Source organism: Ochlerotatus camptorhynchus, unplaced genomic scaffold (assembly GCF_037179485.1).
Source record: "Ochlerotatus camptorhynchus isolate MF236.1 unplaced genomic scaffold, CSIRO-AGI_Acam_v1.1 ptg000599l, whole genome shotgun sequence".
NCBI classification, from domain to species: Eukaryota; Metazoa; Arthropoda; class Insecta; order Diptera; family Culicidae; genus Ochlerotatus; species Ochlerotatus camptorhynchus.
In genome coordinates, this window is record NW_027041079.1 from 321,606 (window position 1) to 393,694 (window position 72,089).

The 72,089-nt window shown below is 37.6% G+C and overlaps 2 protein-coding genes across 3 annotated transcripts; both read left to right on the forward strand.

Moving 5' to 3' along the window:
- The first annotated feature begins 39,225 nt into the window (after positions 1–39,225).
- On the forward strand, positions 39,226–48,685 carry Sqor (Sulfide quinone oxidoreductase). 2 transcript variants are annotated; one of them, XM_065237285.1, is made up of 6 exons: positions 39,226–39,392; positions 39,616–39,721; positions 47,366–47,791; positions 47,850–48,059; positions 48,119–48,305; positions 48,366–48,685. In XM_065237285.1, exons 1-6 carry the CDS (start codon positions 39,289–39,291, stop codon positions 48,668–48,670), a joined length of 1,338 nt encoding a protein of 445 aa, XP_065093357.1. In that variant the 5' UTR covers positions 39,226–39,288; the 3' UTR covers positions 48,671–48,685. The 2 variants fall into 2 exon arrangements, with proteins under 2 accessions (XP_065093357.1, XP_065093356.1); XM_065237284.1 differs by lacking the exon at positions 39,616–39,721 and adding an exon at positions 41,215–41,320 and having other exon boundaries at positions 39,227–39,392.
- Positions 48,686–51,635: 2,950 nt separating this feature from the next.
- On the forward strand, positions 51,636–54,669 carry Seipin. Its single transcript, XM_065237278.1, has 4 exons — positions 51,636–52,131; positions 53,779–53,924; positions 53,991–54,335; positions 54,396–54,669. Exons 1-4 carry the CDS (start codon positions 51,851–51,853, stop codon positions 54,632–54,634), a joined length of 1,011 nt encoding a protein of 336 aa, XP_065093350.1. The 5' UTR covers positions 51,636–51,850; the 3' UTR covers positions 54,635–54,669.
- Positions 54,670–72,089: the final 17,420 nt, after the last annotated feature.

The following is a 72,089-nucleotide window of genomic DNA, read 5'->3' on the forward strand; positions in this document are numbered from 1 at the left end:
ATGTTAATTGTAGCTTTATTTTTTCCATGATATTAATAAAAAATAGTGCTTTCTTGAAAGAAAAAATGCTCCCGTGGACTGAGCGGTGCTTCGATCGGCACAAAAATGTGGATTCATAAAAGTTAGATCAAAATAAACAACTCTTCCAAAGTTGGTCCGAATTGGAAGAGGTCAATTTTACGCGCCTCAGACACTTTGCGCGGAATGACCCATATCCATACCCGCACGCCGCACTTATTTAGTCTCAAGCTTTAGACTTAAGAAGAGCGACCGGATGTTTTCGAGAAACAAATCGTCCGCGCGCCATTGCTTCGGTTAGCGCAGTAAGGACTTCTAAACTGTGGAAGGCGCCAAGATACACCACAGGCTCCGTTAGGAGTGAGGTTTTTATTAGATGCTCCTAATAATTCATTTATTGGTGGGGGGCGACCCCGGCGTAGTGGTTAGCATTCATACCTCTCACGCCAAAGTCACGAGTTCAATTCTCACCCCGAACAAGTCACGAATGACCCAAGAGCGTTAAAGTGACTATAATTAAAAAAAAAAAATCATTTATTGGTAGGGTAAGCCAAAGGCCGCATGACACCGTGAATAAGGGTCACACAAGTGTGATGGGTTCGGCTGTTTCGAACACTTAAATTATCTTCTTACGTAGGAGACTGCCCTGGCGTAGAGGTTAACATCCATACCTTTCACGCCAAAGTCATGAGTTCAAATCTCATCCCCGGGCAAGTTACGAATGTCTCAAGAGTGTTAAAGTGGTCATAATAACAAAATAAAAACTTTTATCGTGACCGAACAGCGCCCAATAACGTTAATTTTATATTGATTGATTGATTCGATGCTAGGGAAAATACAAACTTCTGTTTACGAACAAGTAGAAAACATTGAAAAAAATACGGTGGCTGTTGTTAGGGATACTCTTACCACTCCACACAATCTGCAGTTCAATCTCACCACCTCTGATAGAGAAAAATATAAACAGCGACTTTTGCTGTTCCAGCCTTCTTTCAGACCAAAAATAAACGTTTCCTGTGCCTTAAAAAAAACAAGCCACGCCTGTCAGCTGTTGATGCTGCCAGTCATTACTATTAACATCACGAGATAAGTTCAATCACGAGATTTGCAAATGGGCAAAACAGTTACTAATCATGTATATAAACAATAATACTCACGTGATGAGATAAACAAACCAAACTTATAAAGTATTCAGCGGGATCGTTCGTTGTTGAACTAGGGTAGGTGTCGTACGTCTTCTTCTGTTCCCATGACTACATAGGCGGCATTGGATTTTTCTTTGAAAAATTGCCGCAGTTTAAGACGAAGGTGCAAGCCTCAGACGTATTTATTCACCCCGTAACAGGAATAGGTATAGCAACTAATGACGACGTCACTTCCTCTCTTTCCCAAAACACTTGCATCGTATCACCAGAATCATCTGATGAAAGCCCTTGACTTATTATTGCTACAGAGCTCTTGGTAACACTGTGTATAATTCATGCACATGTTCGAAAAAGTCAAGGAACTCGCAGTGGACAACGTACCATATAATCGAGGTACACATTTAGATTTTTCTACCGAGATCGGCTGTGCAAATCTCGGCAAAAAAAGTTTTACTGAGATCTCAGCAAACATTTAATTTGTTTGCTGAGATTCAGCTAAGCATTATCCGAGACTCAGCAATCAAATGTCACTTTTGCTGAGATCTCAGTGAAACTTATTTTGCCGAGATTTGCACAGCCGAGCTCGGTAGAAAAAACTAACTGTGTATGAACGAACATGTTCCTTCCATATGACTGATAAGACGCGAGTGTAAGGTTTGAAGCATGGATTGAAGGTAGTTACATACAATGTTCTGTATTGTATGCTCAAGCAAGTTGAGTATGATTCTTATCTGGAAGTTTCTCAATTTGAATTATGATTTCAGAACATGCATTAAGCTCGTGTTAACATAATTGCCACCATATTGCTTTTGATTGGTGATTTTCAGTAGAATTTTGAATTATCAATTTTAATTCATTGAAACCTGTTACGTCATATTACCTTTTGTAGCTAACATCTCTACAGCAGTTTGTTGTATCAGATGATTTAGTTAGTTTGCATGGGCGTGTTGTGATCCGTGAGCACTCGAGTTAGAAATTCACATTGGCACAAAGGCCCTTTTCGCATGTTGCATGATATCTGTTAGTAAAAAAGTATAACTTTGCTACACTCAAAAAGCACACACATCTGATCGAAGTGTTTTAACAGTTGAATTTTCAAATGCACAATTATGTGTATTTCGCCATGGGTTAATGTGTGATACACGTTATACACGTTTCAGACTATAAAATGTTAAAAATCATTTACTATCAGTTCAAGTAATATTATACATTGAATCCCACTACTGCTCAAAACAGATGGATTGAAGTGTTTTGCATTTCAATGCGATGTGAATTTCTTGTTCGACAAGGTAAACATCGAAAACAAGACCTTTGATTTCATCCTTATCAATCAGCCTCAACTATGAGAACAACCATGGCCTAGTGCGATTGATCGAAGACAACAACAGCAGCATATCCCAACCGTTCAGAATCAAATCCTAAGTCAGACCAATTATAAAAGTCATGTATAAGCTCTGTCCTCTCGCAGCCTTGTTTTTATATATTTGTTGAATCAATTTAAAGTCGGTAAAGTAGAATAGAACAATGATGTGCAAAGTTATTGATATCACCATGTGCGGCACATAGAACCCAAGTGCGTGACAATTTGAATCAATAGTATTCAGGCATGGTTCATGGTTCACAATGAGTGCAAAATTAGTTTTTTTTTCATATCTCTGTTAATTTACATCCAATTTTTAGTCTCTAGATGTTATATGAAAGGTATTAAATGAAACTTACTTTAAAGGTTGGTTGGTTGGTTGTCTTTATTAAGGAGATTTTCAGCCAGACACTGGTTCATCTCCGGTACTTTAAAGTTGGTTTGCTACATTTTTGTTTCAAACTTTGTATACTAAAACTTCACCTAAAGTTACAACATTTTCCAAAATACACACGGCCGAATTTTGAAAAGGTACAGGTTGTGCCTGTATGATTGATGACTTGAATCAGTATTTTATTGATTTAAAATATTTTTTTATTTTTTCCATCAGGTTTTCAACAAAGTTCCTGGATGGGTAAAGAATAAGTGTTCGACTACTAATTTCATTTCAAAATTTTGGCCCAATTCTGAAAAAATCAGTTATAATTATTTAGTGTGAATTTTGGAAAATGTTGTAACTTTAGGTGAAACTTTAGTATACAAAATTTGATAAAAAAAAATATATTGAGAAACATTACACTTTCAAATGACCTTTAGAGAATGAAAATTGGACGTAGAATGGCAGAGATATGAACAATAAACATTTGCATATTTTTTTAAGAGTGACCCCATACTTTTGATCGGGGGTGTAACTATTAATCGCTTGTGATTTTATAGAGGGTGTTTGAGCTTGGCCTTTGGCTGATCAGAGAGCAGCAAAAATGAAAATGATATGTAAGAAACGTAAATATCTAATTGTTGTGTGGCTTGAATCGATAGGAGAAAAATATCCGAGGAATGATGGTTATTCTTGGATGGATTTTCGTAGCGAATGATTCGGGCCCGTCTGCCTTATGCCAAATGTATGCATGTTGTATAGGCTTCCGGGAGTTCCGGGTCGTTTTCTTCCATTTCTGAAACAAATAAATGCAAAGGTGGTACAATCTGAATTCATAATATATAAATCCACACCATTGAACATCGATCATCGTTAGATTTGGTGAGTTTGTTCCAGTTGAAAAACATTTTTATAGATTTATTACCATTGTTCTTGATTTCCGTTTGTTACCCGTCGGGATATCCTCAATTACACGTGATCTATTATAGATGAACATTTTATGTAGTCCTGCCTGTGACGATCGATTCTCTTCATCAGTTTTTGATGATGGTGGTCTAACTGATTCTTTTAAAAATTTTGGTTGAGTTATGGTTGCATATAATATTTGGCAAGATTCATGAAATTTATCATAAATTTACACGATTTTTAATGTTAATTTGTATGATAAATGACGCTCCATTTATGTGCATCATAGTGACAGAAATGTACATTACTTTTTTTCGAACTGTGTAGTGCTTAGTTTCCAAGGTGGTGGTCTGACTGAATCTGTTAAAAATCTTGATTAGGTTTTCATCTTGGCAATATTGTCGCAACTGGAGCATTGCGCTTGCCTTCAACTCGCTTTGTATGTTGGGCTCGCCGTCACCTGTGAACTGTTATTATTCAAATCGTTTGATTTACTGGCATGCCAACTTCTACTGGTAAATCAAAATTTTCTGCCAAAAAAATCTAAAGTCATACCTTGTTATATTGGTAAATGCATATTCGTAATCTGCATTAAAAATGGAACCGAAATCCAAAACTTCATCAGCTTTGATGCACTGGAACTATTTCAAATAAGTGCGAAAATCACCATCTCCGCGCCTCTGCATGGGAGAGAGCTGTCAATCAATAGATTTAGCGTCAAAAATTAAATTTTTAAATCTTGATTTAAAACTCGAGATGCATAGCTATGGCATCCATAAAACTATTGTTGTGCTCAGAATACGAAGCTCTCTCAGATGATGTATAAAAATTGATATGTTTTCCGAAACTAAACAACCAAATTGTGAGTCCAAGCTATGTAATATATAAATATATAATCATCGATATTTGAAAGACTGTAATTTGAATGTCCACAAACTGAAAGAGTTTTCTGATGTAGATCACTTGTCTGTCAACATTCTGCAAAATCAGAATCTTAGATGAATTGTAAACGCATTTAAGAGCCAGTTTGATTCATATATCACAGAAACTGCTTTGATATTCAACGTGCGTCAGAATATTGTTTTATTCACGGTTGTAAACTTTGCAATTCGAACTACTATAGCATTCTTTAATATTGCCTTGCAGCCTTTCCTTGCTTACGCAGATCTCCTTGAAGCCGTTTAATTTTCTTTTGAAGTGAGATATGTTCAGTTTATTTTGCATTGCTAGCTCGATACACATACATTTCTCACAAATCCAAACTAGCAAACATTCCATTTATAACTATGAAAATTTACGTTGCAATCAGCTCCTCATCATTTGGTAACATTTTCATATTGTCCAATACACTGGATAAAATTAAATATATTAGCTTTTTCGCGTTACATACCTTTAGCAACAAAAGTTGATAGTTAAATCCTTTGGGACTCTTTGAGTTTAACTACTTCAGGCACTTGACTCACTTAAAATATTCCTTATAATCTGATTCTATACTAAAAAGTGGTTCTGTTCATGCACTAACCCGTAGCTGAAAGTTCTTTTTCTCACTTGAAAATTGATCAAAAATTAATGCAACACGTGATTTCTCTTGCCTCTCCACAAAAAGCACAAGACGGCACAATATATGCTATCCACTTCCGGTTACCGAATGTGCACACAAAACTGCTGCTTTCCAGCCTCCAGATCGACACGGTATCGGTTTCGTTTCGCGATTGAACAGCGGTCCGTACCGACTCTTCCTTTTATAATCCTTGTAAAGTATATGCTGGATATATTCCAACAGCGCAACCGAACGAAGAAAAATTAATGCGTATGGCGATGAATTGGCCGATATATCGATGACGACCGGAGCAACGTATAGCTTTGCTCTTCTGCCGATGTCTCCCACGAGTGACATACTGCTTGACGATGTTTCTTGTAGAATTGAATGCTTACCTAAAAGCTTAGGAATCATGAGATGTGAGTATTGCAATTTACTGTTCAGCAGATGACAGTTGTGTATTCACAGTTGTCTCGCTATCTATTTTTGATTCGAAGCAAATCATCGTCAACTTATGTTTATAATCAATAATTTTGCTGAAGGCACTCATAGCCATCAACTATGTGCAGCAAAAGATCAATACGGACATTATATTTATCATACAAATTATATTTGATTAAGTTGGATACTACGATTTCGTTTTTGCAATTTATCTTAACAGTGCTTTGAGCTGTCATTCATCAACAGCATCAACAACTTAATAAACAACATCGCTTAGGGGCTGTCCATAAACTACGTAGACAGTTTAGGGGGGGGGGGGGGTTGACAATTATCCACGGCCCATACAAATTTTAAATTTTTTGTATGGACAATAGTCTACGCAGGGGGAGGGGGGGTCAAGAATCCCAAAAAACTGTCTGATGTGTAGGGAGGGAAAAGAAAAAAAAATTACAACCCACCTTAGAACGTGCCATACATAATGGATGCCCTTTTACAATTCAAAAGCTCCCACGTCATTTTAGCAGATACTCTTCATTGGCGTCCTTTCGTGGTGATTGGTTACTAATAAATATTGGGCGTTAATAGGTTTACTTTGGAGCCTCCCTTAGCTCAGTCGGTAAAAGTATAGCTATAATGCTGGAGGCAGTTGGGTTCGATTCCCGGTTCAGTCCAGCATTTTTTCATGTTGGACGAGATAGACACACTAGGCAGCACTAGTGTATGGGAAAATGTCCCACTTATCGATTTTATCAGAATCTTAAACTTGTGGTCCCGACCAAATCGAGAATTACTATTTCAGTCAAGTTGTTCACTTGCGCGTGAACTTTTTGATGGACTCAATTACATTTCATAATCGTGTCACATCGTGGTCTCTCGTGATCCTAGAAAGTTAATGTCTTCAGCAAAGTTGCTCAGTCGGTAAAATCTTTTCGGTTGATATACAGCAGTTCAGTGTTTTTATACTTGTTCAGTTTTATTTTTCAGTACACGGCGCAAGTGTGCATGTGAACTTCCTATATGGGGCGGTCCATTTATTATGTCACGCCAAATTGAGGAAAAATAAAACACCCCCCCCCCTTTCGTCACGTTTTTCCTATACCTAATGCATTGCTTGTAACAACATAAACCCCTCCTACCCCTTAGAGCGTAACATAATATATGCATCACCCCTATAAAGTGTATCTCGTCTACAACTAGGAAGTTGGCGTCTTTGACAAAGATTATCAAGTGGGCAAGACCTTTTGGACAGGGGGCAGACCAGTTCAGAATTCTTTAACTACGTGGCAATAGCGTACATGTGAGCTTTTGGTATTAGCTACATGCTGATATTTTCATCATCTATGATGTTGTTGTCTTGAAGAAAGTTATTCAAATGCCAATGGCCTTTCGGATGGTAGACATAAAGGTTCATGATTTTATCACTACGCAGGGCTAATGTGCATGTGATCTTGCTGTATATGCTGTATCTCGAAATACTAACCAGTTGATGTCTTCGGAAAATTTGTTTAAGTGGCCATGGCCTGAAAAGTTGGCAGATTAGTTTGGGATTATCTCAATTCACTCCGCTGGTGTGCATGTTATTTTTAGGAATAAGATATATAGTTGAAGATGCTAATTTCAAATAACAGACTGTAGTGGTAATTTTTATACGATAGATGGAGTAGATGAAAGCATAGAGTTGATAGTTCCGTTAGAGTACGGCAGTGTGAAGATTGTATATAGATATTAGACAAGCGAGCTAGGATAACTTTTAAGGAAGGTACAAATCGGTTTTTTCATCTCTCTTTACCAAACTCCCGGGTGTCCCCTCGAGATCGTCAAGTCGACGATAACAGGAGCACATATCGTGGTAGGGGTAAACAATAGTTGCAATTTCCAAACCTACGACTGGATGCCTTCCTTCAAACAACAACTGAAGTGCGGTAAAAAATCGGTAGAACTGTTTCAAACACACAGTTGGTACATGAGCGGGTCGGTTTTCATCTCTTTTTGCCAGTGGTGGCGGGGGGGACACCCCTCACCATCCCTCTCCAAAGGGGGAGTTTGGTAAAGAGAGATGAAAAAACCGATTTGTACCTTCCTTAAAAGTTGTCCTAGCTCGCTTGTCTAATATCTATATACAATCTTCACACTGCCGTACTCTAACGGAACTATCAACTCTATGCTTTCATCTACTCCATCTATCGTATAAAAATTACCACTACAGTCTGTTATTTGAAATTAGCATCTTCAACTATGTAAATCGTTGACTTCACGTAGAAGTAATACTAAAAACATATATAGTCAAAGTATAAGATATATGTTAAGATACTCATCATCTAAGAAGCTACTATATTTTATAAAGTTTTTAGGTAACTGAAGCCTTCCAGATAGTAGACAATTTATTTCACTATTCTTTTACTATGAGGCGCCCCCGAGCAAAACCGGTTAACAAATGGGAAGTAAATCGATAATAAATGGAAAAATTCTTATTTTTGGCCTACTAAACACAATTTGCACTTTATCACTCTTTTCGAACCGATGTTTACTCAAAATGGAATGTTTCTACTGCAGATGAATTCTACATTTATTTAGCTTCCCGTATGTACGTACGAGTTGATCATAAATTGCATATATTTTGAAAAAAAATACAACACTGCTTCTAGATTCTAAATTTTTCCTACGTGTTCAAATTTGTACAAACGCATTGAAAACGTCATTGGATTTTGTCATACGGCAAAAATGAAATGGAAAAATGGTTTGACTATATGAAAAACCAATAAGATAGAGCCGTTAAAATGCATGTTTTGATTAAAAAACTGAAATTTTCCCCTGCTACAGGTATCCCTGGGGGCATTCCAGTGGTCCCAGAGTGGCCAATATGGTCAATGGTCCATTTCAAGACTATAAATCGCCTATTCATGAATAGCCAAGATCGGTATGCTTAGGGGTCATCACGCTGACTTATTGAAGAACTGAGGAGATATATGACGATTTCAGTTAAATTACACACTTAAAAATAACTAATTTTACAAGTGACGGAATCCATCTTTGACATAAAAGATGAGACGTAAACAAACATGTCATGTAATATTAAATGCTCCGAGACTGAAAAGTTTGTTGCTTGACGAAAAATACGTTTGATTAAGCTATATTTCGCATCTGTTATGACTCAAATTTATGTCAAAATTGACGCTCGTATATGTCACTCTCAGAGCACCTAAATTTACATGAATTTTTCTAAGTGTGTAGGCGTACCTATTATTTAATATGTAGTTTTAATTGCGTTTCACGTGCACACCGTTTAGGAAATTTGAACTCTCCTAGAATAACAAACGCTCGGTTGGTTTCAACTAGATGAGAAGGGTAAGACATTGGTGAAATAATTTAGAAAATCGGTTGCAACAACACTGAGATCCAGCGGGTTGAACATTTAGTTCTTAGTGATTCTTGATCCTGGAATTTTGAAAGTAAACTAAAATAAGACAATTACCGATGGTAATTGGCAAGATCAATGAAACATTAAATTGAACCCTTATGTGCGGGAGGATTTTTTTGCTTTTTTCTACACCGTGTTATTCAAATGTGGGCTAAGAACTCGGTGTGCACAGGTAACGACACCCGTGAAAAATCCTTATTCTGATGTAAACAAATGTGTTGCGGAATTTGGCAAAACTGCGTGAGTGCTTGACATTGCCTCTCGAACTCGTCTGGCGCACTCTACATTGTGCTATGCAGGGATGCCAGGTGTTTTTAGAAAATGTCGAAATGTCTTCAAGTGTCTTCACTTCTACTTTAGCAATCAACGTCCAGAGGATGATAGGGCTGTCCAGATTATAATATAGAATCATTACAGAAGTTCCGGATAATTACATTGTTCACTCGGCTGTCGACAGAAGTAGGCCACTTTCGATGTGTGTCACGCGATCGTCTGTTTACTCGGCAGCAACCATTCTGTGGTCCTCCTCATTGTTCTTCATCAGCAGTTCTTTCGGTCTATGCATCGTCGACTTTGGAAAGCAAGCGTTTAGTGATGAGTGTGTGTGTGCCCTAGTAGCACACTTGTCACAAATCAATTGTAGAAACTTATGTACGTCTTATTTCAGTCATAAACAAGTTGCTGTAACTTATTGTGAAGAAAGTGTGCTACTCGGGTGCTGACCACGTTTTGCGTCCATTGCTGCTATGGAAGCGCTCTGCTCCCCGTTGACGATACTGCCACTGGATGTGGCTCCCGTTCTGATGGAGGAGGCTTATTGAATAGCGGAAGATAAAGTGTTTACTGTGTTGTAACTTTTGACTATAGTTTTAAGATGGATTGTATAGTGAACAAGAATCGTCGGCACTGTAAACTTAATTCGATTGAGCCTTATCAAATAAATTAATAAACAACAAAGAATTTTAGGAAAATTAAGGAAACCTCATTTTATTTCAGGGATTCTCTTAGTAGTTCGGGAATCTTCGTAGTTCGAGTAAATTCGTAGCTCGAGTAAATTCGTAGCTCGAGTAAATTTATACAATATCAGGGAACTTCTTAGAACGTCAGAAAGCTGATAGAACTGCGTTCAGGAAACTCTCTAGAAGTGCAGCAAATTTAATAAAAGTTCAGCTAACTATGTAGGAGCTCAGCGAAGTTCGTAGAAGTTCAGCAACATTTTAAGAAGTTTAGTGAAGTTTTAGGGGACTTTGAATAGGTCAAGGAACTCCGTACAAGTTCGGGAAACTTCGTGGAGTTTCATAAAAAAAAAACAACGAGGAACGACGTAAAACACAGACCATGTTGCATGTTGTTCATCCAATACGCATATTAAAAATTTGCTTAGATGGAATTACTTCCGCCTGAAGCGTGCATAGTAAATATACATGCGTTTTACGTTTACACATTTCCGCCATTTGTTGAGCCATGGAAGTGTACTCAACCGATAGCGGTAGTGTTTAATGATTTATAGTGAAAAATATTTAATGCGTTACATCTGTTTGTCTGTGGTAAAAATGAAGCAAACTTCGTAAAAGTGCAGAAAACTATGAAGGAATTGAGAAAATTACGCAGCTATTTGAGGAACTACGTTAAATTTCATCGTTCAGGGAATTTTTTATAATATTCTGGGGAGAGAAAAAAAACGGTCTAAGTTCAGAAAAAAACAAAAATGTTCAGCAAACTTATAAGATCATCAGGGATCTTCGTTTCAGCTGAGAGAACTTTGTAACAATTTGATAGGGATCATACTTCAAAAAAGCTTAATGAGCTTCGTTTAATATCAGAGAACTTCCCAGATGGTCAGGAACGTTCGTAGAAAGTTTGAGGGTTTTTGTGGAAGTTCAGTTAAGTTCGTAGATGTTTTGAGATCTTGGTAGAAATAAGAGATTTTTAAAATAAAATTGAAACTCGGAAGAAGTTCAGGGAAGTCCATATAAGTTGAGGAAATCTTTTAAGAATTTATGAGAATTTTGTTGATTTTCAGGAACGTTGTAGAAGTTTTATGATAATCTATGATAATCTCGCTAAACGATCTAAGATTTTCCAGGAAATATTCAAAAGATTTCCAAATGAACGAAAATTTCAGTAAAATCCACTTTATATTTTTAAGGCTTCATGTTGATCAGGTTATTATACTGTTGATCTCCAACTATTCAACACTATAAATGACGTCTCTCGGATATTCTCCTTAGACAGCAGGTTCTTTAGGAAATATTCAAAAAATATTCAACTAATCGAAGATCTCAGTAAAGTACTGAATATATTTTTTGAAAACATTGTTTGCATTGTTCATAATCAACATTAAGAAGATGCTAACTTATTAAGTCAAAACTTTCATTTAATTGCTCCGAATAAATGTCATAGCCAAGATCTCAACCTCAGAAAAGGGATTTGCGTAAGGGTGGTGTTATTTATTTATTTATTTATCGTCAATCAGTGTAGACCGTTTTTACAATTGTTGCCTTAAGTGCTATTTTGAAATAGCTTAGTGGTAAGCGTGATTACCTCTCACCCCAGCAGGCCTGGGTTCAATCCTAGTCGGCGCCATGAGGCATAACGTCTCCTTCGGAAGGGAAGTAAAGCCGTTGGTCCCCGGTTCATGAGTTGATGGGTCGATAGGTAGGGTCCAGGTGTGGGAGCTGCCTACCTGCGTATTTAATATATTTTCTATTCCAACGGAGCAGCACCTTTGTTCAAGTGCAGCTATTATATATGTCGCTTGGAATCTGGCAAAGTCTTCTTGAGATGATGTATTTGCTATGAGTCTATCTACCATTTTCCGCCCTGTCATATTTCTACTACCATGTGTTCAACGACTCAGCTCTCACCATTTTACGCATTCCTCGCACATGTTTATATGGATAAATTTTATAAAAAAGAAATAAGCATCACTAAATCTTTCACCATGTGAAAATTTAGCATTTTACCTTTAATTTGACAGCAGTTTGAAAAGAGTGCATCGAGGAATCTCAAGGAACTTTTTAATTTTTTTTTTTCATAACCATTAAGTAAGAAATTTACTTGAATAAGCACAAATGTTGTTGCTACTCCAAGACCGCGCAAAAAGAGATTTGCTTTGATCATTGAATCTTATTAGTACACAGTTCTGAACTTGATCTTCTTAAAGTAATAGAAAAACTCTTAAAAATATTTAAAATATAATTCACATAACTCGAAAGGAATTCATTGAAGTGTATTAAGCGACATAATTATAAGCATTATTAGAGATGAAGTAGCCTACGGCTTAAAATCTCCTAAAAACAGACAAACTTGTGACGATGATGATGATGATGGTCCCACCTCTTACCCTTAAAAAGATTTGAACTGGACGATTTATCTCTACGATAGTTAAATATAAAATTATAACCAGATTAGCGAACAAAAGTGAACTTGTTACAGTTACAGACATAAATTTGCTCTAGAATTAACAGTTGCTTTACATTGATACAAATGTGAAAAAGCTTAGGCTTCGCCCTCTTTGTTCACCCTTTTATCCACTTCAAATATTCACAAGCATTTTCAGCGATCAAGAGTTCACAAATAATCAACAAACCACCCTATTACACTAGCATTGCGGGGTTGCTTGCTGCTATCGTAATTTTCAGCAACGTCAATAATGCTCAAGAACCCCCGACATTCAGCCAGAAAACTTACTACTAACTCCAGGCATCTTCGAAGTAAGCTTTAATGTTATTGTTTAATCAAATGTTAAATTCAGTTCTTTATATCCGTAATACGCGCACGAGGCTCAAACCTTTTTAGACAACTCAAAATTATTATGTTTCCACGAGACGAACTTGCTTACGGCTAAAAATCTCAAAAATAAAGTCCAAAAAAAAATACAAAATTATTAATGTTAACAACTACTATTTAATCAAATATCAAAAATCCATCATCACCATCGTGGCTAACGAAATAATTTTTGCAGTGCTGCAATAATAATTAAAAAGTCGTTATGACAGCTATCCATACAAAATAATCCGTTAGAGATAACTTCGTCAAGATACATAATTTGTAAATTTATAGAAAAAATCACTGGATAACTATTCAAAATACAGTTTTAACGTGTGGAATGAAATGTCTCTTAAATTTTTCTAAAGTTCTTGCACATTTAATGTGCCAAAGCATTGATTTGAGAAAAGGGCAAATGTTTCCTTAAGTAGCTAATTCGTGCCTGTATAAGCTGGTCTGCAGCTAAAATTGTTCGATGGGTTGTCTACCTACAACCTGTGAGTTATAAACAAATACTTGCTTCCAAATCAACCAGTTTGATGCTAAATATCCATGTTGAGGCATTAAAGTCTGTATCCGACAAAAATGGGGCACGTGTTAAGTGCCACAGCTTTTGGAAACTAGTTCCTGGATGATTTTTTTTTTCTTTAGCTGAAATGCCTGTGTCATCGGCAAACAAAGATATGGGGCAAATCAGGGAGGTCCGAAGTGGAAATGTTATACAATATAGGCCCAAGAATGCTACCCTGTGGAACTCCAGCTCTAACAGGTAGTCGTTCAGATTTGGAATTTTGATAATTTACCTGCAGAGTTCTGTTAGTTAAATAATTTTGAACTAATTTCATAATATAGAGTGGAAAGTTAAACTTTTTCGATTTAGCAATCAAACTTTCCTGCCAAACACTGTCGAATGCTTTTCTACGTCTAGAAGAGCAACTCCAGTTGAGCAGCTTTCAGATTTGTTTGAACGAATTAAATTGGTAACTCTTAAGATTTGATGAGTAGTTGAATGCCCATGGTGAAATCCAAACTGCTCGTCTGCAAAAATTTAGTTCGTATTGATGTGAAGCATCATTCTATTTTAAATTATCTTTTCAAAAACTTTACTTATTGAAGAAAGCAAACTTATTGGACGGTAGTTAGAAGCTTCAGCTAGAGGGGGAGAGGTAGCTCATCGATTCTTCCGGTTCGCCTCCTAGCATCGTGCTATAAGGTACCAGGCGATAACCAGGGTAGTTGATCGATAGCTCGATGACGTCATTTCGTTGGCGTCTGCAATGGGAAATTCTCATAGCAGGCGTTGACGATGGGACGTTGTCGAGTTGTTGAATAGCAACTATCGTGGTAACTCACCGATTACCTGTCGATCTGCCAAATTTGGAAAGACGTCTGCATTGAATTGTCTCATATAATAATATTCCGCCCACTATATCACAAGAAATTGCGAGTAGCTGAGTGGAATGGAGATAAGTTAAGCATTGGGTACAGGACCAAGTCTCCCCTGGGTGGTGCCAAAAGATGAGCGCAATAGAATCATCAAGTTGCCATAAGGCACGGAATGAGACTATTGCATGGCTGGGTAGTCAAAGTCTTCCATTCGTTAGTCATTTCAGGTGGATTAGAACAGGTTTAGGTTTAGGGTGGGCGTTGGCCAGATTTGGATTTTTCAGATGTAATCCTGGGTAGGACGCTGTCATTGAACGTCGCGTGAAAGTGGAACTTAATGAAGGCCTAAGTACTTTTTCGTAGTTTTTAGTTTTCGGATTAGAAAGATCGTCGGTTACAGTGGCCTGCTTACTGAGCAGAAAAACGCGGTCCCAGGTCCTTACATATCAAAGAGATTTATGGTAAAATCGCTTGTGTATCGTGTATTTTGCGAAACTCGTTGTTGTCGTTGGTTCCGGGTTTGAATGGATACACAAATTTGAGCAACGGTATTATGTGATATGAGGGGCTCGGTGGCCTTAGAGCAACCGTTTTTGCTTACTGAGCAGAACATCATGAGTCTAATCTCAGGCCCATCCACATTCAAGATTCGTCAATCGTTTTATTTGTTAATATGACTACATGGTAATAACAGCAACTCGGTGATTAAAAAGGTGCTCGTCTGCCTAGTGGCAAACGTTTTTGCTTACTGAGCAGAAGACCGTGGGTTTAGTCCCAAGCTCCTTCGCGTTATATGATCGTTAGGACATCAATTCAGCTTATCGTTTACCAAAACGAACCCTGCTGCAAACCCAACCCTCTTATCCAACATCCCAGTGATTCCTCGTGGAAGTGCAGAGGTGTTCTCGGCTTCCATCAAAGCGAGTGTCATGTCAACACAATCCTTACCATTCCTTTCTTGACCTGTGTTCGGGCGCGGCCGGCGCTGGTATTGCCTAATTTAAGATCACCAGTTTTTACACATTGAGGATGATTGCTAGTCCCAAGCATCGTCTATTGGTTCTCTGTGTAATTACAGCTGATCAGGCAGTAACAGAGTAGCAACCGTGGGCGGTCAATCAAGCTAAAGCTCAAGCTCAAGGTAGTTAGAAGCTTCAGCTAGATTTCTATCCGGCTTCAAAATTGGAACAATTTTTGCATTTTTCCATTTATCAGGAAAGTATGCCAAATGGAAATATCTGTTAAATAATTTTACCAAGAAAGACTAGGTACTCTCTGGGAGTTCTTTGGTGAGGATATAGAAAATTCCATCATCACCTGGAGCTTTCATATTATGAAACTTTTTAGTTATATATCTTATTTTGTCCAAATCAGTCCCCCAGGAATCATCAACAATATTTTACCGGGAGAAAATATTTAGATCTTTCCGAGTAACCTGATTCTCAGTAGGGCTAGTAAGACCCAAACTGAAATTATAGGAACTCTCGAATTGCTTAGCAAGTTTCTGAGCTTTTTCTAGAATAGGCTTTTGAGTTTTTTTTTAATTTTTTTGGGTTTCCAAAAGGATTTGGAGCTCGAGTCTAATTAAGAATCTTTATTTTCAAAAGTTTTGTTCCTCGCGGCAGAGAATCGCATTTTAATTTATTTTTACAAATCCCGCCAGATATTTTTCATGACAGGATAGAGTGTTCTTTGGTATTGCCTCCTACGGACATTTTTAGGACGGATCAAGAACTGAAGATTGTCGTCTATTAACGGCTGTTCCAGAAAGTATAAGCACACCTTATTTTAACGGTCACTTTGAATATAATGAAATATTTCAACATATTTTGGCTGCGTGCTTTTGTTTGCTCATTTCTGAATGACATAGCATCAAAAAAAGTGCTCAGTTTTGTGTTTCCTGTCAAAATGCGTGGTCTTACTCCGGAACAACGAAAAAGTATCGTGCACAAATGGTGCACTGTGAGCGGACTCTCCTTGAGAAAATTGGCCAAGGAAGAGGGTGTAAGCGTCGGAGCGGTACGAACTGCGATTAAAAAATATAGAGAACAGTGTACGTTTGAAGATGCGCCGAAGAGTGGCCGGAAATCCAGTCCTGTAAGTCCGGATATCGATAAAAAGATCAGGGATGCCTACAAACGAAAACCAGCGACTTCCATTCGGGATGTTGCGAAAAAACTAGGGACCTCGTCGAGTAACGTCATGCGTGCCAAAGAAAGACTTGGGCTAAAAACATACCGGAAGCAGAAAAAACCAAAAGGAACTCAAAATAGGCCGCGTCCGTGAAACCACGGGCCCGCAAACTCTACGATTCGTCATTGTGTCGAAATTCTGGGTGTATAATAATGGACGACGAAACGTACGTGAAACTAGATTACAAAACGCTTCCCGGACCACAATTCTATACTGTAAGCTAACGCAAGGACATCCCCGAAACGAAGAAGGCAATTTTTACCGAAAAATTCGGTAAGAAGGTTATGGTTTGGCAGGCAATATGCGAGTGTGGTAAAACATCTAGTCCGTACATCACAACGGAGACGATGAACACTCAGAAATACGTTAAGGAATGTCTCCAGAAGCGATTGTTGCCAATGATCAGGCAGCACGAAGGTCAAGTAGTATTTTGGCCTGATTTGGCGTCATGTCATTACACAAAGGACACTTTAGAATGGTACAAAAGTCAAAATGTATGTTTCGTGCCAAAAGACATGAATCCGCCGAACTGCCCGGAGGCACGGTCCAAACGAGACTTTTTGGGCTTTAACCAAAGCAAAGCTTCGAAAATTAATAAAACCAGCGGACGACATCCAAAAATTCAAAAAAAATTGGCCAAAAGTGGTCAAAATAGTGGGAAGTACCACTGTGCAGAAGCTAATGGGTCATGTTCGAAGAAAAGTTAGGAGTCTTGGCTATGATTAAATATGTTGATTAAATGAGAGTAAAATATCATTTGAAATACAAATACAAATATGATTTGCCAAATAAAATTATTAAAACTTAAGAAACATGACTTTTTTGTTATTTTGAAAGTGTGCTTATACTTTCTGGAACAGTTATAAAATTGAATCGAATTTTGGTACTGAGGCGAGCTGCAATTATAGAAGTAGTCAGAGATTCAAGAGCATCATTTAGGGGGTTAAAAGCAAATGGGTGTAAGTGACTTTGATCATCATCACTTCATCAGCGCTATGGTAATTCAAAGAGCTGTTGGGATTAGAAATTATTTCTTGGGATATTTTAAAAGTTACTGGAAGGTGATCAGAATCGAAATCCGCATGAGTAACCAATTGGCTACAAAGTTGACATGAATCAGTTAAGACCAAATTAATAGTTGAGGGATTTCTTGCTAAAGAAAATCATGTTGGGCTGTTTGGATATTGAATAGTGTAATAACATGCAGAACAATCATCAAACAGAATATTACCATTGGAATTGCTATAACCATTATTCCATGAGCGGTTTTTCCCTTGATTTGTTTCCCGTCGGTCTTGTTTTCCGTGTTGAGCTCCAATGCTACCGACGCCAGGGAGGCAGCTTCAAACTCCTGGATCCTACCTATCGACCCATTAACTCATGAACCGGGACCAACGGCTTTACTTCCCTTCCGAAAGAAGACGTGATCAGAGATGTTATGCGTCAGAAAATGCAGGCCGCGCCGACTGGGATTGAACCTAGGTCTGCTGTGATGAGAAGTAATCACGCTTACCACTACATCACCGGCGCCGCTGTTTTGCATTAAAGTCACCAATAATGAAGAATTTAGACCTATAACGGGTAAGTTTCTGAAAGTCACCCTCAAGAAAATTCTTTTGCTGGCCTACGCATTGGAATTGCAAATAGGCAGCTATAAACGTAAGTTGTCCAAATTTTGTTTCAACAGAAACTTGTTTCAAAAACTTTGGTTTCAAATGAAGAAAGAATTTTATGTTTGATTCGTCTATGAATAATGATGGCAATGCCACCACCGGCTCCATCAAGACGATCATCTCGATAAATGAAATAATTTGCGTTCCTTTTAACCTTATGGTACAGTCAGGTTTAAGGAACGTTTCAGTTATATCGGCAATAAGTACGTTATTAACACTCAAAAAGCTAAATAGTTCGTCTTCATTATCTTTGAGAGATCGAGCATTCCAATTCAAAATATTTAAAGATTTAAAATTCATTACTGAATTTCAAAGTCATTACGATACTGTTCGCAAATTTTCTCCAGTTTGAATAGCTAAAACGTGGAGTTTGTTTTTAGCATATTAATGGTCATGTCAATTTCTGTAAAAAAAATCCATTTTAGGAGCAGTATTATCAAAATTTCCGTTAGAGTTATGTTGGCTAGTATTTTGATTTCTACCCGGTGCAATAGCAGCATAGTTCAATTTAATTGCTGAACATTGTTAGCAGCGAGGGTAGCAGGCAGCTATAAAGATATAAAGATAAAGAATTTGAAGCAGGGGTGATATTTGTACCTACGGGTACGAATTTAGAATTTGTTCCTCGCTGACCGTTGTTAACAGCAGATGAATTTGTACCTGGTCGGGATCGTGGAGCCTTTTCTACCTGTCGCTTAGATCGAGATTGTAGGATCGCTTTGTGAGTCTTACATTCCCAAAAATTAGATTTGTGGTTTTCACCACAATTTGAACATTTAAATTTCTTAGGATCTTCTTTCATAGGACAATCGTCCATTGCGTGAGAGGAATCACCACAATTCATGAATAAAGCTGGCAAAACCGCCAGTCACTGTCAAACATTTAGTTGCTTTCTCTCTTCACTGTTCGTGAGTTTTGGTTTTTTAACAATTTTGAAAAGCATATCATTGCACAAATAACGTAGGTAAATATTCTTCCTTTTCTTATTATTCTTCTTCTTTTAGGTTTTTTTAATGTTTCATCAAGAAAGACTTCTTCGACCGGACCGGGAATCGAACCCGCTGCCTCTGATATGGTAATAACGGGTTTTTGGTAACTTTTCTATCTAAAGCCTCAGTAATTATTGCTATAATGATTACGTTAATGTAAAATGTATGCCTTTCCATCGAAAATAACAGTTCCGAGCTTGGACAAACCTTCAACACAAAATGCCAAGGACGCATCGAGGAACGCATGGATTTTTACATTTTCTCATAAATATTTGCCACATTTTCTAAATTTTTGTTATAAAACAACAAACAAGTAATGGTGCTTAAATCGCAACGAAATAACTGGTTGCTGATCTGGCCATAACCAGGCCAAGGAGACAATTGTTAGTTCCTCATTCTAGGTCCCTATTATTTGCCGCTGAGAAGCTGTTCCGAAGCCAAGTAGAACCTCCACGAGGCGTCCCACCATTCGTCCCATTATTAGTTCTATCATTCGTTGAACCTGACTATTGGCCATGAAAAGGCTTGCCAATGAACATCAAAAATCGACTACATACATCCGAACATTTGTTTATCTCAAATCGAAGGAAGACATTCCGCGCAACTACCACAAACCGGACTAGTTCATGTTGATCTTCGTCAAGCTTCGTCTACAATTTGGACTTCTACATCAACACATATCAGGCAGCCTTCAGGTTCAATTGGCTAAACTTGGTGAGTTCGTTCTATTTTGTAATTGTTTATCTTTTCAAACCAGTAACGTTGGGAGATCACCTCTTTGTGGTGAGTAACTGGTATAAGATCTACCACCGAACCCTAGTCGTGACAACTTCAAACTAGGGAAACAGGATTTTCCAGTTATCAAAGGATCGCATTTTAGTCCTTGTTACTTTTTATGACTTGATAATAGTGACAATACTCGGGTAGTGACCACCGCACCGTTCTGCATTTCTATATTGTATATTTCAAATCAAAAATATTGTTTATGTTAATAGATTTCACATAATCCTTTTCCCTTTGTCCTTCTCCTTTTCCTTTCACTCTTCTCTTTTTAGAAAGCGAGTAATAAAAGGCTAGGACAAGAGTTAGTGCTCATGCCCCAACCGTCAGAAGAAAATGGCGCATCACTTAACCTTTCTAGCTTTGATGCTTGCAACGACCAACAAATCATATAATTACCAAAATCGGAACGTATGGTACGAGATGTCCACGTTTCATCCATTTATTGGATTCTGTAGCATCATGCCCGATGTTTTCTGAATCATCTTGCCCCTTAAATGCTACACAGTAGGCCTGGCCGTTTTGACATGAGTGACGCATCTTTGATGTGAAACATATATCAAATAGACAAGAAAAATGATGTAGGTATATGTATCATTTTCCAGGATGCTTTCAAGAACTGGCTGTATTGGTGTTAGATTAGATTAAATTAGTTAAATCGCAACGAAATTACTGCCTCTCAATTTTGCTGAACGTTCAGTAAGTATTGTTGGTTTTCCAGTTAAGAGCTGCCACTTTAACGTTGTAACAATTTGATGGTCGTTCAGCATAAATATTTTGCTGGTAGATCTGATCATCAAATTTTGAATTCTAAATGAATTGCTGAATCAAATCCAGCAGCAACTGTAAAACCAGCAATCTGAATTATGTTGCTGATTTCTCCAGTAAACTGCATTAAATGTCTAAATCAAGCTCGGTAATGCCACATGCCATTTAAGCCATGTGTAGCCGAACTAAACATAAATATGTCATGTACGAAATGATATGCCACAAGCTATGATACGAAAGTGCATATTCGTTTCGTCAAGCGAGAAAGAAAGCTCTGCTCGAACGTTGCCGGACAGCCGGACTTTGGTGCCAAAGAGTAAAAATTGTCAGATTACGAGTCATTTTTCCTGCACGTGAATTTTAATTTTGCCACAAAAATCTTACTCACAAATGCAAGCGACATTGCATTGATAAATTTGCACCACCATTTACCAACCCACATCTGTGCAACAACTCAACCCGACAAGTGACGCACTTGAAGAATCCTTAGGCTATCGAGTGTTATCTCTATCGCGTTTGTCTCGGCTGTGGAGTAGATCTCCTTTTATTGCCGCCCACTGAGAAAGCGAGGAGGCCCGTCAATTGAGAGACGATTAATTCAATTGATTGACTTGTTAATATTTCATTACCCTCGATCTCCTTGTCAGTCAGGCATCTACTATCATATGGGTGTATGTATATCGCACTGGAATGGTAATTCTGCACAATTCAGGCATGAATTTCGGGGTAGGATTGCCTGCTTCGGAGAAATACCAATCACTTCTGCTTTTTCGAAATATATCCGCATAATGAAGTTACGACTTCCTTTGCCTATAAAAAGAAAAAGAAAAATCCAATTTGTGCTTCGGAAGAAATCTATTTTCCATCTTACATATGGTTTCCCCTTTCTCGGGCCTGGTTTTAGCGAATCAAGCAATTGAAACATTTGATAGATGGTGTCCGCGGTTAGCTCTTTTTGCGCCTTGCAGTGACGACAGTAATCGGTATCCTGCTGATTTACAATTAACTGAGGAAAAGGCAGATGGCAACGAATCACGATACCCTAGAAATGCTTTGCCTGTGCTACCGTGAGTGCAAAATGACGAAATTCATAGCAACAGTCGCCAGTTTGAGACCAAATAGTGAGCTTAGTATCTAGGAATAGAATAGCATAAATTTTCTGAATAAAATTAAGGATTTGCATTATTCAGTTTAGGTGGCATATCGGGCAATCATTTAGCCATTGCTTGAAGCTAAAATATGCTGGTGCCACTGTGTAGAATGAACAAGTGGCATGTGTAAAATTGATGGATTCAAATGGTGTGAATAAAAAAATATATAGGTATGTGTATTTGTGTGTGAATAATATATGTAATAATACTCATCATTAACATCAACGGGTTGTGATTGGCGTTCATACTTTTCAAACCTATATTTCCTAGTTTTAACTATTTTCATAGACAATATTTTCTCGTTAACTAGTTTCTATAATACATTTTATGAAACGTCGCTTAAAATTGAACTACAGGTAAATTTTTGCAGTTGTGATATTGTTTCCTTTTGTTAAGTGTGTTCATAAATCTTTTAACATGCTTCTGATATTGATGTCTACAATCTTTTTTTGCTCAAGATTTTCTTATGAAGCATCTCAGGATTTATTCAGATAAATTTTAAGATTATTTCTGGAATTTTCCTGAAATTTTTTACACAACATTCAAAAATTTCACTGCAAAACACTCTAAAGATTCTCTTCTAAGAAATCACGGCATTAATTTTCCAATTCTCTTCAGTTTATTTTTCCAAAACTATGGAAAATTTGCTTTAATTTATTTGCATGGCTTTCTTCACTGTCTCGTTGTATTATTCAACTAAATTTTCTTCAAATTTATCATCTCAGTTCCCTTAGAGTTCTTATCCAAATGCGTTAGCAAATAACTTTATAATATTGTTCTAGAATTTATCCAAAGTTTCAGAGCCGATTTCTTTGGTGCACCTTTGACATTTTCTCCATAATTTTGTAGCATTTCTTTGCAGAACACTCGCAAAAAATTATCCATCAAAAAAATTGTACAACATCAACTTTTGGCGAAGTTCACTTTTTTATGAAATTTGGTCACAAGAACCAATACCCAATTCGATTTAAATCGTTTCTTTGCAAAAATGGGAACTATAAAAACTGTTCAAAAATATAACCAAAAGGTGATCTACATTTTTTTTTAATTTTAAAGTGTCCAAGTTATCCAACTCTGAAAATCACTCACTTCGCGTATGAAGTAACATAAAAACACTTTGAATGTAACAACTCAAGGCGGGAGTAGCCGTCAACAATGCTGATGATGGTAAAGCACGCAACAACCACCCTACTGCTTTCTCTCTGAGATGACCAAGTTGGTCATGACGAGAGGAGCAACACAATAGTTGGGTTAAGAAGAATACCATTATAACACACTATCGACTGGAAATGCTCTCGCAAACGTGGGGCTTTAGGTAGTGATAAAACTTCGCTAGAACTATTCCACAGCCGTAGTCAGTTATTAGCAAAAGGAGGACAAAAAAAATACAATCATACAGCAAGATTGTCTAATTTTTTTCCCCTTGATTTGATTTCCGTCGATCTTGTTTTCCGTATTAAGTACCAATGCTATCGACTTCAGGAAGGCAGCGCTCACACCTGGGCCCTACCTATCGACCTATCAACTCATGTACCGGGGGACTAACGGCTTTACTTCCCTTCTGAAGGTAAGCGTGATCTGAGATTTTATGCCTCAGAAAATCCCGGCCGCGTCGACTGGTATTGATCCCAGGCTCTTTGTGGTGAGAGGCAATCACGCTTACCACTACACCACCGGTGCGGCTAAGATTGTCGCATTGTAAATTACATTTATTATTTGATTATTAGTTTCAAAAATCTACTTTTCTTTGAACAAATTGAAACGCACCTCATCAAAAACAAAGGCTACAAAATGGTGAGTGACAATTTGGAAGAAGCGATGTACTTAGCTCCGGTCCTCACAAGTTCCTACCTTACACCTCTACGAGTCATATTATCACAATAGGCTGCCAGCTGAACATGGACACAGCTGGTTGGCGTAGCCTGGGCAATGTTGTCAATCCGACGATAGCAGAGTGAGAAGGTGCGATGCGAACACTGGCGCGGTAACCATAGAACGGCAATAGAGGAAATACTAACCAGCTACTGTCTCTGAAACCTTTATAATTGTAAAAAAAAACAGAGAAAGACATCGAATGTAACGGCAACGACTTTTAGCGCAAAACAACGGACACGAATTGGATCATGGAATATATTGACGTTAGCCCAGCAGGGTAAACTGGCACAACTCGCCAACGAGGCGTGACACATAAAGCTAGAAATCATGGGACTGAGTGAAGTTCGTTGACCAAACTTTGGAGAACACAAACTGCCGTCGGGACTATACTTTGGTATTCGAGGTGGAGTTGGTCTTCTACTTAGCGTCCAAGCAAGTGCTGCGCTCATCAAGTGGGAGCCTATTAATTAGAGGATAATCGTTGGCAGATTTAGAACACGGGTTCGTAACCTTGCCATAATCCAATGTTATGCGCCAACCGATGCTGCCGAGCTACAGGACAAGGAGTATTTTCACAGTCAACTGAATGCCGTCGTGGATAAGGTTCCAGCGGGTTACATCAAGATCTACACTGTCGACTTCAATGCAAATATCGGCTCCGACAACACGGACTATGAGCGTGTCATGGGACGCCATGGTCTCGGCGAAATGAGCGAAAACGGTGATTCCTGGTCAAACCAAGTGAAATATCTTGGATTAGTACTTGACCAAAAATTAACTATTAAAGATCACATTGAGGGTATTCGAGCGAAATGTAACATATATATAAAATGTTTGTATCCTCTTATAAACAGGAAATCCAAACTTTACCTGACGAATAAACTTCAAATATTTAATCAAGTTTTTAGACCGGCCATGCTTTATGCTGTGCCAATATGGTCTAGTTTTTGCACTACCAGGAAAAAGCACTTCAAAGGATTCAGAACAAAGTTCTGAAGATGTTTTTAAAGTTGCCTCCCTGGTACAGTACTACCGAGGTACATAGAATTTCGAATGTTGAGACTTTGGAACAAATGTCTAACAAAATAATTAATAATTGCAGGCAAAAATCGTTGCAATCCTCAATTGCAACGATTAATTCACTTTATACTTAGATAAGATTTAGTGTTAGTTTTTAGATTTAAGATGTAAATTGTTATACTGACATGCAGGCTTAAAAAACCTCTTTAAAATACTGAATTGCCAAAGCAGAAACAATGTAAAAACACTTAGATATATATCATAACAATTAAGGTTGGTAAGTTACTGTAGTAGCTGGAGCACCTAGGCTAAAATGATGTAATTTATTTTGAATTTGAAACAAATAAAGAGTTAAAAAAGGGCGAAAACGGTAAGCTGTTTGCAGAATTTTGTGGCAATAACGACATGGTGAACGGGGGTTCACCCATCGACCAGTGTACAAAGTCACGTGGGTTTTCCGTGATGGATATACCGAAAATCAGATCGACCACATCTGCATCAGCCAAAAATGGAGACTAAGCCTTCTTGATGTCCTGAATAAACGCTGCGCCGACATCGCGTCTGACCATTACCTTCTAATCGGCGAGAACCGCCTACGCATGATGGCGCGGATCCAGCGACGGGAGGAGACACTCGGGTGGCGGTTCAACACACGCCGACTTGAAGATCCAACGGTAAAAAGGTCTTTTGTTGAAGAACTTGAGACTCGAGCAGCGGACGTTCGAGAAGGTGGCAGCGTAGAAGAACAATGGACGGCCATGAAGAATGCCTTTATAGAAATAAGCGAGAACAACCTGGGTGAGCTGCGCACCCAGAGGAAAGAGGGGACCACTGATGAAACCTGGTGGAAGATTGAGGAGCGTAGAGAAGCAAAAGCCGCAATAGAGCGGGCGAAGGAGCCAAGAACGAAGCCCGTCAACGGTACTCGGCTCTAGAAAAGGAATTCAAGCGCTCTTGCACACGGGACAAGCGAGCATGGGTGAACACCCTGGTCGACGAAGGGGACAAAGCCGCAAATACTGGCAATATACGCCTCCTCTACTATATCACACGACGCCTGAGTGGAGCAAGGATGAACCCGAGGATGCCAGTGCACTGGACTGGACTGGACAGTTGCTTACCAACCCCACTGATGGCCAACCAGCCATCAACATCTCAGCATGATCTGCCTAGGGTGCGGCGCATGACTCGCGTCAATTCCGAGGCCCCATCACTGCAGGAGGTTGAAGCAACTATCTGATGCATGAAATCCAACAAGGCTCCAGGGGTCGATCGCATATCAGATGTTGAGATGCTCAAAGCTGACCCCATGCTATCCGCTCAAATGTTGCATCAACTATTCTGTAATATCCTTCATCCTTGAAGACGGATGCATCAAGTGCGCAGTCCCAACTTGAGTCCTTGTCGTTTTTGAAAACATTGAAATACAAAACAAAAACAAGCGCTGTTAAAATACCGGGTTGCCAAACAAGTCATTATTCACAAGCAAACAAAAGTCAGTTCAATGACTTCTTGGCACTGCCGGTACAGCTGCGGTACACTGAGGTACACTGAGAAAAATGTTGGCGCAAAATAAGTGTGTAGAGTGACCACCCCTTGAATAATATACAACTCCCACTGTCTGGCTGTGGCATTATGGATAAAATATCCCTGCAATCATGTGCTGTGACTGTGACTGCAAGAAACTAGAATCCGGGAGTTAGAAGCTGACAGCTCTACCGCAAATCCAATAGCCCATTTCAAGAACGCAATGTATTGTATTATAATGTATTGATAATGTATTTAAACTTTTAATCAAGCAGAAGTTCCATTCTTCATTGAAGCGTATGTTATTCGCATCTGTTAATTTGGTGTTTATTTTAATAAAACTGTACGTCAGCTCCGGCTGGAACAAACTGATTCTCAATTTTAGATGGTCGGAATATCTCACATTAGCAAATCAATCTACGAAAAAAAAATTTTTTCATCTCTTGCATCTATATCCATCTACTTGCATCGCCCTCCAACTTTTTGCAGGAAATCTTCAAAATCTACATCAATCTTCTTTTTATCTACTAAGTGTGCACGCATCTCACAACAGCAAAGCGATTTTTTTTCCTGCATCGTAGATAGAGTCGCCCCCCTCGCTTTTTGCTAACAACTGAAAGGAGTCGGACTCCATGTGGTCACTGTCACGGAATTCACTTAAAAAATTCTACTACACAATTTTTACAGTTCCGCATCACATTACTAACTGTTTCAAGTTTGAATTTAATTTTTCACGAAAAAATCAAGCAGCAAAACAAAAGTACCGTATGCGTGATAATGTTTGCACCATCGTACAAATAAGGTTCCCGTTTCACTTGTGCAAACAATGCCTTGGTTTTCTTTGCATGCACCTAACCTACAGCTCATACCGTAGTAGGATGTGTATAAAAGAAAATGATTTACTTAGTTTGACAGTTGCACCATGACAAAGTGGCAGCGTATTCGTGATTTGTCCCACTATCCGCGAAGGTAGCCACAGGTAGTTCGAGGTCAGCTCGGGTTCCAAGGGCTATCGCTGCTATCGAAAGGAAAATTCTGGTAAATCCATTGCGTTCAATAAGGAAAAAGGCAAAGGAACACGGCATCAGTGACTTAACGGCACGCAAGATCGCCCCGCAATCTTTTGCGGGGCGAAGTCGAGGGCACGGAAAAAAATTCACATGATTACCAACCGCATCCGGGAGCTACGAGTCGAACGATGCAAGAAAATCTTGAACTTTCTTAAGCGAAAAAATCCGATAATCCTGTTCACCGACGAGAGCATGTTCACCGTCGATCCCGTATTAAATTCCAGAACCGACCGCTATATTAGCTCTCTTCCGGTAAAAGACGTGGCCGACGAGCACAAGAACGTGTATTTGACCAAGCATCCTGCTAGCGTTATGGTGTTTGGATTGGTGGCTTCCGATAGCAAAAAAAATGACCCGGTGTTCATTCCAGAAGGCGACAAGGTCAACACGGAGGTCTACATCGGGATTTTAAGTAAGTATGTTCTTCCGTGGATCAAAGAACAGTACCGTCCGAAGCCAAATGTTGTATTTCAACAAGATGGGACTCCGTGCCACATCTCGAACCGCACTCAGAAGTGGTTGCAGGAACATCTTCCGTTCTGGGTGAAGGATATGTGGCCGCCATCCAGCCCCGATCTTAATCCGCTGGATTACTCAATATGGCGCGTCATGAAGGCCAAGGCCTGTTCTAAACGTCACCCGAGTACAGCAAGCCTCAGACAAACATTGACCCTTACTTGGAGAGAACTGTATCCAGACTACATTATTAGAACCTGCCATGCATTCCGGAAGCGTGTGGAGGCCGTAATTGCAGCAAGTGGAAACTCGATCGACGATTAACATAGTTTAAGACTCTGAGAAACATCCCTCATTTGAATAAATAAAAAAAACTCGAAAACGAAATTTTTGAATTTTTTTAATTTGGCATTGCTTAATGGTGCAAGCATTATCAACTTAGCAGCGTGGCCTATTTCGATCACAAAAAAATGATTTCAAAGTATTTGACATTTTATTTTTTCAAGCGGAACCCAAACCTGTCCTTTCGAGATATCGCAATCAAGCCAAGAGTGTCGTCTATAACCGTGCATCGAGCTAAATCAAGCCGGACTGTCGACTTATAAAAGGTAGTGACTCCAAAACGACGCGACGATAAACAATACAAGACGGTCAAAACGCGATCCCAGAAGTTGTACACGACGATGCTTACGAAGTTTGATTACGTGATAATGGACGACGAAATCTACGTGAAGGTAGACTTCAAACAGCTTCCTGTCCAGGAGTTTTATACGGCATCCGGAAGGGGAAAGGTGGCAAACATTTTCAAGAATATGAAACTGTCAAAGTACGCTAAGAAACATCTGGGTTGGCAGGCTATACCTGTGGCTTGAAATGCAAAATTTTCATTGCAACCGGAACCGTCTACCATGAAATTTATGTGAACGAGTATCTGGAAAAACGTCAGCTGCCTTTCCTAAAGCAACACGATTGTTCCGTGCTGTTTTGGCCGGATTTGGCATCCACCAATTACGGGAAATAGGCCATGGTATGCCACGAACTACGTGCTGGTGGTACTCAAGGTCAAGAACCCTCCCAACACGCCAGAGCCCCGCCCAATCGAAAAATATTGGACCATCTTCAAGCGGAAGCTGAAGAAGACCAAAACAACTATTGGAAGCGAGAAACCGATTAAGGCAAACTGGCGTTCAGCGGCGAACAAAGTGGACGAGGTGTCGGTACAGAATCTGATGGCAGGAGTTTAACGAATGGCCTGGCAACTCGGATTCGGTCACCTGGAAGCTTAGCTGAATATTTTGTCTGTATTTTAACAAAAAAATAAATAAATAAATAAATAAAAAAAACTACATGCAGCTTCGTTTGGCCAAATTTTGATCGTAATTCCTGAGCAATTGGGTAGAAGCCTTGTTTTAAAAATAAATTTAAAGTAGTTCTCAATCCCTCCTTAAAGCTGTTCTGCAATTCAATCATAAACTTCATCAGCAATTGTTTATTAATGTCTTGATCAAATCTTTAGGTTTTAAATGATAGGAAAAGGCATATTTTAATGCTTTTTAGTGCTTATCACAAAATCCACAATTAAACTTAAAAGATATGGATCCTCATACTAAATAAAACCAAAATTTATGACAAGGAAATCTCGAAGGATAGACGAAGTAGGATGAAAAATTCAAGCGATTCTAACGATCTAAGGGAAGTCGATTTCAGTAAAATTTACTTCTTTAGAAGAACCAGAACGTCCGGCTGAACCGGTACCAATAGGTGACGATCGGAGTTACTTGGATCAGTACCGACAGCAAACTACCAAACTGCCAATTAGCAGCGGTTTGCTGATTTCCGATCCATGGCAGCCATTTTATTCGCCGAAAGGGTCAATACATCAAAAATTTAATTCAAGCGTACATTCCTGCGTCGTTTGATGGTGCACACTTTTTAAGTCCAATCCATTGCCTGGAAGAACGCTGGATCGCACAGCGGCAACTATAGAAAGATAAACAAACTTTGACGTTTAATTTTTCTTCATAAAAAGCCTTTTTAAAACCTCTTGACTTCTTTAGGGATTTCTTGAAAGCAAAACAACTTTTCCACAAATGGCCAATGAAAGTCAATTTGCATGCCTCCGCCATATTACAATTATTTTGTTGGTTTTTCACAATCTTCGTTTTTAAATCTACATTTCCTTGAAAATAATTTTATTTTGGCAATAAGCAAATATTTAAAATGCAAAAATCTTTTAAAAATCTTGGCTAAGCTTGATAATCGATATTAAGAATAATTTTGTTTTTACTTAAATATAAAATAATTAGTGAAATCAACGTTTTCCGAGGGCGGAATAATTTTTTTCGGTGTTATCGCGTACATTTCACATAAGATTTAATACGGCACCTAAAACTAGGCCACTTTATGAGAACTATTTAAATAATTTTGGTGATTCAACAGGATTTTTATACGATCAATTTTTATTTTAGTTATTTTGATAAGATCGGATGGTAATAATGAATTCTTTTCGATCTTGATTGATGCTTTTCTAGTGGATTTTGCAAACGTGCAGCAGGCTGGAGCTTTTAAAGTGATTCCAGTGTTGCCTGCTGCTGTTGTTGTTGTTAGCTACGGAACCATTGTCTTGGCAGTTGGAATTTGTTGCTAATACGTTTGAGGATTGGGAGTGAGCTTTTATTCGTCGCTACGTTTTAACAGGTACGTGAACCTGAGAAACTTATAGTTAATCAGGAGTTAGCATCTGACAGAACTCGCTTCATGGATAGGGACGTGATAGCCAGATTAGGACGACGGGAAGATCGTTGATCACCTGATAGGAGAAATTATAAAAACAACAGCTGGCACAAAAACAGGGATCATAATAAATCCTTTTCCTCCAGAAGCAGTAGTCGTGATAGAGACAATAGTAATTCTTTTGTGTGTTCTTTTGTAACAGGAAAGCACACTAAAAAAAATTGTTTTCGACTCTAAAGGAAAAGCCCTTGTAAGAACAAGTACGGTGTAAAGTTCATTGATTCTCCTAAGCCAGAGGTAGCTGCACACACTTCGGGTCTTTTCAAAAGATTGAAGGACGAGATGAGTGATTCAGATGAAGAAGACTCACCCTGTATGATGATCTCGTCGAGGCGGAGAATCAATGAACCATGTTACACTGAGATAAGGATTGAAAATAGTAAAATAACTATGGAGGTAGACTGTGGGTCTGCCGAAAGTGTAATTTCGGAGGAGCTTTACTTGCGATATTTTAAACATTGCCCAATTGAAATATGTAACAAAAGGTTGTTCGTGATCGACGGTAATAAGCTGAACGTTTTGGTAAAGATCAGGGTTACAGCACAGATGGACGGACTAAACGAAGAGCTTTATTTGGTCAAAGTTCCTCCTGACTCTCGGGGGAAAAGTCGGAAACGATTTGTTTTTCATGAAGAGAGTCCAAATGTATCAGTGCAGCTTTTTGATAATGACAACCACAAAAACAACAATCACAGCGAATATTAAAATGAAGGAGGAGAAGCAGCATGTGTGCCGGCGCCGGTTGTATAGTGGTAACCCAACAAACAATTTTAGTTGCAGACTAGCTTATACAGGCAAAAATTAACTGTATAAGCCAATTTTTGGCTGTATAAGCTAATCTGCAGCTAAAATTGTTAGTTGGGAAGCGTGACTGCTTTCTAACACCCCGATGGGTCTGGGTTCAATCCCAGCCGAGGTCGGTGGGATTTTTCTGAGGCATAAAAATCTGTGGTCACGTCTTCCTTCGGAAGGGAAGTAAAGCTGTTGGTCCCGGCCCATGTGTGTTGTGAATGGGTGCGATATCCTATGCAGGTGTGGAAGCTGCCTTCCTGCACATTCGATTGCCGTCAATGGATGGCAATCGATGTCCGTCGGTGATTGGCACTCAGTGTTGTGAAAATATCAAAAGATCTAATCTCACCAATGTGCATAATCTCATTTGAGTATCGTAGACCAAAAACTCAATACGCAAACAACAGCAGATGATATTACAAGCTGTGATACGGTTGCTATGATATCATGCTAACAAAACTCCCCGGCTACAATTTTCACCAAACTGTGTTGAGTTTGAGCTTCAAGATTTTTGCTGTACATCCGAACCAGTGATGCCACATTATTTCATAGCTCAATCTGTATTTTCATCGTACAAAATCTTTTTAATCTGTATCTGGCTGACAAAAATCTGTAAAAAAAATCTGTATTTCTATATTATGGTCTCAGTGCGGATTTACGTAAATCTCCATTGAGCGAATTCATAGTTCAAAAGGAGTTTGTTCAATGTTTAGAATCATGAAAAAATTCTAAAGTTTGCTTTCCAAAGAATTTGTCTATTTTAAAAATCTTGAAATCCTACAATCTTAATTTTTTGTAGTGTTTTGTATTTCTTCTACTGTCTGAAAATACAAAACATAAAGTACCAGTTGTAAGAAACAAATCTGTTTCCGACTGAAAATTTCCTTAATGAAGTAAGTATCACAATTCCCTAGAATTTGATTAATTTATGTCTCAGATTACGCAATCCTTTATCTGGACATTGGACATAACACAGAACTTTTACAGGAAGTTTTGTCGAAATGCATGCAATATTCTTTATTTCTGTAATGACGCTTTTTAAATATAAAAATATCCAGTTGATTCTTCTACTCACAAGCTGTAATCAACCACTTTGTGGGTTTTCTAAAATGGCTTGTTTACCGAGTTGACAAAAATATATTTAATTAACCGTCGTATCTGTCACCATGCTCATGTTCCTGACTAATTGCCTAACTAAACTAATATTACTTCCAACGAGAAATCAGAACATCTGAACAAATCAGAAGTCCATTCGAAAGATTCCAAGTCCATTCGAAGCTAAAACAATAGGCTCTTTTCATGCACCATCAATGTAGAGTGAGGTAGCCGATTTTGAAAGGAAATGTCATCCAACCCATTTGTTTACATCATAATGACGATTTTCAAAACTCAAAAAATTGTGCATTGTATTGCACAACTTGAAAATTTCCATCGGGTGTGTTCGTATTTTTCGATAATCTACAGAGCTGAACTGATTTCCAGCTGAAATAACCACACATTAAAAATCCGGAAGATCATAATCGCTGAGACAATTTTATAAATCTTAATTTTTCTCATCTAAAATATATGGAAGAACCAGCCGGATCACTGCAAACCCGATACAGAAAACAAAATATTCTACGTGGATGATGATTTCAAGCACCGGCGGGGGATAAATTAATCAGGAAAGGTGAAAATATTGCCTTCTTCCAATGCTTCACGGTGAAAATTTCCACCCTCATCACTCTTTTGAGGGTTCCTCTTTTCACCGCCAGAGGATGAAACAATCGCTTAGTTTCTTCAGGATCCACCTTTAATAATTTATTTAGTGAAAAATACGATTTGGGTTTGATGCTCAGATTGAATTCAAAAGACTGCCCAAAAGGAAGAAACGATTATTTATCGGAATTAATAAATATTTAAAAAAAAAACAATACAAAATATATTGACTTTATTTGAAAAATCTGTATATTTTTCAAAAATCTGTAATCTGTATATACAGATATCTGTATCAAAATATTGAAAAAAGTCTGTATGATTACAGATAAATCTGTATATGTGGCATCACTGATCCGAACACGAAACGAAACTTCCATCACTGCTGGCAGCAGTAACTTCGTGTCTGCCATCTGTGAAGCGTAAAGAAAGATAGCAAACTATGCCTTCTCTTTCTAAGAAAACGATGTGCAAAGGAATCATTTTTGTGGTAAGTCAACTCGTGGCCGCAATTTTACATGTTCTGAATAGTCTCGCAATATCAAAGGAGCTTGTAAAAACAATATCATGCTTGATATTTTATTCCAATATCATGCGTGATATTGGGAGCCCTTGAGAGGGAAACAAAATCATTTTACAATTTACAATTATTACAAAATCATTTTACATTTTACAATTATTATAGATTGCGGAATAGAGACCGACGTTAAATAAAGGAAAGAAGAAGAAGAAGAAGCAGCATGTTTAGATTATTTCGGTTACGCAGCCGATTCGTGTCTGTTCAAGATAGACTTGGTTCAAAGAAGGAGCTTTCAAGTTACTCAGCCCTACAATAAACGACGAAGAGAAGAAGCTGGAGAAGAAGATTCGGATTCGGATTTTTATCGATTTGCAGCGGATTCGTTCGTTTATCGAGAAGTTCCTGCTTTTGAAGAAGTTGGTCAACCTTCACATGCAGTAGAACCGGTAAGAAGGTCAAAACGACGAACGAAGAAGCGAAGGAAAGACGGGTATGTGTACTACTGAAGATTATACTTTTTCGAAGATTTTGTAGGCCTAAGGGGTCGTCCATTAATTATGTCACACATTTAGGGGGGGAGGGGGGCTTTGAAAACTGTGACGAGCCATACAAAAAAAATTAAGGTCCATACAAAAAATGTGACAAAGGGGGGAGGGGGGTTGAAAATGGGCCAAATTGGCATGACTTAATTAATGGACCATCCCTAAATTGAATTTGAATTGTTGTTAACGCAAATGTGTAGATTTAGATTTGCTTTCTGATAATATTGAAATGAGTTTTAAATTTTGAAAATACCGAGTCATTTCTAATGGAAGGAGGAGTTGTAGTGGCAAGATTAGAAGTCCCCATTTTCGGTAAAATGAGTAAACGATATTTCCTCTCACGAGAAATGAGAAATTGGGTAGAAGGGTATATAGCGTACACTTGAAGGAAGAATAAACTATAACAACTTGGTGACTCGAAGCTTAAACATACGCGTGTGTTATTTTCAAGATCGTAAAGAACGTCTTTCACTTGTGAAGTACAAATTGACGGATATAATTATTATCACAGGATCAAGATCCTAGTGGGTGGAAACCTCGGTGAAAACTATACTTATAACATGATAGTCATTTCCAGATCTGTAGTCGAAAGAATCCAATAGCCATCAGTATAGTTTCCTCCTAGGACTGGATCAACGAGTCACGCTGGATACGGTTTGTGGCGTGTAGTTAATTCTATTAATATTGAAACTCACAACTGTTTGACCCCAGGAGCTACTGCGCCGTCCTGGAAGGGGACGTGTCTACATCCCTGACTGCTGTTCTAATACAGTTGTTGTGGTGAGTACCAAAGGTCACTTTTGCTCCCGGGTCTCCGGGCGTTGGAGAGGTAGGGAGAGTTTTCGGAATTATGAAAAGCTTGACGAATAGGCTTTTTTTTTGGTATTTAGGCTTTCATTTAATGGTTTTATTGATCCAACACTTACACACTTAGATTTTTTCGCCGAGATGGGCACCACCGAGCAGCTCGGCATTTTATTTTGCTGGATCTCAGTGAAAAACTTGCCGAGATTCAGCTAACAAACGGGAATTTTGCCGAGATCTCAGCTAACAAACATATTTTTTGCTGAATTTCCACCAAAATAAAATGCCGAGCTGCTCGGTGGTGCCCATCTCGGCAAAAAAAATCTAAGTGTGTACGCTGCTGCAATAGAGAAACCGAACGCTGTCGATGTCAAGCTACCGATCCTCGTGGCTGTTGGCGGCTGTAGTATGGACTGACGTTCAGATCCCAGATCCTGGGAGACCACGGACGCTAGCTGTCCCAGAGGTTATAATCTCGGTCCCCGAAAGGCACAACTTGCCGGTGACGTCATTTTCGTCGGCCAGTATCACCGCCTTATTGGCTCTTCACACACTACCTTCCAAAAGTACACTCTAACAACGTGCTTCACGTCTCTGAACCCCATCTAAACTTGACCAGATCCACTCTGTTCCACAGCTCCAGACTCACAGACCTTCTCTCCTCTTCATCGTAGCTCATCCAAGACCCAGCAACTCCCTTTCGTTATGCGTTTTGCTCTATCCGCTGTTCCATCGTGACCCTCTTCATTATGGGAGTCCAATCGCCACCCGTCACGAAACGCATATATGACTGGCTGTCGACTACAAATTGGCCGTTATTATATATATATGGTTTTCATGGTTTGTAGACAATAAGCGTAACACGTTTTTATATTTTTTTTTTTTTGAAAATTTAGGATTTTCTACACAACTTATCAAAAAATCAGCGATGTGTTTGTCTTCGTTTTTGAGTTACGATTTTTTGAAATTATCATGTTTAGAAATTTCGCTCATTACTCCAATACGACTAGATTACCCTGCGTCTCCATTGATACATATCGAATGTAACATGGTTACATTACTTACTTATTTTAATTTCTGATCCTAGACTACCATGACATTCATAGAAAATTGAATCAAATTTATTGATTGCTTTTGCTTTATGTGTAAGTAATAATTACTACAGTGATTCATAGCATAGGAATTCAAATAGAATATATTTATATTAAATTTGGGTAGTACATCTTTCACGGACTGTCTGGAACTCCATAGCTAGTCCATATTTGGACTAGAATCAATGCTTTGATAAGACAATCTTATGGTTTACAACTATGCGCATGGCTGGTTTGAAATAAAATTAATTATTTTTTTATTTTTTTTTTATTTGTAGACGAGAACGAGACTAGTTTCACAATAATATAATTTTCATTTTCTGGCCTACAACCACAGACAAACAGACATAACTCTCACAAGTTGTTCATCGAACAAGCATTTAACAGTCAATTTAAAGGTATCTCAGTTGGTAGTACTGCCACCTGTGGCGCGCATACTCAATTCCCTTGCGTTTAACGTTTACACACTACCGCCATCTGTTCAGCGTACTACCCACCACAGTGTACTCAACAGATGTCGGTAATGTTTTAGCGACGATGTTTTACAATGAGAAATATTCAATGTGTTATGTCTGTTTGTCTGTGCTAAAACTATGACTGTGTTCCGGAAATTTGTTTGACACGATTATAACGGGTTTTAAGTTTTCTTTCCATCGCTTTATGATCTGCGTCTGAAAAAAAGCCATAGTGCATTTTTGAATCGATTTTAGAAATTGCCCATGTATAAAGCTCTTTAGCTTCTTGCAAATTTCACAATACTAATCTTCGTTGTATATTAACCTTACCATCAAAATTTTTTGAAATAACATAGTCGCGTTTTCCTAGACAGGCTCGGCTTATTTCGTCACTGGTATAGAAATCACGCACGAGTGATAAAGTTTCTTCTGCTAAAGACGCCCTGCTCAGCTTTCTTCCTGGTGTCGTCATTATCCCCTTGTCCTCCTGTAATGTTTTGGTCCGATCCGCCATATATTGAGAAACACCGAATTCCTTCGTTATTTTATATGCTGACCAGCTTCTAGGTAAAGTCGTGCGATACTTCTCATTATTATCATGAGTTTCTAGAAACTTTTCCTTGAGTTGCTGAATGATTTCATCATCGTTTGTAGTCGGCACACTGTCAGTACTTCTGATCGATTGTAAACTGGGGGCTTCTAGTGACTCTGACAATGAAGTTTAAAAAAAACATATTTGACAATACTGTAAATACTACACTACATTCGAGCCTGACGTTATAATGTTTTCAGATTGCTATAATGTGACGTCATGCTCGTTTGACTCATGCCTACCAATGTAAATACATTTTTTAAATACAGTATTCATCTTGGCTGTTGACAGCAGGAACTCCGGATGGGCGGGCTCTTCGGGTGCGGGTTTATATAGTTTGAGGTAGCAATTTCTGCATATGAAGGAACTGCCATCTAATTTCACTTTTTTCTTCACCGCATGAACTTGAAGAGCTTGGGTAAGATTCCTCTTTAAAGCATTTGAAACCCACAAACAACAACAAGAACACTTAAAATTCATCTTTTATAAAACACTGGCTGTACAGAGAGATGCATTGTACCTACGAACGAACACCTTGCCTACCAAGTTTTCCGTATGATTTTAGCATGTGCTCTGTCTAGGTAGCTATTTACTTGGTGAAGTATTCACTTTGAATAAACAAGCCTATAAATGCAGAAGCAGAAAATTGATATGGATTATGTGACTATGTCAGCTATGTACCAATGGAGACGCAGGGTAATCTAGTCATATTGGAGTAATGTGCGAAATTTCTAAACATGATAATTTCAAAAAATCGTAACTCAAAAACGAAGACAAATACATCGCTGAATGTTTGATATGTTGTGTAGAAAAGCCTAAATTTTCAAAAAAAAATATAAAAACGTGTTACGCCCATTGTCTACAAACCATGAAAACCATAAAAACAAATACAATCAAAATTCTTCAATACAAAATTCCAATATTCAAAAAAGTTTATATTTTTCTGAAAAGTATTTTTAATAACCTTTCATTTGATATTTTGATCATTCAAATCGGTTCAATGGTTTAAAAGTTATGATTTAAAAAAAAAAAATCAATTTTTGGAAAAAATAGAAAAAAATCGATTTTTTGGACCACCCTAACAGGAAAATGGTCACCCTAATGAGAAAATAAAAAGATACGGGTCTAATATTTATCGATAAGGAACAAAACTGCCAATTGTTACGAAATTCTGAGAACCACTATATCGGTTTGCAATGGAATGGCTCTGTATATATATATACATATATATATATATATATCATTTGTTTATACCATTGCAAAAATTCATGTGTGGGACACATAAAAATAATCATGTAGTATAGAAAACCTTAGTGTAGAAAACCTTAGTGTAGAAAACCTTAGTGTACAAAACCTTAGTGTAGGAAACCTTAGTGTAGAAAACCAAAATAACCTACTAGCGACAATCGATTTTAATCTCGATCTGTATGTTAAACATAGTGTCGGAAGTAGTGCGCTGTAATTAGCATACAGCACTTCATATGCATTCAAATTTAATAACTGCTTCATATTCGGATTTAAAGAAGAATTAGGGCACCGTTTTAATGCTTATTGGGTACTTTGGTACTTCTGACTTGCGACACTATGTTCAACGTACAGAACCAGAGTAAAATCGTTAGTGGGTTATTCCGGTTTTCAAACTAAACCGATAATTTGTCAATTTATGAACGCCGTCCCGAAGTCCATTTATGATTTTCTGGAAATCTATAAGCAATTAAATATATTGATATCAAATTTAAGTAGCACGGTTTCAAAAGTTTACAAATTTAAGAAATGTAAGCCCACGCCTAAAGGTACGATCTTGAATCTAATAGGATCAAAGCTTTCTGCTGCTGCCATCTACCAGCAGAAAATTATATAGATGAATTAATGATGAAAAAGCTTATGCTCAGCAGTTCTCAAAGCTCACCGTTTCAAGGCTAATATTGTTAACATGGCTTACTGCGATTCTCTGTGTTATGGTCGTATAAAGCTAGGTGTTTGTGTAGGTGTGTTTATAAATTATCAAAAATAGCCGGATCGCTTGTCAGTATTTGCTTTCCTGTCGTCGGAGTAAGTCTGTGGCTCACTGCTTTGGATCCATTTCAGTGCTACATGTGTTAAGAGATATAGACGTATTAAACACCGGTTAGACAATAAATATGAATTCACTCAGGGTTTGCAAAGTGTTCCGGAATTCTTCCTCAAAGTCTGATATTTTACTTCGTGGATTCGCTACATCCAACGTTCACAATGAAAACCATAAGTATGCAACATACATTTTCCATGGCTTTATTGAAGGTCACATCTCTTCGTTATGATATTGGTCGGAACATACATTTTCCGTATGCAACATAATACGCTTGACATTGAAAAGCATAACATTCTTGATTGACCTATTGCATAACGTAGAACTGATGTTTCGAAGAACAAATTGTTATCGTCCATCTCTTATTGATGATCATTTCGAATGTATGTCTATTTTTTAGATGCAAGGTGTTGGTGGTCGGTGGTGGTGCCGGTGGATGCGCCGTAGCAGCAAAACTTTCCAGCAAACTTGGTGCGGGAAAAGTCTTGATCGTCGAACCAGCTGATGTATGTAAAAACATGTTGATATATCCATAATCTGTATTTCTTTAGGGAATTGTATCGTGTGTACACTTGACAGTTGCTATCAATATAAGAGAATATGTTGCTTGATAGCAACCTAAGCTACGAGTTACAATCAATATTGGTGTTCAGACCAGCTGCATCCTGCACGTAGAACGAAACAACAGATAAGAGTGGACTTGAAATATTTTTTTATGACGCTTGAAGACACATCAAAAGAAAATTATTCAATCAATGGATGATTGTTTAAAACGTATGAAACAATTGGAGATTTTTCCATGATTTTTCCGTCATTCATACACTAGAAACACAGTAAACTCAAATCTCAGTGGTCGTAATCAGAATGAGTGGAAATCGATGAAGATTTAGTTCAATTGACTTTTGGAAGAATTGTTTTTCTTTGAAAATTTAGTTATAGTTGGGTTTTTATTCTTCCCTAAAGCAAATAACGTGATCTGCATTCGAAATGATTAACACCCATACTTTGATCGAATTTTGTTCAAGTCGTTAATCTCCACGCGCAACTCGTTGCTTGCATAAGTTGATTTTTGCTGAGTCATGATGATACAGTACCAATTTTTTTCATGTTTCAGCCGACAGTGAAAAGAGATGTGATGAAAACCGTCTAAAATAGCTCGCATACGAGGTTTTGACGGTATTATAATGCATACGGTGTGTGGACTGTTGACTTTTGCCACACAGTCAGGAAAAGTCAAACGCGTAGCCTCTTCTTTTTTTTCATCCTAAATCTGAAGAGTCAGTATTTTGATCATCAAACAAAACGTTGTTTTCAAGCACTCTGGAAAATTAATCAGACTTAATATACAGATGAACAAAACATACAAGTATGTGTTTTGTATGTGCTGTGCGCATTTCAAATAATTTTATAGATGTTCGGATTTTGGTACCGCATGATAACTGTGTTTAAAGATTATCAAACATAAATGTCAGTACTTGCTTTATTAACATCGGAGTGAGTCTGAAGCGCTGTCTAGACTGAGCAGTTATAACATGTTATAAGGGTTGTCAAATAATTGCAACACAGAAACCACCATCAAGATAGCGCTATAACATGTTCTAACTCTGTAGTCTGAACAAGGCATGAGGTTCACTTCTTTGGATTTCAGTGCTACATGCGATTAGTGTTATAAACGGAATAAACATCGGCTATACAATACAATATGAATTCACTCAGGGTTTGCAACGTGTTTCGGAATTCCGCCTCAAAGTCTCAACATACATTTTCCATAAGTATGCAACACACATTTTCCGTATCATCTTTATTTAAGGCCACACCTCTTTGTTATTGAATTGGTTACATAAAATGTAATACGTTTGGCATTGAAAGCATAAAATTCTTGATTGACCTATTACATAACGAAGAAGTGATGCTTCTAAGAACAACTGATACTGACATGGTAAATTGTTATCGTCCATCTCTTATTGTTGATCATTTCGAATGGTATGTCTATTTTTAGATGCAAGGTGTTGGTGGTCGGCGGTGGGGCCGATGGATGCGCCGTAGCAGCAAAACTTTCCAGCAAAGTTGGTGTGGGAAAAGTCCTTATCCTCGAACCAGCTGATGTGAGTGAAATCATGTTGATAGTTCTATAACCCGTATTCCTTGAGGGAATTGTATCGTGCACACACCTAGTATAAGGGCATATCGCGCTTGATAGCAACCACACCTAAGACATCTTCTAGTATTTTTTTACGTTTCTATACCGTGTGTTTTTCTGGCTCTCAACTTAGTGTTATAGATGCACTTCCACAGTTTCCCTGGTGCACAGGTAGATTGCGCCACTGACAATAATCGCATAATCAATTGTATTATTTTTATAATATAGAAATATTGAATTTTCAAGACTTCAACTTCTTTTTGAAATCATTCTGGAGATCAGATTATATTTCTACTTGATCACCCAAGACTAATTCAATATCTGTAGTATCGAAATATGCCCAAACAAATTTGCAGTGTCTATGTGGATCATGCCAACCTATTTCCGTGTATGCCAAATGTTCTAGGATTTCCAAATCGATATTTCGATACTACAGATATTATCCTAGTTTTTGTTGATCTAGTAAAACAAATCATCTGAAGTGCAGGACGATTTGGAGAACCTAGTCATCTGGTATACGTGAATATAATTAAACATTATCCATATAGAGACTATGAATCCAAACAATATTTCGATACTACAGACTTTATCCCAGTCATGGTTGATCTAGTAGAATAAATCATCTGAACTCCAGAACAATTTGGAGAACTTAAAACAATAGTTCATGCATGATCCACATAGACATCGTGCATTTGTCTGGAAATATTTCGATATTAAAGACATTGTCCCAATCTCGGTTGATCTAGTAGATCAAATTATCTGAACTCCAGGACGATTTGAAGAACCTACAACATCTGGATTACTCAGAAATAGATCATGCATGATCCACATAGACACTTTGAATCTGATTGGACATTTTTTGATACTACAGACATTATTGTAGTCTTGGTTGATTTAGTAGAACAAATCAACTGATGTCCTGGACGATTTGGAAAACCTATAATTTCCGGTATACATAGTAATAAGTCGTTAATGATCCACACAGTCACATGAATACGATTCGGCAGACCCCAAGGAATATCCGTGTAGATATAGAACCGCGACGTGACCAATAAGTGTGACTTATGAAACTCTGGCAATTTCTCGATTATGTGCAGGGTGTTTGGTTTGAATCGGTCAAAAATTGAGAAAACTAGAGCCAAATTAACTACAACATATAGGACACCAAAATACGTCAGAGACGCAAAGGTTAACTTTCAAGAAAATTTGCATTTCAAATGAAAATACATAATTTTTTTAAATAATGTTTAATCAAATCTAGGCCGGTATTATTCAATAGAATCTCATAATGTAAGGGTATTACATAATTACTCAGAATTTATACTATGCATAAATATTTTTTTTAAAGTTTACAAACAATACTCCTTAAGCTCAGTTGGTAAAGACGCAGCTACAAAGCAGGTCCATGCTGGGGGCGACTGAGTTCGATTCCCGTCCGGTCTATTAATTTTTGGGGTTGGAAAATTGAGGATAGGATGGTACAGTAGAGTGATGCAAATTTTGAAATTTTCGCTCCACAATACTTAAACGATTCCAAATCTGATCCTGACTAACTTCTCAAAATTTGAACCCATTTGGTGAGAAACTAAGATGGCACAAACCATTTGAAGTTTGTATGGGAATTACTATGGTAAAACCAAGATTTTTGTTCATGTCTATCTAATAATTCACCATATCGGTTTGCTTCAAAAACTTTCAACTGTACTTGTAGGAAATTTTCCCAGCTACAACTTTGCTGGAGATCATTTTTTGATTAAATGCAAGGATCTAAAGTTATCAATGGTTCAATGCGCTGATGTCTTATGATCATGCTCAATCAACTGCTCAGCAGGCAACATTGGTGTTTCTGGGGCGTTGAATAGGACACAAAAATCATGGCTACTATGTCACACTGCAAAATACAGTGTTGCCTACAGAGCAGCTGCTTGATCAAGTCATAAGTTTATCAATCTCTTAAATAATTAATAACTTTTTCCTGTCTCGTTTTACATAGAAATAATCTTGAGCAAAGTTGTAGCTGAGAAAATTTTCTATAAAAATGGCTATCGACTGTTTCGCAGCTCAATATGGAAAAAGACTAGAAGGCAATGAACAAAAAGTTGAGATTTCCCATAGTAATTTACACGTAAACTTCAAATGGTTTGTGCGAAGTCTGTTTCTAACCAAATGAGTTGTAACTTTTGGAGGCTAATCAGGACCCGATTTGAAACCATTTAAGCACTGTGGAGCGAAAAAGTCAAATTTTGCATCAGTCTAATGGTACAGGTATAGAAAGCTCTGAATTAAAATGTGAAAGTTGAAGTACTAAGTTGAGAGAAGGCAAAAATCTAATATGCTATAAGCAATAAGCTTGAAATACCATGTAGTATTATACAGATGGTATTTTTAGGCAATGAAAACAGTTTTTTTTTTGTCGCGGATTAGTATTTGAAGTCGCGGATTTTTTTGAGGAATCGCGGATTTCGCGGATCGATTTTAGAAAATCTTGTAACAGCCCTGCAATTGACGTTTGAGTGGTTTTTATGAGTTTAGATCGAGAATGATTTTTCGATGTTGTGAGTGTGAGTACGTGAAGCATGAAAATCTCAAGCGTGAATTTTATTTGCCGCATTCGCACGCAAGTTTATTCTGGCAGGGAGGCTCAATTACTGAGATTTGGGAATGATTTTTCGAACACTGTTTTATCGAGTTATCACACACTCAGGAAAAGTCATACGTGAAGAGATGTTGATATTATTATTTCATCATCTTTAAATCTGAAGTGTTTAGAGATAGATATAGGGTGACATGTCAATTTTATGCTTAAGCTCCAATTTTTTTATCGTTATGTCTCTGTATTGGAATCTTTTATTATATTGTCGATATATTTGGGCACAAGAGCATGGATTGCAAAAAATGTGAGAGATGCTCTAGGTGCAGCCAACAACACAAACGTCAACTGTATTGAAATGTATTAATTGTTTGAAAATTAATAAAGAAAGTAAAATGAACTTAGACGTCAACCATGCCACATTTAGCTCTGCATGTTTGCTAAATAAAAGACTTTGTGATCAGAAGAAAAGCAACTTGCGTTTCAATGAATAGCAGCCAAGTGCCAGGAATGTGTATCAATTCGATTTTTTTTTTTTTTGTATTTTAATATTGCGGAGTTGTCAACAAACTACGTAGCATTACGTCAGATTGTTAAGGAAAAACGTCCTCTTTTAGTTTTACGTGGTTTTACTATCTGAAACTCATATTGTTGAAACTGAAGCTTTTGATCAGTATAGTATTCCGGGGTATATTGTTGCTGGTTGTTTATCACATTCTAGACACACTGGCGGTGTTGCTATTTATGTCAAAGAATCAGTTCAATTCAACCTTGGTACCAACGTAGTTATTGATGACAACTGGTTCTTGGACATTACAGTTGTGCGTGGCATGAAGATGGGTAATTATGGTGTTTTGTATCATTCTCCCAGTTCTAGTGAGCAGCGTTTTGTTGAAGTTTTAGAGAACTGGCTCGAGACATTCCTTGATTCTCGTAAATTAAATATATTGGCTGGTGATTTTAATATTAATTGGCGTGATAACCATAATTCGAATAATTTGAAGCGAGTAGCTGATTTTTTCAATTTAAAACAAACGGTAGATGAATATACACGTAATTCCAGGCACAGTAGAACTTTAATTGACCACGTTCATTCTAACTTTCATTCCATTTGTTCAGTTACGGATACTGATTTGAAAATTACCGATCATCAGACCTTAGTGATTAATGTATTAGATAATATCAATAACAACGATGAATTAGTAAAATTGAAGTGCTGAAGGAATATTCGAAACAGGCTGTTTCGAATCTTGTTGAGAGGAACGTGGATTTTCCATTCGCGACCGGTAACTTAGATTAGCTGTTCTTAATAACACTTTGAAAACGTATACCAATCAATTAGTTGAGCAAAAGTTTGTTTCTTTGAAAAACTCGAACAGCTGGTACAATTAGGATCTTTTGCGTGTTAAACGGAAAAGGGACAATTGGAACAAAAAGTTTTGTATATCAAATAATGAAAATCATTGGAAAAGGTACACAATCGCGCGTAATAAGTATTCACAATCGATAAAGAAAACTCGTTGTGAGTATGTTCAAAGTAAGATTGATTAGTATCAAAACAACAGCAGAGAGTTATGGAAAATTTTGAAACCTTTATTAAAACCTATTAATTGTAAACGCGGTCCATAACTTTTAATAGCACATTAGAACAGTGAGAACAAGTAATTGCATCTAAGTTTAATGATTATTGTGTCGACAGTGTTTCATTGATTAATCAATCCATTGAATTAGTTGGTGAACCTGACGAAATAAAACAGCCAGTTAATAGTAGTTGTAGATTTGATGGTTTTCACCCAATTACATTAGATGAACTTGGAGTTATTTGTTTTTCATTAGGAAAATCGGCTGGAGTAGATAAGGTTAATGAAAATAAGTGTGTCAAGTTATTCAAGATTGCTTTCATGTCATTGGCCACATCTTGCTGGACCTTATTAATGAATCATTGCAAACTGGACATGTGCCACAAATTTGGAAAGAATCTTCAGGGTTCCTATTAAAAAAGTTGCTGGAACGATTAAAGCTGAAGAGTTTCAACATGTCGCACACATTAGAGACAATTGCCAGTTGTTGGCGTATTTAAATATAAACAATTTATAGGCTTTTATTGTTAAGATCAATGGTTTGAAAGCTATTTGTCTGATAGAACTCAACAGACTGTTTTTAATGATTATGTTTCAAGTACCGTGGAGAATCACCTTGGAATGCCCCAAGGAAGTGTATTAAGGCTCCTGTTATTTATTATGTATATTAATGACTTGCGACGTGTTTTACGATTTTGCGACATTAATCTTTTTGCAGATGGTACTGTGTTATTCATTGCAGCTAAGGATTTAGATGATGCCGTTTTACACTTGAATGAAGATTTGCGTTCTCTAAGTAGACGGTTGAAGTACAAGCAGTGAAATTGAATACAAGTTAAACTAAATTTATGGTAATTTCGAGGAATCGATTAAATGAGAACATCTCAGTTGTAATTGTTGATGAGACTATTCATCGCGTTCGGGAGATTAAACATCTTGGCGTGATTATCGATGACAAACTTAAGTTCAACTCTCACATTGACAATGTCATCAAGAAAATTGCCAAGGAGTATGGAATTCTATGTCGACTAAAAAACGATTTAACTATTGCCAGTAAAATACAGCTATATAAATAAATCATCTCTCCTCATCTAGACTTTTGCCCTTCCATTTTATTTCTGGCCAATGAAACAAAAATATCGAGATTACAGCGCTTGCAGAATAAAATAATGCGTTTGATATTGAGATGTAAGATTCACTTCCTACACAATGGTTGTCGGTGAAGCAAAGAATTGTATATTTGACTATGGTGTTCATTTTTAAATTAGTTAACGGTTTGCTGCCTCGATATTTGTGTGATCGAATTGAAAGAGGAAGTGACTTTCATTAGAAACGCGGTTGAAATAAGAACACCACATTTCTTGAGTTGTGCTTCACAAAATTCATTATATTTTAAAGGAATATTTTTTTTCAATTCGATGTCTATGTCTATCAAACGATCATCAATATCACATAACATAAGAAATTCCATGTGAGTAATTATATAAATTTCATTGGACACATAATGTCCATGTGATTTAGTGGTGCAATTTCCAATTATGGGATCACATGAAAGTTATGTGAATTTCACATGCATATTTTCCACTGGTTATTTTATGAGTGTGGGTCAAAACAACCCTTATTTTCCCTGCAGTTATGAAACCTTGGAGTTCCAATGGGTGATTACACCAAATTATTGGTGGATTTTGACGAGAAACTGATTGCTGCTAGACCTACGAAACATGAAGAAAAAAGTTGTTAATAGTGCTCAAACCACAGCGCAAGAGTGTTTCATATTCCATCTAATTCATATTCAATTCTATCCTTGTTTTCATTGATTTGCATCCCTATTTTATTCCAGAACCATTACTATCAGCCCATGTTCACCCTAATTGGTGGTGGAATTAAAACGCTGAAAGATAGCTACCGTCCCATGTCGAAGGTTTTACCCACACTTGCCAAGTGGGTCAAAGACTCCGCCGTTAAATTCGAACCAGACAACAACACTGTCTACACGGCAAATGGTGACAAAATCGAGTACGATTTCCTACTGGTGGCGACTGGTTTGCAGTTGAACTACGACAAAATACCCGGACTGGTGGATGCTCTCTCGATCCCGAAGGGCAAAGTATGCTCAAACTACTCCCCGAAATATGTTGATCGGACCTACCAAGCCCTTCAGCTATTCAAATCTGGTAATGCCATTTTCACTTACCCGAACAGTCCGGTCAAATGTCCCGGGGCACCACAAAAGATTTTGTACATTGGCGAGCATTATTTGCGAAAGGTATTTAATTTCCTCTTTGCAATGCATATGGTTAAAAAATAACTGTTTTTGTTTTCAGTCCAAGAAACGGCAAAATGCCAATGTGGTGTACAACACATCGCTACCGGTTATATTTGGAGTCAAACACTATGCGGATCAGCTGTGGAAGATCATTGAAAAACGAGACATCAAAGTGAATCTACGCACGAACCTCGTAGAGGTTATCCCCGATAAGAATCAAGCCGTGTTCCAGAATTTGGATAAACCGGAGGAAAAATTCACCACTGATGTAAGCATTTTGTACAGGTATCGAAGTTTGGTTAGTCTAAACGAATAATCTTTTGACAGTATGAGTTCCTCCATGTTACCCCACCGATGGGTGCTCCGGATGCGTTGGCAGCATGTACCAGTCTCGTCACGGAAACTGGATTTGTCGATGTTAGCAAAGATACTCTCCAGCACCTGAAGTATGAGAATGTTTTTGCTATTGGTGATTGTTCGGCTTCTCCAAACTCAAAGACTGCTGCCTCAGTTGGTAAGTTCGCTTCATGTTTTTTTTTAACTTTGAATCCTAATTGATCGATTTTTGTTATAGCCGCTCAATCCCAGATAGTGTACAAAAACATGATTGCCGTCATGAATGGCGTTAAACCGACGAGGGTGTTCGATGGTTACGCGTCCTGCCCGTTGGTCACAGGGTACAACACCTGCATTATGGCTGAATTCGACTACAACCTAACCCCACTGGAAACGTTCCCCATCGATCAAAGTAAGGAACGCATATCAATGTTCTACATGAAGAAGGACCTCATGCCTCCACTGTACTGGCATCTGCTGCTGAATGGTCTGTGGAACGGACCGGGCTTTGCCAGAAAACTCATGCATTTCAAGTTTTCATAAGAAGTAAACAGTGTTATTAATCACTATTTTTTATTTATAATATAGTGTGGAATCATATGTCGTGTTCTTTATGTGAAATACATAAACTTTATTTACAAAATATAGCTAACACGTATTTTCTTGGATAAAAGTCGAATATTATGTTTAGACCACCGACAAACCGACATGACACTTAATTCTAACTTTTGCCCGAAAATCGTACACGGCCGATTTAAATGTGCAGTGATCTGAACTGTCAAAACCATAGGTGTTTTTGAAATAAAAAAAAAATTGTCCATAATAGATCAGACACGAACCAATTCATAACTTTTGCATGCGGGTTTATGGCCGAGTTCATGGCTTAGCTAAATATTTCCCGCGAATACGGAGCCAGATGTCAGTAGTGTGCTTTGGCAGCAATTCTATTATTTTTGCTATAGTCATTCATGTCGGTTTGTCTTTGTTTAGACTGCCAACACAGAACGGAAGGTCAACGTAGGCGTGATTTACAAATTACGTAACGCACAAAAATCTGGATTTTGGAGACCCTCTCCCCTTAGAGTGGGGTTTATTTTTAAAAATCGTTTCGGGTCATGTTTTTCCATGTAGAAAATGATTATTGGGACTAATTAAGTAACATATAAAAAATTAGGTTTTTTCATTAACATTTAAAGTCCAAGTCCAAAATATCGAACGATGAGCTTTTTTTGATTTTTTGATTAAAATCAAAGGTTTTATATAGAAGCATACGTCACGTACGTGGTATCTACGTGAAGTACTAATTGGTCTTGCCATTATCAATAAAAACCATTTAGATCTGGAACGAAAAAGTCACTCCTTTAAAACTTGGAGATCATGGGCCTCATTGAGGAAGTCGAAAAGTAGCGTTTTTCGTATGAACCAGTGATGGAAAAGTTCGCAAAAAATCACTATGACTCGCGAACTTTTCCCTTGGAGAACTTCGTGAAATATCGCGAACTTTTCCAACACTAGTATGAACGCTTGCATGAAAACAGTCTTTTCGACTTAGCAGCTAGCAGGGAGAAATCTTGTTGCATCTCTCAGAGATATGGCGAGCACTTCAATATCTTACATGACAGCAAAGTTTTTTTTATAATGTGGTGTAAATTGCAGCTTGCCTAGTGATTCTGAGCTGAGCTGAATGCTGATAAAACCTTGATAGAGCTGGAATTAGGGCGTAACAGCTTTAGTAAACAATGAATTCTCTCGATAATTTCTCGAAACTCAAGGCAGTTCGAAAAAGTAGTATAAATTTCTGTTCAATATGATGCACATAAATGGAGCATCACATATCTTTATATGACACATTGCATGCAATGTAGCTAATATTGTATACAACAGCCCATATTTGTAAACAACATTGTTTGCAAGTTGCTCGGTTGCGTGAAATAAAATACAAGTCTACGAGAATGAATGTTTAAATCACAATTAAAATCTAGTATATTTATCTGTGTAGGCCCAATAATCATTTTCCACATGTAAAAACAGGTCCCCGAACGAGTTTTAAAAATAAGCCCCACGCTACTCCCACTATTCAACAATAAGTAACGCTTGATATGACCTCCTTTCCAAGATTGAGCATAAAAGTCACACTTAACAGTTTTATTTTTTTATTATAGCTAGAAAACAAAGCATTCATACTAGAGGCAAGTATATTTATTTAGTTGTTTATAATTTTTTTTTCGCTTCTGATATTTGTTATCACTATGGTAAATATGTTACGTAACGTTTCCCATTACCACTCCTCCCCCCTATGTAACAATAAGTAACGCAAGCTCGACCCACCGCTCTATGAGTTACGTAATTTGTGATCGAAACCTTAGCACAAAGAGGATATGCAGATAATTTTCTATCATCGAAAGCACTGTTTCATAATACTATCTAACTAATTGTATCTTAAATAAAATGCACAAATTTTATGTTTAGCAATTATAAATGTGATTTATGCAATCTCTTGCTTGATAAAAATGTCATTTTTACGCGTTACACCTGGGGGAGGGTGGTATTAGTAAATGTGTAATGTTTGGATACAGGGGGGAGGGGCAGTATAAAACCGCAATTTTTGAGTTACGTAATTTTTGAACAGATCCTTTGATTGTAGTGATAATAAATATACATGAACTCCTTGATGAATGCAAAGCTAAGTTGTTTTTACGTTCAATTATAGGCTTTCGGCCTAGGGGGTACGATAATGCCAATAAGCGAGTATAGGCTAAATCTCAATTCTAGATGCTTAAAAAATCTCACACTAGCGAATCAATCTTCGAAGCCTTTTCTTTCATTTCTTGGTAAAGGTCCATTAATTATGTCACGCAAATTTGGCCCATTTTCAACGCCACCCTCCCCCCTTTGTCACATTTTTTTATATGGACCTTAATTGTTTTTTGTAAGGCTCGTCACAGTTTCCAAAACCCCACCTCCCCCCTAAAAGTGTGACATAATTAATGGACGATCCCTTGCCCTAATAAAATTTGTATGGTTATTTTGCTTAAGTTCGAGTTGTTCGGGGTATCAGTTATACCATTTGTGGAATAGTTCTATCATTTGAGTTATCGGTCGTTTATGTATTTTTTATTAAAGCGCATGGTGTTTTATTTTTTTGTAGGAAATCTTCAGAATCGTCATCAATCTTCTTTCTATCTACTCAGCGTACGCGGAGCAAAACACAATCTTTACTGCATCGCAGATAGTCACCCCCCTCGGTCTGACGTAGCAATGTAACCTTTGAACTGGAAAAGGTGGTTCATCATACGTGTACGTACACACATCCACCATATCACCACTGATAATTTCTTCATCACCTTTAATATAAAAAAAAAACTGTAAACGGAGCAAACTATTCAAAGTCATCAAAAAATGCAGACTTTAATTGATACCACTGTAAGCATTGATCATACGTTATTTGAAAATGATGAATTACTGAATTTCTATTTCTAAAATGTACATCAGTGATTGCCTTCAGTACACCATCAGCTCTCTTACACAGTGGATGATAACTCGACGAGGGTGCTTTCGTGCCTTGCATACTATGTTAGCCAGCTGTTGTCGCCTCATGAGCGATAGTGTTGTAATCGGTTAACACCACTGGGTCTCGTCGCAACAAAACAAACCGTCGATCGAAATAAGTAGTATACATTTAAAACTGTGTTGTTTTGACTAGTGAACGATAGTCGATTCAGAATGCAGCTCGGGAGTTTAATATTAACTATACTGGACCCCTTCGAAATCATTCGTAAGTACCTGCTCAAACCGTTGGCCGTGACCGGAATCGTTTACGCCGAGGAGTACAAACGAAAAACCAATGCCGGAGTGCAATCGACAAAAAACATCCTCCTGAAGCTGATAGCAGCCGTATTGGTTGGAGTCTCCATCGTGTGGGCTTCTATATTCATGTATGCGTACTTCTACTACTCGTACATGCCAACCGTGTCGCATGTCAAAGAAGTGTATCTCAACTACAGGTAAGGTCTAGATAAGTAACTGTTGGGAGCTGAAATATTTCAGTGCTAACACTCTTGGGAAAATGTTTTTGGCTATGGGCATTTGAACTTATATTCCATTCATAAGTGTGACTGCGATCTGAATTTACTTCTTGACATAACTTGGGTAACATTTCAAAACGGCACAAAAGCTTTTGTATACACATGTTTTAAGGCCCTTTACACGCGAACCGAACTACGCCCACGCAAACCAAAAAACATCATCGGATAGGGGTCAAGCAGTTTCAATCAATTCGGGTAAAATTTGGGAACTTTCAAGTAGTTCTGAAGACCTCAGAACAGTTCACTCCATATTCAAAGGAGATTTCTCATGAAAATGCACTTGGAGCTCTCCTCAGCATTCGCTTTGTATTCTCCCAAAAATCTCATGGAGTTATTCTAGAAATTCGTTCTCTGAATTCAATTAAAAAAAAATCCAGAATATAGTTGCATACTTCTCGCAATTCCATTGAAATATTCCTCAAAATTTCGTTGGAACTATCCTCCAAATTCAATTTCTTTGAATTTTCCTCAGTAAGAAACCCTTTGGAAAGATTCTCAGTATTTCCATTGCTTTAATTGCATATTTCCTTTTGAATCTCAATCCTCTTCAGAATCCTTACAATTCTACTTACATTGAAAGTCTCCTAAGAATTCATTTGCATTTCTCCTCACAAATTCCTTAGATTGCTCCTCGTAATATGTTTGACAAACTCTCCTGGAATTCTTTTACGAATTCCTTTGAAGATCTCCTGGAATAATTATCAGATTTAATTTTAATTCTCCTTGTAGCATCTTTCTCACCACCTAAGTATTCTCCAAAAGATTTCTCCCACAAACTTTATGAAATTATCATCAAAATACCCCTTCAAATTTTCTTCTAAAGTTCACAAAAGTTCTACTCCTCAGAAGTTATTATGTTTTTTATTAAAATTTTATTTGAATTCAATTCTGGGTTTTCTTGAAATTCTTCTCAAAACTATCTCAGGCTTCATATGAAATTTAAAATTCCTCCGAACAACCTTGAAAGCAGATTGCAGTTAAAGTTTTTCTGAAAGATTTTGCTCCATGAGTTAAATTTCATATGAAGCCTAAGATAGTTTTGAGAAGAATTTCAAGAAAACCCAGAATTGAATTCAAATAAAATTTTAATAAAAAACATAATAACTTCTGAGGAGTAGAACTTTTGTGAACTTTAGAAGAAAATGAGGTTCTTAGAGATTATAAAAAAGATCCATGAGCTTTTAAAACTGTGCAAGGAATTTGACTCCAGATTCTTGAAAATTTATTCAAGTATTATAACCTTAAGTTCAGAATTATAATTTATATAGGTATTTGTATTATTTTCTTTAAAATATTATTAAATTTCCTGAAATTTTTTGAATTCCCTGAGTAACTATGAGATTCTAAAAGCTTCCTGGTAAGTCACAAAATACAAACTTTCAGGAGAATTTGAAAGAGAATTCCGGAGATGTCTGGAGAATCATTCAAAGAAAATCACAAAAGACTTCCGGAGGTAGTTATACGGAAATTAAAACCGGGGACAGTTGTAAAGAAATCTACAGAAGTCGAATGACACTTCCTGAAGTAGTTGGACGAAAACTAATTTTTAAATTTCTATAATTATAGAGATTGCCAACCAAATCAAAAATGTTACGAGTACCCCTCAGATACGGTGATTTTAACTAATAAACAGCAAATACTCATGGTAGGTCAAGCCTATCGCGTAACACTTTACCTCGAAATGCCAGAATCAACACAAAACGACAAAACAGGTACCCCATCATGATTATCGAATAGTATCCTATGAACAACAATATAATCTAATGTTCCTATTCCAGGTATGTTCACCGTTTGTGCCACCATGCAAGATCGTGATGCAAGTGAGCATTCGATCAAATCCTGTCGACTTTCGATGCTGCACTTCAAATCAAACCTGCTGAAGATGATTTACACGGTGGTGATGGCACCGTTCTTCATTCTTGGCTACCGAGAGGAAAAACAAATGGTGGCAATCGATTTGTTCACCCATTTTGAAGACAGCCAGGCGCATCCGGTCACAAGCGTTGATATTGCTGTCCTCTCGAAAGAAATCCAATTCTACTCGGCTCAACTTCACATTACTGCCAATTTTTCTGGATTGCGCTATCTAATGTTCAACTGGCCAATTATGTCCGCCATGATAGGTTTGCCTGCAATGTCAACAATGCGATTTATCGTTATTTGATTTGACATTTTATTTATAGGAATCCTGACCAATTTGTTTTTCATTCTGATGGTTTGCGTGCTGAGTTGGTATCACTGGGACGATACTGAATGGCTCGTCGATATAAAGGATCGATATCAGCAAATCCTGAAGAGCTCACCACTTAATGCCATTGAGCAAGCATCAACTGTACCAAAAGCGGTGCCCGAAGATGATGATAAGCCTGAGAACATAGAAGATGTATCCAGCTTCAAAGACGATTTGGGACTGACAACATGACGCGTGGAAGGGGAGGAAATTGGTGTGGGGTGTGATAAATTTTGCCTTATGTCGTGAAGAGACAATATTGGAAATAAATGATATTTGGTTTACTGTTAGCGATTCCGAACAATTTCACTCACATTTTATTATCTGCGAAACAGTTTTCACTATTTTCATACGAAAATCAAAAGGCAGCCTGAAAATTTATTACACTGAGGTAGGAGGTAAGTGGCAGCAACTTGATTATGGCTAAAATGAGTCCTATAGCAATTACACACTAATCCAGCAGTTATCTGTTGCTGGGCTTAAACAGTAAAGCAAAACATATACTATACAGTACATATAAATCGAGATATAAATACTGAACACAGAATTTAAATTTGCTGAGAAAATCGCACAGTTTTATATTTTCGGTATTGTATGGGAAAAGTAAAAATAAAAACTGTACGCAATGCAGTTGCTATTTTTTGCTGGACTTGCATCAACGTGGTTTCCAATTTGACCTACCATCAGTGAAAATTCGGTACCGAGTTCTTTTTAGTGTCGTATTCTGTGCTAATTATTGAGAGTTTTATTATCCCGGAGCCGAGAAAAATCGATGGGGAAACTGAAGAACTGTCTCGTAAGTACCATGTTAATTTATTATCATTATTTTAACAGGTCCTTAAACTCCAACACTTAATGGGTGTTTTCACAGACACCATAAAGAATTTTGGAATCATTTAGTTGAATTCAAGCCCAGGAAAGAAGCGAATTAAGCATGACAACACTGCCAACGACAATTGAATACATTAAGAACAATAGAATATTTGAGTGACATTTACCAAAGATATCTTATTAACAAGATATCCCACTAATCAATTACTTCAACAAGGCAAAGGATACATCACCCTAAGGTGATCGCAGTACCATCTGGTAAGTGCACATTAAAACCATAGAGGTAACTCTAAGACTAGTAGGTCCTGAAAAAAACGAGCTAAACTTTTTGGCTCAGCTCTGGTACCACCGACGGTGTTGGTACTATCTTCGGTCCCAAGCTAATCGATTCACCCCTCGAAACATAGAAAAATCCACGAACCCCTCATTTTATCTGTCAAATTTTCATAGTGAATCAAAACAAACAAAGTGTTGTACTAGAATTTCAACTAGAATGGGGTACGTTAAATGATTTGCTTGGGACCAATAGGCTAGTCAAGTAGTGATCCAATTAAAAATCGTTAGTTTCCATTGGTTGTTAAAACTGAGTCCCCCAGGGCTCAATAACTGACAGGTGTCAGCATGACAGATGCCAGAGCGGACGTTGATGCTCAGCCGAGAGAAAAGGAAGATATCATACTCGAAGTCTTTATCATTATATTGCGATAGCAAAATTCTCACTTTTTTGTGATTTCTCCGATTTTCAATAATTACTACTTTATACGCAACGCAACAGAAACACTGGATAAAACAATCATACATCGAATCTCGCATCATAATGGGCTTGTAATATGTTTTGCTTTCGAGTGAAAGAGTCCAATATCACCACCGGCATCAGTAAGATGCAAGTTTCTAATAGTAATGGCTGATTTGCGAAACTGTTGCTCAAAATAATCTTTATAAGCATAGAAGTAAACATAGAAAAAACATTCCCTCTTCCTAAAGAATTATTGCAAAAGCCACTGGAAATGCAACGTATCGAAATCATTGCTAAACAAACTTAATAAAAATGCCGTCTTCCATGGTCAATGTAGCACGCATTCTATTAAAAAATAACGTTGGAATAATGATTAATTTCTTGTATTATAACGTAGGAAGGTATTTGTCAACGCCGATGAATGCAAATGCAAGCGGAAGCTGCTGAAGCTGAATGATGACATCGCTTCGTGTTTTGATTTGCGCTGCACCGTCCGCTCAGTGGTGTCGGTTTGTACATGCATAGATGTTGGTGTGCGAATTTGAGTGAATGCCGTGTTAATTTGGGGTGATCCATATATTATGTCACGCTCTAAATGGGGTTAAGGTTTTGCGAGGGTTTTTGTGACAAGCTTTAGGTATAGGAAAAATGTGTCGGAAGGGGGAGGGGTTAGTTTTTCCTCAATTTAGCGTGACATAATGAATGCACCGCCCCTTTGCCGTGCACTGATGGTGGTAGGCTCCAACTCAGATTAACTTTTAATTTCGTCTCTTTTTGGATGATCTGAGGGGGACTGTATTCCTGGAAAGTCCCTTCCTGACCTTTCACGCACACTTGCGTAATCGCATTTTCAAGTGCAAAGTTTTTTACCCTCACTTTCGCTTCGGCCAAAAAAGTTAGTTTGTTATTGTTATCCTCACTTTCGGACCATCAATACTTGTGCGCATATAATGGACTGAGTAACCCTAGTTTTAGTAATGTTGTGTCCAATTCGACTCAATTTTGAGTAACTGTCATTGGCCTTGTTTTTGTTTAATTGAGTGCAATATTGAATCGAATGTTTCAAGCAAATGAAATATTTCATACTCAAACTTCTTCACAGACGATGAGATCAACTCAAAATTAAGAATTCAACTCAATTTTGCCGAAAGTGGATTTCTCGCGACAATTTTCAATAGGTCCTATCTACATTGATCGATTTACTTAATGGATTTTCTCTTTGGATCGCTAGCGTTCTGTTAAGATATTTCCACACAGATTGATGGAACAATCTAGCATCTCATACGACCGGAACCGTTTGTTTTAGCCAGGGTATTTCCAACAGAGAGAGTCGATGAATAGAATCGATCAATGTGGATTGGTATATATGCACTCACGCACGGATAGAAATCTCCTTATACCTTTTGGCAAATTTCTATTGCTGATTATTCATAAAATGTATAAGTCAACTAATAAGCAGACGCCTTGCAAAAAGTTTATGAAGATCATGTGTCAAATGAAATGTATAAGCGGTCACACATACCTTTTATGCATTCTTTTAGGACCTATATGGTTTGTCTTACGGAATGTATAAGGCTGATGTTTGGCAAAAATGTATAAGTGAAACACATGAATAAAATAATTGATTTTCGTTTCGTGCGTCACTTTGCTCACAAATTGAGTAAAATTTTTCAACGATTTTCCAGGATAAACTTCTCAAATGTGAGGAAAATCTTCGAAAAATTAACTCAGTCTAGGAGTAAAAATGTACATCATCTGAAAGAGCTTCGTTTTGTAAGCACAATGATATTTTTTTGATCCCATTTACTTTCATAATTTGTAAATCAGGATTTAAAGTGAAATAAACACTTCACTGTTTGACACAAAACTCACTAATTGACAGCTCGCTCCCATACAAAGTGCCACCGAGGGGTGCTAAGATGGTGATTTTTCTAATGGAATCACACTTGTTTGAAATAGTTCCAGTTCTTCAGGATTGATGAAATTTTGGATTTCGGTTCCATTAGACATGCAAATTACGAATATGCAATTACCACACTACCCGTAAAGAACCCAATTTAAATTTTAATTTCTTGGTAAATATGAATGAATTTAGAAGATTTTTTCTTTACAGAACAATTAAATACATCCCTAAGCAAATGGTCCCTTGAGTATCGAGCAAGATAGAGTTGACTGTATATGAAATGTAAACGCAAAATGCGTAGGCGTTGTTAATGTTGTGGGAAGTTTTCCTGGTTTTCCACGTCTTTTACCCAGAAAATTCAACTCACTTTTGAATAAATCTGGCTAAATATCAGGTAAACTAGAATAGAACCGAAGACAACATATCAAGAAGACTGGCAACTTTGCCTGAATCCAAGCGACAGACAGAGTAGTGCCGACCGTTGTAAACTCACGATTTTAAATCGGCTCACTACTTGACTAGTCTATTGGTCCCAAGTACATCTATAAGCGTACCCCATACTAGTCTAAATTCTAGTGCTACACTAGGTTTGTTTTGATTCGCTATGAAAGTTTGACAGATAAATGAGGGGTTCGTGGATTTTCCTATGTTTCAAAGGGTGCAAAGATAGTACCAGAGCTGAGCCAAAAAGTTGAGTATGTTTCTTCGGGACCTTCTGGTCTTAGAGTTACCTCTATGGTAGTGCTGCGCTCGAGCGAAGGTGGAAGCAACGCATAGAATAATGAGCAAATACATACACCTTTCTTCTGAGGATGAAACCTTTGCTACACCCAACCGGGAGATGTAAGATTCACTTACAATTATGTGGGATTCATCATCAGAGGATGTTAGTGGAGACCGCATGAACCGAGGATGCGATATACCTAGCTGCGGTCCAATGCAAGAAAATTGGAGACTGAAAAATGTAGAGTGTGTTAGTGAGGTAAATAAGTTATGTCGAAAAAAATAGGAAACAGATTGCCGACTGGACTCGAACCACGAACGTTGTGATTATCAGACCTGTGCCTTCTCCACTGCTCTCTCCATGCTTCTGAATATGGATAGCCTAAAAGCAAACATGAAGCGTTCATTTTCTCGCATACTCGACTTCGTATGCTTTTTCTGCTGGAGAGTTTCGAAGCAAGTGTGTGCATGTGTTCTACAATGTGCATCGTTCTACAAGCTTACTGGTATAGTCGAAAGCGCAAATAGAATACAAAATAAAAAAGACAAAAAACCATTACATCGCCTGCATGGTCAATTTCTAACATTCGTTGCGATGTTCATGAACAGAGGATGATAGGAAACGGAACTAATATTCATTGTAATAGATTTTTGGTTTGCGTGTATCAAATTTTATAGGAGCATTTACCTTTGAGCGGCAGATGACGCGAGTGTACCTGTCTCATACCGGTTGTATGAGAAAATGGAAGAGTTGCCAGTCTTCTTGATATGTTGTCTTCGATAGAACATAATTAAAGCGATTTTATTTATTTAGGAAAATTTTTTTTGCCGCTGAAAATGTCCTAAATATAAAAGTCAATCATAATAAAAGCAATACCAACCAGTAACGCTGATAACGGGTGTTCAATAAAAATTGAGAATGATTTCAATGCCGTCCAGCGCTCTTGTGAGTTGCGTCGTACAGCTGACCAGGGCCCCTTCTCCAATATTCATTAAGGTTTTTTTTTTTAAGAATAAACATTATGTTTTTAATAAAAAGTACTGAATTCGTTGAATTTTTTTAATTTTACTAGCTATATGACTGAAAAAATCTCATTTTTTATTGAACACCCGTTAGATAGCCTTTTCGTTGTGTGTTACTGGTATAAGATCTACCTCCGAACCCTAGTCCTGACAACTTCAAACTAGGGGAGCAGGGTTTTTCGATAATCAGGGGAAAACATTTTAGTCCTTGTTACTTTTTATGCCTTGTTAATAGTGAGGAGTAGTCAAAATGCGTGTTGAATTGTTATGTTAATTTAAATCAAATTTAAAATTAAAATTAAAAATTCTTGAAAGAAGGGATACTTCTAGATAAGCTTCACTGGGTAAATTGCTCAAAGCTTATTTACTTTAGTGCAAGGTAAAAGTAGTTATTGCTGATATTTCTCAATGAACTCGGTGGAAAATTGCGGATCAAATGAACTTGTGCCTAATCGTATTTTATAAAATGCTGTGTCCGGGAAGGAAAAGAAAAGTTGATTCATAAAGTTGATGTTCGATGGAGGTTTTATGGTGGTTGGTTTTATATAAGGAAGTGCCATGTTCCCTTTTTATGTGTTTTTATGTAGTTGTGTATATTTTTTCCTTTTCTTTTCAAAATTTTTTCAAAATGTTTTGAGGGTTGTGTTACAATGGTGATTATATTTGGTGAGCTTGATCCAGTTAAAAACAATCCGTTTGTTTTCTGTCGGGATAACTACGATCGCGCGTAATCTATTTTAGTTAGAACATAAGAAAACCGATACTGCTTTCCAGAACGCAATTTCATTTGAATAGTTTGTTTAACCAGGGCTGAAACAATCGTCACGTCGGTCATAGCTTGTTATGATAGCCTGAACAATGCGTTAAGAGCAAATCGAAACATTGAACGTCGCGTGAAAGTAGAACTTAATGAAAGTCTTAGTACTTTTTCGTAGCTTTTAGTTTTCGGATTTGAAAGATCATCGGTTGCAGTGACTTGTTTACTGAGCAGAAAACACGGTCCCAGGTCCTATCATTTAGATTTATGGTCAAATCGCTTGTTTATCCTGTATTTTCCGAAACTTGTTGTCGTTGTCGGAGCCGGGTTTGAATGGTTACAACAACTCGAGTAACGGTATGATGTGGTATGAGTGGCTCGGTGGCCTTAGAGCGACCGTTGTTGCATCATGAGCCTAATTTCAGACCCATCACATTCAAGATTCGACAATCGGTTTATTTGTTAATGTGGCTACATGGTGATAACAGCAACTCGGTGATTAAAAAGGGGCTCGTTTGCCTAGTGGTAAACGTTTTTGCTTACTGAGCAAATCGCACGTTCAATCCCAAGCTCCTTCGCGTTATATCATCAGTAGGACATCAATTCAGCTCATCGCTTACCAAAACGAACCCTGCTGCAAACCCAACCCTCTTACCCAACATCCCAGTGATTCCTCGTGGAAGTGCAGAGGATTTCTCGGCTTCCATCAAAGCGAGTGTCACGTCAACACATTCCTATCCATTCCTTTCTTGACCTGCGTTCGGGCGCGGCCGGCGCTGGTATTGTCTAGTTTGAGATCACCAGTTTTTACACATTGAGAATGTTTGCTAGTCCCAAGCATCGTCTACTGGTTCTCTGTGTAATTACAGCTGATTTGAGTAGCAACCGTGGGCGGTCAATGCTTAAAGTTTACTCAGTCTAGGAGTAAACTATTAGACTGAGTGAAGCGTCTCTCAAAATTCCTTATATTGCAGAGTTTTTCCTCGAAAATAGAGTGAGAAAATCAACTTTGTGCAAAATTGATTCGAACTCAACTCAATTTCGAGTTGGTCTCATCGTCCATTGACCTCACCCGATTCGTACCTTCCTCAAATTTGTCCTTGATCGCTTTCTACTCTCTATACACAATTTTCACACTGCCGTACTCTAACGGAACTATCAACTCTATACTTTCATCTCCTCATCTATCGAATAAAATGACCGTTTACCGCCCCAGAATATTTTTGTCCAAAACGTTTTGATTTTTCTTAAAATATTGGGAAAAATTGTTAAAAAACAAAGAAAATCAGTTTTTTCCTTTGATTTCTGGGAAAATTCACATGTAAAAATTGTTTAGTCCAACTTTATGTCATTTTGTTTTTTTTTTAATTAGAAAAATGTGATATTTGTTTTTAATTTTGATATCTTTTTCCAATCAGCGGTGCCGGTGGTGTAGTGGTAAGCGTGATTACCTCTCACTCCAGCAGGCCTGGGTTCAATCCCAGTCGGCGCCGCCGGGATGTTCTGAGGCATAACATCTCTGATCACGTCTTCCTTCGGAAGGGAAGTAAAGCCGTTGGTCCCCGGTTCATGAGTTGATGGGTCGATAGGTAGGGTCCAGGTGTGGGAGCTGCCTTCCTGGCGTCGGTAGCATTGGTGCTCAGCACGGAAAACAAGATCGACGGAAAACAAACCAAAGAAAAAAAAAAAAAAAAAAAATCTTTTTCCAATATTTTTAGAAAAATTAAAACGTACTTTTTCTTTTCGGAGCGGTGAACTTCCCCTTAAGTCTGTTATTTAAACTAAGCATCTTCGACTATGTTAAATCATTAACTTCACGCAGAAGTAGGGTAGAGAACTACTTCGGCCTAATCGCCCATTTTGGGCCTATCGAGCAGAAAACTTCAAATAAATCCATGATTTCAGAGTTAAAAAGTTAATTATGCGTTTGGTACGATACTTTAGTTAATAAGCTACGGAACGAAGTCAATGAGAACGCGTGATATAAAGGTTTGCACCCATTATTCCCAAAAACATTCGATAGGCCGAAGTGAATTCATTGGCGTTTCAATAGCGTTTCAATGCGTTAGGCCGAGTTTAGAATCCGTAGGCCGAATTTGGCGTCAAGAAGCAGTGTTAGACTTTGGCAATATCTCAACGATTGGCTTCTCTTTATCAAATCTTACGGTACATATTGAAAGGTTAGTAAATTTGGAAGCCATCAGTAATAATAATATTCCGTTTAGTGCTAAACTGCGCTAGATTAAGAAAGACAAAGTGCGGGTTGTGCTTCATAGGCCGGAAATGGGGTAGTTAACCCTAATACAAACAAAATATTTAAAATAAAACGGAGCAGACTGGAATAGAACCATGGACATTGAGATTACGGGACCCGTGTGTTATGACGTCTTTCAATGGCATTTATAAAAAATCACAATTTTGGTGTAAATTACAGAATATTTAAAAATGTGTTTATGGATCATAGCATGATAATATTAGGGCTAGTTTCAAAATCTAAACGTTTAAACATATTTAAGCATATGGAAAATCAAAATCGTGGCAGGTTTTTTTCAAACGATTTTTTTACACGGTACATAACCCCCATTTGAAGATAGACCTGGTGAGAACATTAGGGAAGTTTAGGGAACTTTTAGAAACATTAGAGGTCTACAGGCAGACATACCGAACAATGAAAACATTGATCAATGAACAATTAAAAGACATACCGACAATTTCAGGGTAGTTTCATAAGCAAACTGCGGGAGCATTTCGGAAGTTCCAAATAGTTCTGGGAAGAACCGAGAACTTCAAGAAAGTCCAGACTTTCAGGGAAGTTTGATGATTCAGGGAGATTTGATGAAGTTTGATGAAGTTCAGAGATCTCCGGAGAACTTAAGAACCTAAGAACTTTAATTTTTCTTATGAATGTTCTATTTATTTCAGGGTAGTAACAAGAACTTCAATAGAATTTAGAGCACTTCAGGAATGCTTCGAGAGCAGAAGGATAGATCAGATAACATAAGAGCAGTTCAAATATTTTCAAGGAAATTGAAGCAGTGTTTAAGAAGTTCCGAGAAACTCAGGGAATTTCAGACATTTCATCAAAGCACCAAGACCCTCATTTAAATTCCAGGAACAAAAGGGAAGTTATATGAGCATCAGGAAAATGTCAGAACATGGCAGTTTAAAGAACTGCAAAAAAAAAAATCCAGAAACTTGGGCGAAGATCAGAGCGGTTCCAATATGTTCACGATAATTGAGAGAACTTTTAAAATGTTCAGAAATCTTCAAGTACTTCTAGAGACCTTCAGAGAAGAATAAAGATTTTTTGGTAGTTTCATTATATTTTGAGAAGTTTCCGGGACTTCGTAGATGATCAGAGATCCTCCTAATAATTTTATAAACATCAGAAAAAATTGAGAAACTTTCAAGAAGTTTTAATGAACTATGGGATATGCCGAATATGTCATGAATGTTGCGATACTCCAGAAGCAATGCGGAGAATTGAATAAATATGACGAAAACTTCCAGAACATTAAAAAAATTAGTGAACTTCAGGAAAGATTCAAAACCTCAGAGAAGTCCAAAGAAGGTCTGGGAGAATGAGAGATTTTTGGTGAAGTTCCGTGGGCATCAATAAAGTTTTCAAAACTATAAAAAAAATATGTGAACCTCATGAAAGATCAAGGAACTTCAAAGGCAATACAGTTACCGTTCGTAAAATTGCGGGCACTAAATTTTACCATGACATCACTGATTATTACGTAACGCAACATATTTGCTCTCAACTGCTACCATTTTTTTCAAAGCCTAACCGAACTCTTATTGAAATTTACGAAACTGGTAAAATAACCACCTTGCACTTATTGCATTAATTTTAAATACATTAGATAATTTTTTATTGTTTTAGTTTTTATAAGAATTCAGGGAAATTATTTTACAAATCTGATTATGTGTATTTAATTTCATCGAAAGTCTTAATTTACGACCCACTTGTTGCGCCATATAAAATAGTACAAAATCACATTAACTGTCATTTTTGTTAGCCTTATATAAGGTAAAATAGTAAAAGATATACATCATGCCGATCTGAAACTTAAAAAAAACATCTAAACCATAAAGCTGTGAAGAAAAGGTTTATTAGATCGAAATCAACAGTAAAACTGGGTCTAGATGATTCTAGTATGTTTTCATGATAGACGCTCAAATCCAATCTAATTGTAACGAACCAAAAATTGAGGACGTCGAACAAATTTTGAGAAGTTCTAGTATTAAAAAAAAAAGATTCAGTCGGAGTCGCAGTCGGAGTAGATACTTATTCTTCGACTGCGACTCCACTTATAAATATTTGAGGTGGACAAAAGGGTGAACAAAAGAGATGCTAAACTTTTTATATCACTGTGAAGCAACTGTAAACTGTAGAGGAAATTTATATCTGTTCATTTTTGTTTGCTAATCTGATTAAAATGATATATTTGATTATCTTAGAGATGCATCGTCCAGCTCAAACGTTTGTATATACTTTTGTCGTCTGGAGATAACCGACTAAAGACTGGAACGCACAAAAATTGGTCGACAAAAAAATCGTTTCTTTCAGTCAAAGTTCACAAAAATCTTCTTATTTTTATTTTGGTAGTTCAATTCATATATTTAAAGGAAAAAATGTTCGTTTATTCTTTTGGTTTGCCAAATCCGAACTGCCGTGCTTTCCGCTTAACCCCTTTCATTAAATTTTGCACAGTGGTTTCATCGACCCTATTCACCTCCGAACGCCAGTTAGATTTAAACTGCTACTCGTTTTGCATGAATTTATTCGTTTTTTTGAGATTCCGTTTGAAATACCGTTCGATAGGGCAGAGTGCTGGGCTGTTGGGAGGCTTGTGGTTTTTGGGTACCACAACCACGTTGTTCGCATCGTACCACTCGATAGCCTTTTCCCATAGTGGCAGCTCGCCAAGTCTGGCCAGAACAGCACAGGTCTATTATGTTGCTTTAGGAATGGTAGCAGCCGCTTTTCCAGGCACTCCTGGACGTAGATCTTTTTATTGATGGTTCCCGTAGTAATGAAAATGCCGCTTTTTAGACCACACGTGCATATGGCCTGCTAGACGAGATATTTTTTCGGGAGCTTCGATAGTTTGATGGTTTTGAAAATTTCAATCAACTTCCCTTTTCCTGATGCGGTATAAAACTCCTGTCCCGGAAGCTGCTTGAAATCCGCCTTCACATAAGTTTGATCGTCCATGACGACACAGTCGAACTTTGTGAGCAGATTCGTATACAGCTTTCGGGATAATCTCGGTTTGCCACCTTCACCTTCTTAAACGTCGACAACCCGGCTCGTTTCTTGGCCCGCTGCACAGTAGTATGGGAGATATTGAGCTTTCCAGCAACGTCCCGGATGGAGAGGTTAGGATTCCGCTTATATTTCATCGCCTCCTTATTCGTCGTTGCTGCCACGTCAGGATTACGATTGCCGCCGCTTTCAGGCTTCCTGGAGGTCGACAGACGCTCCCCGAACACTTTTAAAACGTTTGTCACGGTCGATTTGGCCACATCCAGCAATTTTGCCAACTTAGCGTGTGAGAACGTCGGATTTTCTTGCTGCGCGAGAAAAATTTTGACACGCTGCTGCTCTTGCTTGGACGTCATTTTGAAAACTGGAGAGCAAACGGTGAAAACTCATCATAGCAACCATTGTATATACACTCAACTTCCAAATGCAGCATTTCAGGTTTTTTTTATGCATTTTTAACAGAAATACACCAGTTTGAAGTTGACGAATTTTTGCGCGTTCCAGACTTTAGAACATAAATTTCAATTGAAGTTCAGAAGTGTTATGCAATCTACTATAATCAATCATCTATATTGTACGTGAAATCCAAACAAATATTTTTTTTATAGGAACAAATGCTGTTACATATAGTCACGTAGGTAAATACTATATTGTCAGATTATCCCAAGCATAACTCACCGCAGTTTGTTCAAATACAGAGAGATTTCGTTGTTTGCAGATAGAGTTTTAGCCGTTATTACGTTTTCCAATTCCTAGCTGCCTGATTAGACGGGCCCACAAAAATAAAGGTTCTAATTTTTCACGGGCCAACCCCTAGATTTGTGTCTTTAGGTGAGAAAACCATTTTCCGAAAGTTTCTGCTCATTTGGTTCTAAGATGAGCTGGAGCTTTTAGTTTGAATTTTGTAGGGGAAATTTGTATCAAATATATGAAAAAATGACACCCATACACTCTATCGATCAGAAAAAAGCTTCCTTATTCTCGATTTGATTCAGATTTTTAAAACTTGTAGTTCAAACAATGAGTAAAAACTTTGCTGAAGATTGTATCATGAATCCAGTTAGTTTTATTGAGATATTCGTTTTTGAATGCATATGAGCATTTTGAACATGGAAATTTCAACTAAATCTCCTATATGAACATTAAACCAAAAGCACCAACCCGTGTAACGTAAAAAACAGGTGAAACATTCAGAGACTGGTTATCGCACTAAAAGACACGAGCCTGGATGTTGGCCTGTGGAAAATTGTTGCAATATATGAGCAGAATGCACATAATTAATTAATAACTCCATAACACTAACTTGAATCGTGATGCTGTCTTGAGCAAAGTTGTTCCTTATAGTTTAAGCTACGTGTGCTTAAATTCTGAGCTTAATCGAGTTTGCTGAACCATTTCTTAATACGAAAGAGTGAAGAACTATTATTTCTCCAAACACCTTCTACCACCTTCTACCTATATCTCCATATAAATTTTAATGAAAAGCGCCAGCTCGTGTTACATCCGAATGAGCTGTAGTTTTCAGACAGTTGTTTTCTCACCTAATCGCACAAATCTAGGGGAAAAGAAAGATTAAAAAAAAATCCCCATATAAATGCGGGCCAGTCTACTGCCTGATCTTCGGTACTAAAACTACTGACCGCCAATGGTATCTCTATTACAAAAAAACAGAATTCCGACTAAAATTCCATCAGCAAACAAAGCTACCTCTCTGTATGTGTATTAAATTTTCAACTCAAAGTAAACACCTATGCTGTAACTGTGCATGCTTGGTGGTCCAACCGTTAGTTTGTCATAGCTATTTACAAAGTTGCGTGAATTAGCATGGGGCACTCTGTGCCTTATCATTGTCATCGGAATTCAGTTTCTCCGTTTCTACACGTAACCGCCAAACTACATCAAGACTCATCAGGAAGTCACAAACATCTGCGACATCCGGTTTACTTACACTAAATGCGAAACACGTGCTTGCCTCAGTTAAGTTGTGTGTGCTTTTTTTCGTTCTTAGGCTTGTCAGACGTCTGCATGCCAAATTCGCCACCTTTTAATCGCTTCATTGGCACAGACGCACTAGAAAATGAATAATTATCATACCAAAGATCACCGTGTAAATTGGCCACATCGATTCTACACACATACGTACGTAAGATTGTGTGGCCTCAGATTTGACCAGACTATATTGGAAGAAGTTTCGATGGACGGTGGATTTTAAACTCCCACTCCCGGCTAGCCGTAGGCCGGCAGATAATTTATTCGGCTGTGTTTCGAACGTGACGGTGTTTTCTCAAAGTGAACACAAATACTTCATGACTACACGTCTGAATCTAACAAAAACACCCAACCTCACCCACCACAAGCTGAGGGAAAGCTTGTGAATGTTGGCACCAGTGCTGAGATTTGTCATTGTCACTGACAGACTTTCGCGCGATATTGACTAAATTGTTCGTCACATAGTCATTGACAGACTTGATCCTCAAAAAAACCTTCGTCAAAATCTCATTCATTTTTTCGTCAATGACAAAGATTCACCTGGTAACAAAAAGTGTAATTTAGTACATTCTGTGTCACATTATTGTTATTCAAGTAGCTCAGGACGTAGATACCTGTTCACTAAAATGGATCCATGTAATTGTTTTGCTCAAGTTATTTAATTTCGTTACAAATTTAGCTAATAAACAAATCTGCACATGTTCGTCACTGACACCATTGTCATTGACAATTGACATGGTTTGCCTTGACTATGACTCTTAGCTAAAATGAGTGACCAAAGCAGAACTGTCAATATCACCGTGTACTGTCGAGATTTTGCAGCACTGGTTGGCACCAATTTTTTTTAATGGTGTGTTTTTTGCGTTTAGTTTAGTTCATTTCTAAATTCGATAATTTATAATTGTAATTGATGTTAAGTCCACGCTCAGTGACACCTTGAGAGTTTATAAACTGAAATTATCCAAGGTTATGAAGGTTCAAAGGACGTTTCATAAGCTCATGACAAATCAAGGCCTCCAAGTGCCCCCGGGAAATGGTCATAAATGGTCAAATAATAAAAACATGCCAACGTGGATTTATTTCAATTTACTTTAAAATGGATCTATTGACTCCGGAGATACGGTAAAACATCTCATAGCTCGATATGACAATGAACAAAACCTAAACCCAATTATGTGCTCAAGTTTAAGATGATCTAATCATCGTTTGTGCGACATTCGTCATCATCAACCGTGTGTCGCCTAGTGCTACATTAGAAAATCAAATATCTCCACATACACAGAGTGAAATCGTGTCGTTTGTAGACTTTGGTCTGCTGACCACGAATGATCACCTCATATGCATAGATATATACGGCGAATTCACGCCAACTGCTGATCAAAAAGATGTCGAGTATAAAAAAATAGCACAAACCATCGAAATCTTGCGTAATTTAGAACCATCGTACCACGCCACCAAGACATGGGAAACCCGTCTAGGCGACAGTCGACAGTGAAGATACAGCGTTTTAAGTTCTATTTTTAGGCAGTTGGATGATTTCCGTATTTTCTGCCAGTTTGTTTGTGGGAGTTGGGCTTTGATGATATTTCACATCCTCACTTCGTCGTCGGCCGGTAACGTTGCCTCTCGCTGGCGGTATGGAAACAAGATGCGCTAAACTCGATACTTTCTGGTTGCAGTATTATGTTTTGCAGTCCCCATTAGAAACGAAAATGATGTAAATTTCGCAATACTTCTCTAAGAAAAACATTACGAGTAAATAATAGAACTCAGGATGACCATTTCAATTTGTGAATACTTTCGAAGAACATTTTGAAGTTTATCCAATTTGATGCCGGATACCCGCCTCTGAACAAGAACTGTAGCTTTTCCTGAAACCAGTTGTCACTATTTTGGATACCAAAATGGTGTCAGACATTGATTATCAGCCACAACTCGTTGTCTTCGTTCTGCAAATATAATATGATAGATAATCTGAATTAATATTGCGAAATTTTAGACTAAAAGATGACACCGAATATACATTTTCGATGTCATTTGTGGCCATTTACAGACGATCATCAATAAAAAAAAAAACAATTGACAAACTGAACTCTTATAACACTAGACAACGGACAACAGACTTAGACAGACTAGTAGGGAAATTTCCTTTTACGAGCGGCGAATCGAACCCTCACTTCGTGACACACACAATTCGCCTAACCACTAACCGCACGACCACAAAGCCCAAGATTTTTTCTTCGAGGGTAATCGACTCAACTCGAAGAAATCGGAATATATCGGTGTATGTTCTCTCACTACCTTACGTATTCCTCACTCACTGCCTTCCTCCAAGGTGATTGAAATAGGGATCATTCAAGCCAGTGTTGGGAAAATCATTCTCAAATCTCATTCATTAAGCTCTACTGAAGGAATAAACTCGCGTGTGAATCTATATGCCAAAACTCACGCCCTCACTCAGAACTCAAAAAACTCATAATAGCCACTCAAACGTCATTGAGCTAAAAAACGAATTCAACAATACTTATTTTTGGTGCAATTTGCAAAATCAATCATCGATTCTTTCTTATTATTATTATAATAGTCACTTTAACACTCTTGGGTCATTTGTGACTTGTCCGGCGGTGAGATTTGAACTCGTGACTTTGGCGTGAGAGGTATGGATTTTAACCACTACGCCGGGGTCGCCCTTTTATTGTGTATTTCATCCACAATGTCCAGACTTCTTCAGTGTTTTGTACTAATACTCGAGTATTAATGTCTTGTAATAATACCCGACTATTAGAACCAGACAGTGAAGAAGTCTGCACATGGTTAGCAGTTAAGGTAGGGTTAACTACCCCGTTTTCGGCCTATTAAGCACAACTTGCACTTAGTCTTTCTTAATCTAGCGCAGTTTAGCACCAAATTAAATATTATTTTTACTGATGGCTTCCAAATTTATTTACCTTTCCGTACGTACCGTAAGATTTGATAAAGAGAACCCAATCGTTGAGATATTGTCAAAAGTCTAACACTGATTCTTGACGCCAAACTCGGCCTACGGATTCTAAACTCGGCCTAACGCATTGAAACGCCAAAGAATTCACTTTGGCCTATAGGATGAAGATAAACATTGATTCGGTCGGAGCGCTTCTTTTGTTTTTGCAAATAATGAGTGCAAACCTTCATATCACGCGTTCTCATTGACTTCGTTCCGTAGCTTATTAACTAAAGTACACTGGAGTCGGTTTTTACGCGGGTGATAAGTCCCGCGTAAAAAAAAACCACGTAAAAAAAAACCGCGTAAATTCCGAAATCCGCGTAAAAAAAAACCGTGTAAATTCCGAAATCCGCGTAAAAAAAAACCGCGTAAAAAAACCGTGTAAAAAAAACCGCGTAAAAAGCGACTCCAGTGTATAGTACCAAATACATAATTGACTTGTAAACTCTGAAATCATGGATTTATTTTAAGTTTTCTGCTCGATAAGCCCAAAATGGCCGAAGTAGTTCTCAACCGTAGTGGAAGTAAATGGAAATTACTAATCCTTATAAATTTATTTACACTTGGGTTAATTGACTTTTAGGCATGTGTTGATGTTAGCGTAGGATCTTTTGGGAATAGAAGTGATTTATTTTAAAGGTCTTTGGTTATTTTGAGATGCTAAAATGTAATTTTGAAAAAAGTGTTTTAATAAAAACCATTAATTATCGAATTCAACAAAAGAAGTTTTTCTTTAAAATCAATAGTATGCTTATTTGTTTTTCAAATGTTACTCAGTTGATTGGATGATATTGGGCAGGTGTGAGATAAGCTTTTTGTTACGAACGATGTCGTCGTACCGAAACTAAATTCGCATCGAACAGATCACCTGAGCAACTAGAAGCAATATCTCCAACGGTAGGAGGTGGAGCCTTCTGACTCGGATCGATCAATCGACCACAAATGAACAAACAATTTGTAACTAATTCTGAACCCTCCCCCTCCCCCCAATCTTTTATTTATAATTAGTGCAATATTGTGTGCTTACGATCCCACGTTCTTTAAATACTTCTCGGAGGTAAAATAAACGATTATTGAGCAATTGTGCAACAATTAAAATCAGTGATATGTTTCAACATATGACTGCAAAATACATGCGTAATTCCCGGAAGTGCGGGGACGATCAACAGGTAGACGGTTTTCCGTATTAGTGTTGTCCTTCGAATTGGAGCACAACTGACACTTTATTTCATTATAATCTCTTCAGTCCTCAATCTTAAATTTATATGGGGAACTTGTTTATATTTCGTCACATTTTTATATTCATATCTGATTGCAATTTAAGAACCATATGTTATAGACTATGTATACGCATTTTTATGAGTTCTCAAATTTGCCAAGTTTGACTAAGTATCGAATCCAAAATATGTACATAGGACGGAACTAAT

Bases quoted from the DNA above. Each gene is read 5' to 3' on its own strand.
- Sqor (XM_065237285.1), top strand. From the start codon at position 39,289: ATGAATTCACTCAGGGTTTGCAAAGTGTTCCGGAATTCTTCCTCAAAG. The intron at 39,722-47,365 runs GTATGTAAAAAC...ATTTTATTCCAG, and splicing joins TGATCGTCGAACCAGCTGAT to AACCATTACTATCAGCCCAT. The intron at 47,792-47,849 runs GTATTTAATTTC...TTTTGTTTTCAG, and splicing joins GCGAGCATTATTTGCGAAAG to TCCAAGAAACGGCAAAATGC.
- Seipin (XM_065237278.1), top strand. From the start codon at position 51,851: ATGCAGCTCGGGAGTTTAATATTAACTATACTGGACCCCTTCGAAATC. The intron at 52,132-53,778 runs GTAAGGTCTAGA...CTATAATTATAG, and splicing joins GAAGTGTATCTCAACTACAG to AGATTGCCAACCAAATCAAA. The intron at 54,336-54,395 runs GTTTGCCTGCAA...TTTTATTTATAG, and splicing joins AATTATGTCCGCCATGATAG to GAATCCTGACCAATTTGTTT.